This window comes from Artibeus jamaicensis, unplaced genomic scaffold, assembly GCF_021234435.1.
Source record: "Artibeus jamaicensis isolate MK-2021 breed Jamaican fruit bat unplaced genomic scaffold, CSHL_Jam_final contig_354, whole genome shotgun sequence".
Classification (NCBI taxonomy): domain Eukaryota; kingdom Metazoa; phylum Chordata; class Mammalia; order Chiroptera; family Phyllostomidae; genus Artibeus; species Artibeus jamaicensis.
In genome coordinates this window covers 15,618,758-15,671,421 of record NW_026521803.1, presented here as the reverse complement: position 1 = coordinate 15,671,421, position 52,664 = coordinate 15,618,758, and the positions used below count along the sequence as shown (strand labels likewise).

The 52,664-nt window shown below is 36.6% G+C and overlaps 1 protein-coding gene across 2 annotated transcripts; it reads left to right on the top strand.

Moving 5' to 3' along the window:
- Positions 1-11,259: 11,259 nt before the first annotated feature.
- Positions 11,260-45,176, top strand: LOC119057864 (desmocollin-2-like). 2 transcript variants are annotated; one of them, XM_037156799.2, is made up of 17 exons: positions 11,260-11,590; positions 18,340-18,424; positions 19,340-19,539; positions 20,472-20,591; positions 22,680-22,835; positions 24,086-24,230; positions 25,897-26,063; positions 29,828-29,962; positions 30,206-30,391; positions 32,346-32,602; positions 32,742-32,884; positions 36,499-36,726; positions 38,479-38,715; positions 39,087-39,214; positions 42,268-42,555; positions 43,093-43,138; positions 43,226-43,343. In XM_037156799.2, exons 1-17 carry the CDS (start codon positions 11,522-11,524, stop codon positions 43,240-43,242), a joined length of 2,607 nt encoding a protein of 868 aa, XP_037012694.2. In that variant the 5' UTR covers positions 11,260-11,521; the 3' UTR covers positions 43,243-43,343. The 2 variants fall into 2 exon arrangements, with proteins under 2 accessions (XP_037012694.2, XP_037012693.2); XM_037156798.2 differs by lacking the exon at positions 43,093-43,138 and having other exon boundaries at positions 11,261-11,590; positions 43,226-45,176.
- Positions 45,177-52,664: the final 7,488 nt, after the last annotated feature.

The following is a 52,664-nucleotide window of genomic DNA, read 5'->3' as shown; positions in this document are numbered from 1 at the left end:
GCCAGCAAGAGAAGACACTCTAAAAGTGTTACCAGAGTTATTAGAAAGTGTGGGAAGTTGATTTATATTAAGAAGTTTTGGCAATTTAAAGTGTTTTCAGATGTTATCAATGAAATGTACTTCACAGAGAAACTGTGACTGTCTTTTGCCCTATGTAGAAAATTCAAAGTCATTCTCTGTTTACACTCAAAATTAAATGTTAAGTGTATGATTGAGAAAATATCTGAAACTCCACTGTATTCTTTACAAATTTAGTTTATTAATAAAATGTATTTTATGGATTATTTCATATAAATTAATTATCAATAAACAAATCATAAATTGTTTTTCTATACTTAAATCAATAATTAGGTAAAATATACATTTTTTATCTTTACTATATCTAAAATTATTTAATGTGAAAAAATGCCATGGGAACATTAAAATAAAGACTAATATAATTATTATAAGTGAGCTTTGTTAAATACTTCCTTAGTTTTACTGAGTTTTTAACTTCTCATGAATTTATTAAAATATTTTGTAAAACTTAATATCTATGCATATGTCTACTTTTAAGAATTGAATGTGTTATGTAATTTGGGAAGTGTCCACAGTAGGTGTTTTAGAGTTGAGGATTTTTATCATCATAGAAAGGAAAAGCTAACTCCCCTTTTATTGTGTGTTAGTTATAAAAGTCATGTACTAGTTGAAAATTATCAATTAGGCTAGGTAATCAAAGAAACAATGTATATTATTGGATTTGCCCAAAAGTTTGTTTTTCTGTAAGATGGCTATAGTATCACTTAGTTGTCTTTAACTTCATTCAAAACAGTTTTGTTAGATTGTACTGTGGCAGCTGTCATAGCAGCGTGCATTTAAAAAAGACATCAAAATTCAATGGAATAAAATAGCAACATCTTTGACATTTTATGCTTTATTATCTCAAGAAAGGTGAAAAACACAACTGAAATGCAATAAAGAATTTGTGCAGTATCTGGAGAAGATGCAGGGACTTATGGAATGTGTTAGAAGTGGTTTGCAAAGTTTTTGCTCGTGGTTTCTCACAGGGTGATGCTCCATGGTCAGGTGGACCAGTAGAAGTTGATAGGGATCAAATCAAAGCATTGAGAAAAATCACCATATTACCACATGGGAGACAGCCAACATACTCAAAATATCCAAATCGATAAAGTTATTTCTGAAAATGAAATACATCTTTTATTTTACAGAAGAAACTAAATGGACTTTTTGGCTAACCAAATACTCCATGTCTCTTGGTCTCATTCATTTGCATTTCTAATATATTTGAAGAAACATTGCATTTGGCCCGGACTGTGCATTTGTCTTCCTATTTACGTAGGGAAAAGAAAACTGAACTACAGCAGGAGAAAGCATTACTAAGAATGGATACACTCTTGTATATTATGTAGGACCCAATAAATTAAGCAAGAATAATTAAAATTTTTGAAAGGATAGTGATGCATACAAAATAAAAACCACATGCCCTAAAATTCTTATTAACAATAAACAATAACAATTTTAAATATATAGACTAATTTATGTACATAGGAAGCATTATGAAAACAAATGTGTAAAGTAGATTCATAATACATATTTCACATGAAATTATTAAAAAATCTCTACTTATTAAAGTAAGTTTTTTGAGTGATAGGAGAACAATGCCCTCTGATAAAACCAATCTATAGAGTTAGATAATATTTATTTCATAGCTTTAGATAAAAAAGAAAACAATTGAAAGGAAGTGTGGCCTTCTATATTTGACCTGAAAATATACAGGATTTAAAACTTTTTAAAATTTAGTTGTCGGTGTTCAACAATTAATATCTGTAATTGCAGAGTGTTTTTATTTGTCCATGTGTAGGAACCCTTAATATTTAAAAAGAAACTCCAAGGTTTCCTTTGAGATACACAAGGTTTTATTTGGATTTCACAGCAAAAAATTAGTGCAGAATTATTATCTGCCAGGTATAGCTCAAGAAAAACTAAAAGGACCCCTGTATTTCAAAGTGGAAATGAAAGAATTTCCTTGGGTGGTTTTGCCTGCCCTAAATTACATGTACATAGAAAATTTAGGAATTACAGGGGGAAGTTCATTATATAAAACTTAAAAGTCCAAATTCACAAAGGTATTTTGTCTGTCGTAGGTATTCTACAACATACACGCCCCTTTCTATTTTGTGGGGGTTGTGGCAGACACCACAACCATCTACCAACTGTCCCTAACCTAGTTTGTTCTTAGAGGTGGAGCTCTGATTTATCAGAGTGGCTATGTGCCTAACTAAGAGACTATTATTTCCCAACCTCCTTGAATTAAGTGCAGCATGGCCTAAATTCCCGTTAGTGAGAAGCAAGTGAAATGTTGTGGATAAGATCTCTCAGAAGGTGTCTTAAAGGAGCTAATTCAGCTGACAGATTTTTTTGTCTTTTTTTTTGTTTGTTTGCTTCTATTAATTGTATGTCTTGATATCTAGAACATAGATGTGATGTCTGGGGCTCAAGCAGCCATCTTGAGATGCTTCAGAATAGAAGTCATGAGCCATTTGTGGAGAATAATGGAGCATAAAGGTAGAGAGAGGGTGGATCCCCGGGGACTTTGTGGAGTCTCCACACCTGCTCTGGACTTCGGCCTCTACACTTGGTCACCTGAGTGACTAAACCTTTGTGTGTTAAAGCAATGACATTTTAGTTGTTCTGTTAAATGTATTGAATTTAATCTGATATATTGAGAGAACAGATATTAGATAGAATTAATTGATTTATGTATATAATGAATCAATAAACTTAATTTGTCTTGGGAACTCCTTTTCTTTTGGCTGGGGTTTAAAAAAATGATTTGTCTTGAGGATATTTCAATGTTCTCTAAATAACCTCAAGGCAGAATGAAATATTAATTATTTTATGGAAATAAAAAATGGTGCACGTTTTATGGGTCACTTGAAAATACTCTCTTCTATCCTCTCCAAAGTCAAACGCCTGACTCTGTAGGAGGCCATAGATCTAGGAATAAGGAGACCTGTTAAACCATTGCATGATCTTTAACAAGTCAACAAATTTCATTTATTAATGCTTCAATCCCTTCAACCATTCAAAGAATTTTACTTGCTGGCTTTATCAGCCAAACTACGATGTTTTTCAATGCAAGGATGATGTTCTATTTATCGTTGCATTCTTTTTCACACCTGTTCATGACAAGGTTTGTTTGTTTATCTGCTTGTTTGTTTCAGTATATATACACAGTGTTTAATATTTAACCTGTGCATTCTATTAAAATTTAAATAAAAACAGCTTCCCTAAAGACACAGTGTGAAAATTTGCTATACTATTTCCACTACCTTGATCCTCTGTTCCTATGAAATGTGTAAATAAAGTGTGTTCTCTAGCCTTGGTTGGTGTGGCTCAGTGGACTGAGTGCCCGTCTGTGAATCAAAAGGTTGTTGGTTTGATTCCCAGTCAGGGCACGTGCCTGGGTTGCAGGCCAGGTTCCTGACTGAATGTTCGTGAGATGCAACTAATCAATGTATCTCTTGCTCTTTCTCCCTCCCTTCCCCTCTCTCTAAAAAAGTACATAAATGAAATCTTTAAAAAATATTGTGTTTTCTTAAACCTGAAAGATTCCATATTTGGTTGCATTCTAATAATCTTCTAACTTTTCAGTTAATTAACATATAAGAAAATAAAAGTAAATAAAATTTGTTTTTCTATTAACGCAATAAATTTCCATCATGATCTATAACTTTTCTCATGCCAACTCAAATAGACTTCAAAATGAGTAAAGGTGAGTTTAACAAACACAGGAAATGGCAGAGGTTTCAGTATGTGGCAAAGAAAATAATTATTTTTTTCCTTTATGACAAACGGTGATTTCATATGCTGATCGACTGAGTCAGAATTCTGCTCTCCCACATTAGAGGCTCTATAAAAAGGTATTTTAAAACATGATCTCTAGGACCTGGTAACAGAAATAAAATGGCTTAACCAAGGTATGCATTATTTTCACTGATATAGATCGAGGTCAGGGTCTTGGCCTTACATGGAGGCTTCTTAATGTCATCCATGTCCCAGGAGCCTTCACTTTTTCTGCTCGACCTTTCTTTGCACAAATTTCTTCACAACCACAAGATGGCTAATGCAACTCCAGACATCACAGGAAAAATGAAAAGAGGGGAGGGCAAGACAATCTTTTTAGGGAGCATGCCCAGAAGGTCTCTTCAACAACTGCTGCCTACATACCCTGGGGAGAACTTAGTCCAATGGCCATCGCTATCTGCGAGAGTGAAAAATGTGGCTTTTCAGCTGAACGAGATCAGGGCACCAAAACTAAGGAAGATGTTTAATGATACTTTGAGGTAACTGAAGGGCAAAGGGGCAGGAGGAGCACTCTTTTTTATTCTTAACCAATGTTACCCTGCCCCGGGTCAAAATAATCATTAGCAAAAGTACCATACCTGTAATTATTACATAATATGTAATAGTTAAGGAACTATGTAGTTGCAGTGGGGAGAGAAGCTCTTTTACTTGCCAAGTTTTAAAAATATTAGAGAGCAAAAACTTAGTATATAACCTTCATAAATATAACCTTGACTTTCTTCAGAGATTAAAACTTGACTGCATTCTTAGATCAGAGGGGAGGGGCTGGGAATAAAGAGAAGGTTTTCATAGTCAAAAAATATAAATAAATTTATATACTAAAAATAAAAACATTTCACCCAAATTGTAAATTTGTGACTTCTCTTGAAAAATTGGCAGGCCTGGTAACACTGAGTTAATATTCCCAAAGGCCACCAATTGGCTAGAGGTGACAAGTAACTTTCCCAGGGCCCTCTGAAATGTGCCGGTTGTGTTTCAGACAGAAAGGCTGTCAACTACCATTTATTGTGGCACATGTACTGTTGTTTTCTGGGGGCAGATTTAGGGGGAAAAAGGAAAAATTTTTTTGTATTCGGCTTTCTAAAATAAGAAGAATAATTTTAAAAGTCTGCTCTTTTTAACCAACCTGCAATTAAGACAATAAGATGGGTAGAAATGACCATCAGTTGTAGCAATATGAACATCTCTGGAACCTTTTGGAGAATACTTTTGGCGAAGTGGTAGGAGAGGAAACCTTACTGGAAGGTGTTCAGGAGCTAAAGAGGACAGAAACTGAAGACAGTGCATATACAGCAGCTTTCCCCAGAAATTTTTTCTGTGAAGGAGAGCGGAGAAACAGATGTCATATTTGGAGAGAGAAATAGGATATAGGGAGGTAGAAATTTCTGGCTTTTAAAAAAAGTTTAGTTTAGTTTATACACTATTGGGAAAGATAGATAGGGGTGAAATTGATGATATAGGAAAGAAGAAGCAAAATTGCTAGAACAACGTCCTTGAGCAGGAGATGGGAATGGATGCCCAAGTGGAGCGGTTGACCTTAGCCATAAACAAAGGCAGGTCTTCCATATATAGCAAAGAAAAGACTACATATATATTTATAGTGTATATATATATACACACACACACGCACACACATATATATATATTATCGTAGAGATGCAGGCAGGTATGTACATGTGGGGAAGCTTGTAATTCGGTTTTCTCTGTGAAATAGAAAGCTGTTAGTAACGGAAAGTGAGGCTAGAAGAGGATGAACAGGAGGTTTGAGCAATATAAGGAGGTATGAAAATATTGCCAAGGAAAATGGAGGAGTGAATGGACTTGGCAAATCGAGTATGACTACAGGGCAGTGTTAAGGTCTTTTTAAGAGATTGATTATGACCTTAAAGTGAAACTTCTGATCTTGGACATGAGTTCATCTCTAGCCACATTCAACTATAAGTGTGTAGCAGCTGGGAAGATGGTGAGTTAGATTTCATCAGGGAATAACTTTAACAAGAGAGAAATGGTTTCCTATTTTAGTCAGCCAAACAGTTGTAAATGAATGTTTTATAATTTTAGTATGCACTTCTCTGATTTGTTAAAATTTACTATTTAGGCTTTGAGATTCCTCTTGTACAATGCCTGGTCATACTCTTTACCCATTTTTTTCTGTCGAGTTTCCTGTCATGTTCTTAGTGGTGTGTAGGAGATTCTTGTTGTTTCAGATATTATTCCCTTGTCAGTTCAGTAATATCTAAACTAGCCTTCCAGTCTTTCATCTGTCTACTAGCTTTAGTCATAGTGTCTTTTGTTGATTAGAAAGCCTGAATTCTAATGTAACCAAATGTATCTTTTTATTTCCTTTATGGTTTATGCTTTTTTTATTTTATTTATAAAAATTTCTGTCTACCCCTGGGCCACATGGATGTTACTCTATATTAACTATAGAGTTAACTATAGAGTTAGCTCTATATTTAATTAACTTTTTTATCTTTGTCCTGACAGCAAAATTTAACCAATCTGCACTTTGGGTATGGTGTTAAGTAGGGGACCAGTTTAATTTTTTCTTAATAATGAGTCAGTTTTCCCAATGCCACCACTAAATAATTTCTTCTTTTTTCAATGGTGTGTGCTACTACCAATTTTACTAGATGTTAAGTTTCCATTTATTCAATGGTTTCTGTCTGGGCTCTAAGTCAAAATCCATTAGATTATTTTTCATTTCTTATGCAAAACCCACAGAAGAAATTCTTGGTAGATGCATGTCACTCTTTAACAAGATATACTACTATATTAACATCATGTCTGAGGTCAAGTTGGAACTTCCACCCCGTCGAATTTGACCTAAGACACCATTTTATTAGTCATTAAAGATAACATTAAAAATAGAAAAAGAAAAGCAAAGAATTACTTGCCTCCACAATGCTCAGGAGTCATTCATTTATTCATCTGCTTACTCATTCAACAAATACTTATCAGATGTCTGCAATGTACTGGGATTCACAATGATTAGTGCTTGGGATGCATGGGCGAGCCAAAAATGATGGGTCATTGAGGTCATGAAAAGTTATAGTCCTTGGTGAGAAACAAATATTCATGAAATAATTAGTTAAACAAATTTAGCATTGTAATTGTGACAAGTGCTCTAATGAAGAGGAAGCTATTTAATGAAGATTTGACCTTCTTTTAGAGAGGATCTGACCTGTTAGAGAGAAAATGAATGTTGATATTTATAGGATGGGTGGGAGTTAACTAGAACAGAGGGATAAGAAAATTCCAGGAAGAGAGAAAGCATTACCTAAAGCACTGGTGATAGAAGTCTGGATAGTGCAAAGGTCTGAAAAAATACTGCTATGTTCGTGTGTAGCACTGTTTAGAAGCTAGCTAGCAAGAATGCCTAGACACAGCCAGCAAGGGAAGAAGAAAACGAGAGACACTGCTGTCAAAGAAGCCAAGAACAAACACTTTTTAGACCAGGTTATCTCACAAAAAAAGTGGGTTTCTTGCCTCTGGGTCCATTTAAGAAGGTAGCATTTCACAATCTATGAAAAGATATTAACAAATGATCTTTATATTGGTGGTAGTTTTTCATCCTGTAAAGAATGTGGCTCGTATTTCCTTTTACACTTGAGATTAATCTTCTCTTTTCTTTTAGAAAGGAGTTGGCTTGATGTAAATCTCAAGTGGAGAGTACTTGTCCTACCCAATTTTTTAAAACTTCCTTAGGTGCTTCTATTGAGCAAGTGCCCTTTCTTGTTCACCACATCATTCCCGATGCCAAGAACAGTGCCTGAGACATAATAGCTCATAAATACTTGTCCATTTAGTTCATCAGTAAAGAAAACAATGGAAAAACTGTAATTTTAAGGATATAGTCATTCATAACACTCCTGAGGAACTTATGTCAACAGCATCTATTAAAAGTAGGCCTGACCTTGTGAACCATGTCTGGTCATATTCTGCACAATTGCCTAAGAAGTCATTCACTGACTTGTTTTTATTGAAGGTCTAAGTAAAAGTACTATAATAAAAATTGATTCCTTGTTTATTTCCCATACTATTCCTTATGAATTTCAAATATGCATTTTGAAAAGCAATGGAAATTGATTTAGTATACTGTTTTATTGAGGCCAACTTTGCAAAGAACTTCAAAGACATACAGACAGCATTAAAAATAAATGTTTCATTTGTTAATCAAATCAGCAATTAAATTTTTCTCCTACTATAAAAAGATTCTTTAAAAAAAATGGTCCACGTTTTCAGGAAGTACACAGCTAGAACGAACGGTGGCATATCATCTTAGTGTTACATAGTTAATTTATTTGCCAGACAAGGTTTAGGGGTTGTGTTCAGGGGAAGAAATCGAAGGATTGGAATGTAGTCAGTGAATTAACAATGGACTTCAGCCCCAGACCGGGACATGAAGAGAGGTATTAGAACGTCAAGACTAGGGAGCTGTCATGGAGATGAGGTGGGGTGGGTAACATGAGTGGGTTGTAGAAATACGGGGGGTGGGGTGGGGAAGAAGGTTTGTTATCCATTCTAACACTTAGGGAGCTCTTAGAATATGCTCTTATTCTGTATGTCTTTCATGCATCATATCATTTAATCTTGCAACAACTCTGTTAAGTAATCTAATTGTGCTAATTTTATTGTGATTATTAGATATTTTTCTGTCTACTCTCACCTAAAAGTAAGCAGTGTCCTTTAATCTTGTTTTTCCCCCATAGGCCTGTGTTTCCTTAGCTTTTCAGCTCCATTCTTTGTCATGGGCATCATGCCAAGGTGGACTCACCCTAAAGATCAAGGGTCCGTGTGGACCCGCCTCCCCAGGCTCCAACAGTGGGAGCTCAGGGGGAGCTGTCTCTACCAGTGACCAGGTGGGATTTTTTGTTGCCATCCATACGTTTACTTTCTAGTTTCCAAAATTAGACAATTGTGATTCTAGCCTGCATAGAAGTGACCCCACAGGCCTTCAGTTGTTGTTCATTTTTTTAGGGATGACTTGTTCTGGCTTTTTATCAGAAATGAATACCCATTTCCAGCCAACCTTCTCAAACAGTCAGTCCCAAGAAATCTAACTAGTTTAATTTTATAGGTGAACGTGACCATAGATAGCACCTAGTATTACACTGAATATCTTACTTAGCCAATGGGTATGCTGAGGCCTGAAAGGTTACGTGAGTAGCCCAAGACACAGAGGGCATTGCTCCTGACTTTTGGTCTAGTGCACCCTGTATTAGAGCACAGTGGAAAAGCATTCAAGTCAGCAGAAGCATCTTCACAGCCAAAAGACATTCTTAAAAAATAATAAATCCTCTACCCACATTTCATTCTCTTCAAATTTGTTCTTATTGTTTCAAAATTGTATTGCAGAGAAATTCATTTCTGTGACCATACAGTCTAAAAGAAATACATTAAATAAATTGGGCCACTTGTTTAGAGTAAGTAGTGTATTTTTCACACCTTTGTTTAAAAAAGTTTCATGATGAAACAACAAAAAACATAATCACATTTTTAATAGCCTCAATCGCTTATCTAATGTGAAAGATGAAAATAAATATGTAAGACGAATTTTTTCTAATTGCTCTTCCACTCTTTTTTGGAATGAGGAAAATATGAACCACCTTTAAAGGCATTAGATGTTAAAGGCGAGGCAAGAGCTCGGAACCGTCCCATTGTCAAAGACTATGATGATAGCCTGAGTAAATTTCTGGAACCTGAAAAAAACTAGCTTGCTTCTTTATTCTTTGGGAAGCTTCACGCTAGAGATCACATTGTCATCATTAGTAGGGTGATGTGTGTTTATGAAATCATTGCTGGAAAAACATGAGGATTAAACATTATAGAAACAGAAGGATGGCAACTATAGTCTCATTTTGGTGACCCAGGTTTATTTGATTACCCAAGATTCTCAACGATAAGTTTAATGGGTATGAAGACAAGAAAACAGCCTATTATGTGATTATTCACTGATAAAATAGAGCATGGGACTAATATATAGAAGGTAAAGCTTGTATTGTTTGACATTACTTACAAGTTTAAGTGTGTGCTCAACATGATGATAATTCGGGCTTTGTGTATAGTGATATTGGAATGGTGCATTCTCAAGAGTTGAAATGGTGCAAGAGTCATGCATGGCTGGCTTTTCAAACAGGTTTCTCCAAACATCCTTGAGGAGACAAACTAAATGAAATGGAACAGACAAGTTTCTCCTTTGTGGTCAGAGTTTCCTGGTTTAAGTCAGTGATTGAGAACAAGTGCAGAAGGATGAGTCAGAAAGCCCCGTCATCGCTTTCGGAAAAGCTGAAAGCCTACGACTTTTATGTCTAATATTCCAAGTTAAGTGCTGCAATAATTCATCTGGTTTAAGTACACTTCAAGTCAAAAGGCAAATTTTATCCCATTACTCTTTTTTTTTTTTTCCACCATGAACTCTGGCTTTGGTGGTAGCAAAGGGAGAAATTTCCAGTAGATGTCCAGGAGTCTTATTTAGAAATAAGTTGTAAGAAGGCCAGTAGATGGGTTTCACTGTGACACAGGACGGTTTTGGAGAAAATCAGTACAGGCCCACATTTACCCAACATCTAGGAACTCAAGCAATGAATTGTCCATACTAACCTCAATTTTTTTCTTTAACTTATGGTCATTTTCTGGTGTCATTGTCATATTGGCCAGGAAACTTCTTTTTATTTCTTTATTTATTTTAACTTTATTTTTTTAAGAGACTGAGTGGAGGGAGGATGAGAGGGAGAGAAACAGCCATGTGTGAAACATTGACTGATAGCCTCTTGCACGCCCCCAACTGGGGAACTGGCCTGCAACTCAGGCATTTGCCCTGACCGGGAATGGAACCAGCGACCTTTCGGTGTACAGGCCCACGCTCAGACTGCTGAGCCTCACCAGCCAGGGCAAGGCCACGAGATTTCTAATAAAACACCTTCAAGACTCTCAAAGAAAGGTATGTGCTACAGATGAAAACCCTGTCAGAACTACACTTGGATGCCTGGAATAAATTTATTTCAGCAAAGAGTTTGTACAACAGTCTACCCGGAGTCTAACCGGGGAGCAGCTGTGACCTAAAACCAGATGTCTGCAGCTGGCCGGGGGCCTTTGAGGGCCTGCACCTGACCCAGCACCGGACCCGCTGGGGTTGGAGAGGCGCAGCTCAGGCCGGGAACCCGCTCCGACCCGCGCCCTGTCCCGCGGCCAGCACTCTCCCGGAGTGCGTCTTTGTAGTATTGTCAGGGCTTTGGCTGGGCAGGGCTACCTACTGATCCTGCAGGCGGACACCGGGGCGGGAGACAGATGGGCACACAGGTGACGTCCGCTGGCGAGAAACACCTATCGCAGGTAAAAGGGTGGCGGCGACAGGGAGTTCCCACCTGTTGCGCTCTCAAAGAAATAAAGACTTAGGAAAATACTAAGGAGGGGCCGATCGGTGTGTTTCGGAGGCATCTGGAGCCCCACCCTCGGCTAGAGGAAAAGCCCCTTGTGGAAGAAGCAGAAGCGTCAGAAACAGAGAAGAAAGGCGCCTCTCCCCGCGCACAGCCTCTCAGTCCTGCTGCGCCAAGGGCCCAGCCTGCGCTCCCCGGCCGCGGCCTTTGGCCCCGCGGATCCCTCCCACTCCGGCCCCCGAGTGTGTCGCCCGCGACCTGCCCCGAGTCTTCCCATGGCGGCCGCCCCAGCCAGGCGCTCCCTGAGCGCAGCGCTCTGCTGGCAGCTCCTGCTGACCCTCACGGTGAGTGGCTGCCCGGGCCACCGGCTCCCTGGAGGGGGCTCCAATCCATTGGGGGCCGAAGGGGACACTTAGAGCAGGGGTGGTGGGCGAAGCAGAGTTAGTGGGCCTTGGGCTCACTAACTAAACTCACTAAGAAGTGGAGTTGGTTGCGGTGGGGGTAGGCAGACGGAAAGAGGACGGTGCCCTGGGTGCCGCGAACCCGAAGGGGAAAGAAAAGGTGTGTGCGGTAGATATAATCAGCGCAGGCAGGTAGAGACGGAGGCAGGAGCTGCAAACGCCCATCCGAAAGCGTAGCCTTCGGGTACGAGCAGGAAGCGCCGCCCGCTGCCGCTGCACCCCTGCGCCCCAGGCGCGTTCCTGGAAAGGTTCGGTGGCTTCTGCCTCCACCAGGGTTCAGGACCACTGAAGCCGGGACCCTCCGCGCCTGCGCGACGTCTAGCGTGGTGGGTGTGTGTGGGGGCTCCAGGTGGGCGTTTGCAGTTTACTTTTTAAATTTTTTGTCGCCTTGTGTGGTTACTTTCTCCTTAATTTTTGAGAAAATGATCATCCAGATCTGTCGTACCCCGAGGCATCTGGATACTGCCCCCTGCCCTCTAGCTTTCTTCCCATTTAAAAACACAATAGCGAAGACCCTACCTGCAGCCGGGAGGGAGTGGAAGGTGGTGTGACCTAAAATTTGGGCCGAACAGCCCTCCCCCACCCTCCCTTGCAGGAATCTCCTGCGGGGACTGGAAGGCGCTGGACTCCAGTGCGAGGGAGCAGCCCCCGGGAGAGTTTGGGATCAGAGGTGGCCGGACTGGCCTTCCTGGGTCTCCTGGAAGGAGAAACGTTAAGTAGACCGGAGGCGAGAAAGTGCTCAGGTCCCTGGTGTCTTTTGACGTTGAGACTCCAGTCAAACCCAAAAGACAAAGGGACAGCCTGGCGGACAGAGAGTGGGAAGATTCCTTCTGGCAGTGGTGGGACTGGGGGAGGGCGGGGGGGGAGGGGCGGTGAAGTATTCGGATTATTTGCCTTTCTCTATTGCTCTCATTTGATAGCGAGTTCCTTAAATTTTTAAATATCGAAATTGTAGTTCTGATTATTAGAAGGTCTTTAGAACTCTGTGGACACCAAACCCCTAGCAAAATGCCTGGGCATATTAATAACAGGAAAGGCCACGTGCACAGCTGGTAACATATTGCAGTTGAGGAAACCAAGAATGAAATACCAGTCACAAAATATGTAGTCGGTAACAAATAAATTTTGGTTAGATTCCTAATAAAGGTGCCACCTCTGTTCACACCACTGGCCATTGTTCTTTGATGGAAAAGGGGTGATTAGTCACAGGCAGTAAATAGAATTGCTTTGTATATACTTACATAGAACTTTGCATTTGTCTCAGCTCCTCTTTAGAAGAAAGTGCTTGTAAGTGAATAAATAAATTGAATAATGGCCATTGTGTGGCCTTCCTTAGCTTCAAAGCAGGACAGATCAGAAGTGGGGTGGAGACAAACAGGGCACAGGCTCTGGTTGCACACCTCTTCCTGCTACATTCAAACTGGAAGGAAGGCCTAGTGTTCTGGTGATCTTGGCTGGATCTCTACACAGCCCCGCTGGTCTCAGCTGGTTATTGTGGTTGTGAGTCTCAAGTGGGTAGATGCATGAAGAGTATTTGAGTAGAAGATGTTATTAAATGAGCATGACTTTGGGGGCATCCTTTACCTGTCATGCCCCAGAGACACCCAAGGAATCCACCATTGCACAACTCAGCCCATCTGTACTTCCTAATATTGCCTTGCCTGACGTGTGTCTTAACCACTTGAACTCTGGCTTTGTCTAAATGCCAATGAAGCTTTTCTCTCTCAGACAATCATACAACTTTATTGCTAAATCCTAACAAGCCTTATATACTTCCACCTACTAGATGCGCCTTTATTCTTGAAATTCACTTCTCTTTTCTTTTGATATTCCTGACCACTCAGAATCAAACTTCCTGTTTGTTCTAGGTCTTGTCCCTAAAATGCCATACAGGTGCCTGCGTAGAATAAATTTATTTTGAACTGGCCTTTATATCTCTGTTCCTACTATGATGTGATAACAACATTTTTTCCCAAACAGTGTTACTTTTCTTCTAGTGCTCTGTATTTCAGTAAATGACACAATGACACACCTTGTTCCTTAAGTAAAAAGTCTGGAAGCTGTTTGGTTTTCCTTCCTCACTGTTCCCCTCCCTTAATTCATCATTCAGTCTCATTAAATCTGTGTCCAGAAATAGCTCATGAATATCTTTACTGCTATCCATCACCTCTGCAATCCCTCTTTGCTATTACAAATAATGCCACAATGAATCAGCCCGTATATATGTTATTTCACATATGGGCAGGTGTCGCAATAGGATAGATTACCAGAAGTGGGATTGCCAGATAAAAGTTTAAATGACTCTGTAAATTTGGTAGCTAGCATGTACTCTCTCTATCCTCCATAAAGGTTGTATGTGGCTAGGTAGAAAGCTGTTTTATGATAGATGTCATAACACTTCATTGAGGAGGGATGTAGACAATACTGTGCTATGTGTAGTACTTGATCTAGGCAGTCATTTGGCAAAAGATAAAGGTGAATCCATACCTCATGCAGAACACCACAGAAAATTCCTAACATATGAAAGATTTAAATATAACATATGCTACCATACAGAAGAACAGAAGAAAAAAATGATCAATTTCTTTTTAACTTTGGAGTCAAGAAGGCCTGTTTATGGCTCAGATTTCAAAAGCCATTCATTAAAATTGAGAAAATCAGTTGTAATAAAACACACCCAATACTTGTCCCTCGCCAAAAACTATACCAAATGAAACAAAAACATCAGAAGCAAAGTCAAAGGTAACTACCAAAGTGGAAAAAATATTTTTAGATCATACTTTTAAAGGTTAATCTAATATGCAAAGTGCTCTTCTAAATCAAGAAGTCTAACATGAACATGATATAAAAAATTCCCATAAACTATTGAAAAAGGCCCATGAAAATATTCCAGCCTCATTCATAATAAGAAATGATGAATTTAAAACTACATTGTAATGTCATTTCTTACTTGACAAACATCCAAAAATTTGACAGCATGCTGGGTAGCCAAGATTGTGAAGAAATGGAAACTCATAGAAGATTGGTGAATGTAACAAAAAGTTACTACCTTTGTGGATGGTCTACAGTTACATCAAATGAAAGTGGAAACTGTTTTACTTCTTCCTTTCCAATTTGTCTGCATCTAGCGTCTTTCAGTTTTTCATGTCCCAATATTTTATTATTTTTATTATTGAGACTTTGCAATCTTTTAATATGTGCTAGAGCTAATATCCTTTCATTGCTTTTCTTTTTCGTAATTTTCTTGTCTATTCTTAATTACTGATATTTTGTTGTGACATTTTATAACAGCTTGCCTAGTTCCAGAAAAAATACTGTTGGGATTTTTATTAGGATCATAAAATTTATAACTTAGTGAAATTAATATATTTGTGGTGTTTACTTTTTTTTCAAAATAAAGATATATCTTTATAAAGTCTACCTTTGTGTTCTTCAGAAATATTTTCAGATTTTTCTCAAATAAGTTTTATATATTTCTTGTTATGTTTGCTTCTTGGCATTCTATTTTATTACTTTTGAAAATGATTTCTTCTCTTATATTATTTAACTGCTTTTATTTATGCGTAAAAATACTAACGATTTTTATATTTTAATTGCTATTGCTGCTCCTTCACTGAAATTCTTATTGTTTTATAGTAATTTATTGGCTGATTTGCTGGGGTTTCCAAGTAAATAATCATATCAAGTGCAAATACAGATTTTTTACCTCTTTTTTTCCCATTCGTATGCTATGTAATATCTTCCTCTTGCATGATAGACATTAATGTAATGTTAACTGTAATATTGACCTTGGAAAAGCTGTCTTGTTTTTGAGTTTAGTGTGGCCACTGCTTGTGTTTTCCCATCAATGTGGTGTTTATGATACAATATAAAAATTATATCAAAGAAATACTTACCAATTCTTAGTTTGGGTCCATTTTAAAAAAATCTAAGGGTGATTATTGAATTTGGTCAAATGTCTTTCAGCATCTATAGTTTTGATCACATGCCAAGACTTTACATTAATTAATGGCATGAGGTTCCTGGACCAAGCAAGTGATATGAATGTTGATCACAAATCCATGCAAGGGGTTTACTTCCAGCTCACCCCTGCAATGAAGGCTTTGCATTTGGGTCCTGGGTTAATGTGGGCAACTCTTGTCTTAGATCTTAGGCAGGCCTGTGCTTTGATTTCACTCTTTTCTGTGGAACCAAAAGACCAGACTAAAATTTTGTCAGATTAAGATGTCATTTCTAGTTACTACTCTGTGTTCCTGCTTTATCCTGAGTTTTTGTCTAGCAAATCCTTACAAAAGAATGTATCCATCATTTTCAATTTGGGCATGGGGTTTTGTCTGAATGACATAGCTGCCATTTTTGGAAAGGAAAATTGTTCCCCAATTCATTCTCCATACTGGTCAGATTTACTGTATTCAAATGGAAAGCTTCATATGTAATTTATCTGCTTAAAACAAATCATGGTCTTTCTTTAGGAAGTAAGATCTATATATGTTGTTAATGCTATTCAGAATGTGTCCACACCTACTTCTCTGAATACATTTTAAACTTCTGTTCCTCCCATCAGTTACTCCAGATTTTCATGTTCAGCTCTGTGTCATCTCCGGGCTTTTGCATAAATTATTCCTCTCTGGAACATGCAAACTCTGCCTCTTCTTGACAGGGGTAACTTGTAGCCACTGCTCAGGTGGCATTATCTGGCTCTTACAGGAGGCCAATTTTCCCTGTTCTCCCATAACACCTCGTACTTTCCTGTCATTTACCCCACCTACTGCAATTACAAATATGCCTTACCCTTGAATTGAGTGTTTTGTGAAGATCATGTTGTTACGTCTCTCTGTGTCTGACACGTAGTAGAGATTCAACAAATATTTGTTGACTACATGAATGAATGGATATATAAGACACTTATCTAAAGTGTTGTCTTAATCCAGCCTTTCTTGCCTTCTCTGTTTTTACCCTCCTCTGTTTCTACCTTAGTCTAAGTAGCCATCCTCCCTCTCTTGGATTCCTCCCGTAGGTGATGCTGCTTCTCTCTGCACTCAGAATAAAGTCTGCACTCCTTAGTATGGCCTTTGAGATCCTACACGATGTGTCTCTGATTGCCTCTTAATCATCTATCACTTTTCACTCGCTGTGCTCTACTGTGATGACCTCCATTGTGTTCCTCTGAGACACAGGTGACGCCCCCTTCCAGGGCGTTTGTTTTGGTTTTGCGCCATCTGGAAGACCCTTCTGTTGGTGAACTGGTTTTCCCCCTCATTTCATTCAAGCTTCTGGTCTTTTTGTCACTCTCTCTCCTTGCCTTATTTTTCTCACTACTATATATATAATTTCTCATTATATATATAATGAAAGATATATATATATATATATCTCTTTCATTATGTAACCTTTGTGCTTTTGTGTATTTTATGTCTCTCATTATAATGTAACCTCAATAAAGTCAAAGACTTTGATTTGTTCACTGCTGTAGCCTTTGAGCACTGTCTAGGACCTAGTAAGCAACTTATAAATGTTGGCGGAATGAGTAAGTAGATGTTTGCTTTCAATCACCTTGAGTCCCCAGTCACCTGAATCCTGTGCTCTCTTGGCCATGCAGTGAGTGACAATTCGTCTAATCTTTTAATTTCCAGTTCAGATACACTCCTCATTGGGTCCATCCCCAACTTCCAGTGAAATATGATTCCTGCTTTGCCTGATTCTTCATGTGTAATTAAAACTAGATAGTTGAAGGTTCTTTCATGATTATTGGAAATAAAAGTTTTTATCCAAATTTTGCTGATTTTAATTTTTGATTATGGACTTTGCAAATAATGACGTCAATGTTAGTTTTACCTATCTTATGTTTAGTCAAACTACAGGAAAACTATTGTAAATCTTTCAGAAACATCCATCGTAAAATTTCAGAGAGAATGGGGTTAAATTCCAGTGTGTTTGAATATACAGTGTATTGGAATTGGTTCCAATAAATCACTAACTCATTTAAAATTTTTAAGTGAAATGTTTTGTAAAATGACCTTAACTCTCATTTATGAGAAGATGCACCTTCAAAATAAGTTTGTATTTTAAAGTTATGTGCTGGTTTCTGTGGGGTATTAAATAAATACTTTCCAAATCAATCCATGCCAATGAGTTAATGCTACCTGCTCTTTCTGAGGTTTTATTTAGGCTATTATTGATATGGTACTGCATTTCATTAAGGTGATCTACAATTAGCTGAAACATTTTGCTGGCTCATTAAATTTTTTTGTGTCTCTTTTCTATTTATACATCTGTGCTACCTTCTTAATAGTGTCAGTTCTCTCTTGCTTAGATTGTCGTTGCTTCCTCGGTGTACCTGGTAAGGTTGTGAAATGACTATTAACCTTATTTTACAGAAGACAAAACCCAATACAGTAAGAAGTTCTCTGTGCTTACATGCTTAGCAAAGGAGTGAGTCATGACTCTCAGTTTATTATTTTATTCTTCTCCTTGATAGAATTTTTTTCTGATTTTCTTACTCCAGTCTGTGTTTTTATGTTACCTTGTTAATTATATAAACTGATTCACAGTTACAAAGATTTATAGTTTATATAAACTATATATATAGTAAAAAGTATCTTTTGAATGCATATGATGTTGATTTTTTTTAGATTTCAATATCTGCCTGTGGTGCCTGCAAAAAAGTGACACTAGATGTCCCCTCCAAGCTGGACGCTAAGAAATTTGTGGGTAGAGGTAAGGAACTCCCAAAATATGTGAAATCCTAATTTGTAGGGTCTTGTACAGATAGTGTGACTTTTAGAAGGATAACTATATTGGAACTAAGAGTTAGGACTTGTACAGTATATTATTGTGTATAACGCATGTGGCACCGTTCTGATGAAAGGAATATTTTTAATGGAAAAACATGACTATAGGAAGTAGATAAAAAGGTTTAGATTGAGTAAAAAAAAACAATATTTACATTAATGGAAGGATATTGTGTGTTTTAACATGCTTCTGTGAAACTGAGAAAAAGTATTGAAATTATTTCTGAAGTTTAATGGTTTTGTCTTCAGATTTTTGTCCTAAAACATTTTGACATCTTATTGGCATTGATTTTTACATCTTATTTTTTCTGTAATTAAATTTTTTACATAACTCAACTGTATTAGAAAAGATCAGACCAATGAGAACACAGAATATGACTATTTAATAATAGATATACCTATTTTAATAAAATGATATTTTAATTCAATATCTGCCAATTTTAACTTCCTCGATGCTTTATAACTTTCTTCAAATGTACTTATGTTGCTATCTAGCCAATTTTAATTAATAAATAAAAACTTTTTGGTATTGGCAAAAATATTTGAACAATGGAGCTTTTATTTGAAAATAAATGTCCCTTCTTTAGTATATGTGCTGCCGAAGCGAGCACTAAATGTCCCTTCTTTAAAAGGATATAGTGTACCTTATTAGAAGTGATGTATGTATTTTTGTGTTTAGCACAAGTTAATTAACCATAGTTTCATATGTTCTTTAAAAATGAAAAATTTACGTGTCAGTGTAGCTAATTTTAAGTTTTTGCCCCCATATGTATACTGCTGTTAAAACTCTATGTTGGTATGTTTTACCTTGCAAATGATTGCTGTGTATATTTTTTTACAGTTAACCTGAAGGAATGTTTTAAGTCTGCAAATCTAATTCATTCAAGTGATCCTGATTTCCAAATTTTAGAAGATGGTTCAGTCTATACAACAAATGCTATTCTTTTGTCCTCAGAGAAGAGAAATTTTACCATATCACTTTCCAATACCGAGAACCAAGAAGAAAAGCAAATATTGGTCCTTTTAGAGCATCAAACGAAGGTATACTGAACGACAGAATGGAATATGGTATAATGAAGTATTTACTTCAGGTGTAACTAACATTACCAGGGAAGTTGTGGAATCAGAAAGGACGGGATAATTTAACTTGAAGATGAATGAAAACCATGACACATTTAATACTGTTCAAAGGGAAGAGGATTCTGCAACATAGAGTAACTAGAGTTTGTAATCCCTTTTTATTTCATACATAAAAAGAGAAATGGAGAGATGCTACAGCATGAAAGCTTGAGATTGGACACAAAGAAGCATTTATTGATCTTTACTGTAGGGTAGATTTTTAAAAACAAGTTTTCAAACCACCTCTGGAGGCCTCGCGCTATCTTAGACAGCATAATCTGTAGTCTTAGAAAGTAGATGACTACGTTAGGTTGAGGTTTAGACCTCATCTATGCTTATTACTTTGTGACACCCAAGTTCAAAATGGCTTCTGGTCACCATTGGCCGTTACTCACTGTAGCAGTTGGAGAGTTGCCACCAGGTTTCTCCCCTGGTTCTGACGTTGACCTCTCTGGTGGTTCCCTGACTCTTCCTACTGTTCGTGAGTGGAAGGTGCTGATGCTAAACTGAGAGGGGCAGGCATTCTACTGATTTTCTTTCCATATCCCTCCTTCCATCTTTGGCATGGCATCGTGGCAAGAGTAATTTCGTTTTTCAGTTTTGTTTCCAGGCTTCCAGTTTCATGTTTCTTTCATGTGCCCGTGAAATTATTCTCTCAAGAGGATGACTGTGATAACAGGGCAGTTATCTCTTCATTCTCTTTTTGCACTGTTGATGTTTGGTTTTATTTTCAAGCACTACCAGGGCCATAGTCCTGGCCTCAGCTAGTTCTCATGAGAGGAGGAAGATAATCAACATTCTAATGTTCGACAATAGAATGGTTGTTGACTTTATTTTTTCTCCCCTAAATTGAGGTGCTAAAGCAAAGTGATTCTAAAGAAACCATTCTGAGACGTGCCAAGAGAAGATGGGCTCCAATCCCTGTCTCAATGATGGAGAATTACCTGGGTCCTTTCCCGCTTTTTCTTGAACAGGTATAATTGACTTTTTTCCACTGTGAAGGTCTATGGTTTTCATCTTTTTAAAAAAATATTTAGACAATGCATATTTAAAAGATAGTGGTGTATGAATATATGAATAAATGTGTATGCATATCATATGTATAGATATAAAGATATATATTTATACATGGGTATAAATATATATCTTTATATCTGCGTATATTTTTTGCAGTTTTAGTCATGCAAAGGTCATTACTAAAACTGTAAAATCTATCTAACAACCTTAAACACATGGTTCCTTAATTTTCTGGGGTATAGAAAACTCCCAAACGCTTTCTGTAAAAAAAAAAAAGAAGGAAAATCGCTGATAAAAGGCCAAATGCTAAGTGGAAGATACTAACATACGAGGTCTGTCCAGGAGGTACCCAGCCATGTAATATGAAAAATAGACACATTTGTTCAAGAAGATACAAGATGTAAGAAATATTGTACACAGGACAATGACACCTGTGTCTCCTTCAGAGTAGGTACCTTGGGACCTCACACAGTTCTCCCAATTTTTCCCATCATATTTCCCTGAGTCTCATTGACAGTATGAAGTCTGTTCTCTTTCAAAGGTTATTTTAGTTATAGGAAAAGCCAGAAGTCACAGGATGCCAAATCTGAGCTGCAGGGAGTCAGAGTCACCTGGGTGATTTGATGTTTCAACAAAAAAACTGTGCAAAAGACATGATGCATGAGTGGGCGTGTTGTCATGATGAAGCTGCCAATCACCAGTTGCCCATAGCTGTGGCTTTCTGAATCATCTGAATAGCTTCTGTGGAGGAACGTTCAAGCTTAACCTAAAATTTGATGCGGATTCGTTGCTCTACTGGTTCAGTCATTTTGAATGCGACAGGCCACATAGTACACATGTTTACTCAACAGCATCTACCACCCCCACTGACTAGTACAGTGACGTCATCATTGTTCACACATTTGCAGTCCATCCACTCTCCTTGGCTGCCAGGTTACATTGACATGACACAAGCCATCAATGTTACATTAACAATGGCTGGGCTTTTTCTGGACAGATCTCGTACAACCTTCTATTGCTTATCCCCAAGTCTACTGCTTCAATTGTACTGGATTTACTTTTTTTTCTCTCTCTTTTTTAACATTTTGTGGAAACTTTAACAAATCTTTTTGCCTTCTTCCACTATCAGTGGCCACTATCATTCAGTCTATGACTTGGGTTTCTTTTCCCTGAGTTCTTGAAATGGTGAGAGAGAATCCTCCTTTACATTCTATCCAAAAATGTAATGCAGCTGAGAGAATAACAAAGTTGAGAATCAAATTGTTAGAAAATAATTGTGTTAATCACTCTGATATATAGTCAAGATTTTACCAAGAGGTTGAAAGCAACTGGGAAGAAACTTGATTTTGAATCAAGCAGCAGAATATTGCATTTGCAAAGCTATTATGCCATTTATATTCTCATTATTCCCTATCCCTCCCCATCCCAACCATGCAAACTCATCTCCTGTAATGAAGAAGGTGCTTACAAATAACAAAAGCTAATTCAGAAAAAAATTTTCAAGTTTTTGCCATGCAGGCAGAACACTTTAAATGTAGTATCTCAAATCTTTTATCATAGAGGAGTGGCAAAAGTAGGTTTACAGTTGTGAGTATGTGAAACAATTTATTCTTGTATAATTATTTATTAATTATTGTATTATTTATTTGTATTACAACTGTAAATCTACTTTTGCCCACCTTATATAAAAATTCACATTTTATTTTGTTTTTGTTTTTTAATGGCAACAGAATAATTTTTCATGCTCAGAATATTTTGTTTTCTAAGGCAGGAAAAGTCTTAGATGTTTGGTCCAAATAGGCATCATTTAGCCTTTAAAATATTCCTTAGGTATTCTGGAAAACTAAGATGCTATTACATTGTTTTCTTCATGCCTTGCTCTTGAAATGTCTCAATTATAAGTTGTGCTTATTTTCTTGTTGCTGTTTATTCATATGTAATCATAAATAAAAACAGCGTTATTTATTAGCCATGTGATTGTATAAATATACAGATGAAAGTTTTGCTAAATAAACATTTGTCTCATGTCAATATCTACCTTCTAGATTGAATCTGATTCAGCACAAAACTACACTGTATACTATTCTATAAGAGGGCCTGGAGTTGACGAAGAACCCCTGAATTTATTTCATATAGAGAGGGACACTGGAAATCTGTATTGTAATCGGCGTGTAGATCGTGAGCAGTATGAATCTTTTCAGGTAAAGTCTGAAGTTTATGTATTATGTTGGTAATTAGTCCACTTGACCTTTTTTTCTCATTCTCAATTCATTTTACCCTTTTCTGTTTTCTGAGTTTGTCATCTACGCTTCTGATCCTGCAGCCATGGCTTGAAGCAAAAAGAATTTCGTAGATTCTATTAGAAATTTCCCAGCATTATAATTTTACTCTATTTTTCCAAAGAAAAAAGAGTACCACTTCAGAAGCAGTTATTTAGTTGACAAAAAAGATCTGTGGACAGTAGAGTGAGAAATGGGATGTAAGTGAAGTTTAGAATTAACTCTCCCTTAGCAATGGGAGAAAATTCACTTCTGGTGAGCAAGTAAGGACTATGGACAGTGCTTAGCTAAGAAAGATTATTCAATCTTTTCTTCATGTGGGGAGCTTCCCATGGTGAAATGAAAGTTAGTAATGTAAGAATTTAACCTAACGTATTGATTTTTTCCAACAAAAGATTGGTCCTTTAGCTTAGTTCAATTTTAATTATTTTCTATCTGTTTTGGATTAGTTAATTATTCATTAGTAGACTAAATTAACTGAATAGGCATGCAGACATTGAATTAAATATTTAGGGTTAGAATTGCTATAAGGTGACCCTCTAAGGATCTGTGTTCTGCTATTTTTGTGGTAGTTGTTTTGAGAAAAATTGGAATTGAAATTTATATTATAAAATCAAAAGGAATAAATTGTACTTCACACATAATTTGCAGCCATTCATTAATTTTATTTCTGATTTCCCTTTTTAAATCAAAAGTTTGTATGAAGACAGTTACCTGAATTAACTATCAGTGTACCTGAAGTCATAATTAGTATTAGAAAGTAAGACAATATCTCAAATAACTGTACATGGGAAATTTGGAATCCAAAGAATCCAAAGTTTAAAAAATGTATTTAAAATTCATGTATCTAAAACTTTCAAACAAAACAAAATATAATAATCCTTAAGACTGGTTTTGGAAAAGGAAATAAAAAACATTACATTCCTGAAGAACAATACAGCAATAGTGAGGAAAACAAAATCATCTATTAGATAAATTTAAACATAAAATGTTATACTACATCATGAAATTAACCACCTTTTATGGCATTAATGTATGCTCACCTCCAAATTCAATAACAAGAGGTAACCCTCACATTAAAATACTGAACAGTCTATAACTTAAAGCCAACACTAGTTTGAATCATATTTTGATAGATTATTTTTGCTCTTCTTATTTTACCCTCTTCACAGATAGTTGCCTTGGCAACAACTCCGGATGGATATTCTACAGATCGTCCACTTCCCATAATAATCAAAGTTGAGGATGAAAATGATAATCCGCCAATTTTTACAGAAAAAACTTATATTTTTAGAATTGCTGAACACAGCAGAGTTGGTGAGTACCCACTTTAACAGTGTGTGGCAACTGGGTGTTTCACTTCGGTAGTTGAGTTTTTCTATGATCTTGGGAAGCAGCATATCCTGCTGGTAACAAGGGATTTACCCGTCAGGCTGCTCTGTGGGGGATTTTACTCTCCCCTTCACGAGCTAGTGGGGTGATGTGAGCTAGGACCATTTTAAAAATTCTGACAATCTGTGACATGGGAAATCAATACGCAAGTTTGTCATGAAAATTAAATGATAAATAATACACATGGAATGTCAACCACAGGGCCTGTAAAATAGGAGTTATTCAATAAATGTTACTTTACCTTCCTGTTCAAGATAAAATAAATACTTTTAGGAGAACATACTCTAAAAAAAGAGTAAGCCTTTGAGCAACTGAAGTCTTAGCCTTTAAGAGAGCTAATAATGTTCCGTAGTGATTAAATGATTGACAATACTTTGGGCATAATCAATCACAAATGTTGTTGAGAATACTACAAATGTTTTCTCATCCTGCGAGAATGGATCATTTTAGCTGAAAGACAGATTGCAGTTTTTTAGTTTCCCTCTAGAAATACTTAACTAAACCAAAAATTTTCAGAGGAAACATACCCATATGTTTAATTTAAGCACAAGCTTGCAAGTAGAAAAAAGCTTAGAGAACAGTGAACTCTTTAAAAGAAATAAAAGAAATAAAAAGACCATGAAGGGATGTTATCAACATTTATAAAATTATACATTAAACACAGTAAATATAGATATGGTCATCAAATTTCAGAATGTCAGGCTGCTGGTAAGTGGTGATGGAAGGAGACTTGGCCTGTTAAACACACAATACAGCGGACAGATGATGTGTTATAGAATCGTGCCCCTGAAACTTGTGTAATTTTGTTAACCAGTATCACCCCCAAAAACTTAATATAAAGAAAAAAATACATCAAAAACATTAGGCTCCTGAGATATTTAAAAGGAAGGATACTTTATTTTTTCTCTGTTCATAGTTTTTATTTTTTAAATATATTGTATTGATTATGCTATTACAGTTGTCCCATTTTCCCCCTTCACTCCCCTCCACCCTGCACACCCCCTCCCACCCACATTTCGCCCCATTAGTTCATGTCCATGGGTTGTACATATAAGTTCTTTGGCTTCTGCATTTCCTATAGTATTCTTACCCTCCCTGTGTCTATTTCCTATCTACGATTTATGCTTCTTATTCCCTGTACCTTTTCCCCATTCTCCCCACTCCCCATCCCCGCTGATAATCCTCCATGTGATCTTCATTTCTGTGATTCTGTTCCTGTTCTAGTTGTTTGCTCAGTTTGTTTGTGTTTTTAGATTTGGTTGCTAATAGCTGTGAGTTTGTTCATTTTACTGTTTATATTTTTTATCTTTTCCTTAGATAAGTCCCTTTAACATTTTGTATAATAAGGGCTTGGTGATGATGAACTCCTTTCACTTGACCTTATCTGAGAAACACTTTATCTGCCAGAAGGGCTACTTTATATAGAAACACAGAAACTATTATGGTACCATTATATTATTATTATAAAAACTATCATTACTGATATATAAGTGTTCCAAAACACTTTCAAAGTAGATGGAAAGGATGAATCTGAAGGGAAAGTCAAAAATGTAAACGTTTTGGATATTAAAGAGGATTTTTCAATGCGCAGGCTCCACCGTGGGGCAGGTGTGCGCAGTGGACAAGGATGAGCCTGGCACACTCCACACGCTCCTGAAGTTCTCCATCCTGCAGCAGCTGCCAGCATCGCCCAGCCTGTTCTCCATGCACCCATCTACAGGTGTGATTACCACCACTTCATCTCAGCTGGACAGAAAGGTAACATCAATATCAACGAAAAATATGTGTGCCTTGTTGTTGTTTCATGGAACCCGGATATGTCTGTGTATCACCTGTGAATGTGTTTTTGAAAAGTGTGTTGTGAATCTACTTTTAGAAAAAAGATCATTTTAAGTATGTTAATGGCGGTCATCACCTTTGCAGTGCACTAATTTCGAAACTCTAATTCATTCTCTCCTGAATTGTGTTGTATAAGATTGAATTTCCCAATATAAACATTGATGGTATTAAAAACAAATATCAAATATAAAAAGGGAAACTTTTGGAAATGTGTAGAAATTTATCCACAGATAGCAGTGAAAAGAGAGCTTCTTTTTCTATCTGCATCATGTCTTTCTTGGTAGGTTCTTTTGCATTCTTCTCCTTGCATAGATTAAAAGGAAGATTATATCTAATCTGGCATACCGTTTTCAGTTGACTGCTAGAAATGCTTATTTGGATGTTTCAGAGGTACCTAAAATGCAGTGCATCTAAAATCGAACTTTTCCTTCTTTCTAAGCATGCTCTGCTTCCCATCTTTTCTAGTAAAAATGACATTAATGCATCTTTTTCCTGTTAATAATTTTATATTCTGTCCTTGAATTGATGTTCTCCAAGTTGTATTTCATATCTCCCCATATACCTAGATCAACTCACTTTCTACAGCATGTCAATATTACCTTCAAGATTATTCCACTTTTATATTCTGTCCATTTCTGCTGTGACTGTTATACTATAGTAGTGTGTTAACTTGCTTATTTAACTCTTGCCTCCTTCACCAAACATATATTCAGCTGAATTCTTAGAGCAGCTTAGCTGGCCTGCTTACTATGTTTATAATTCTTAATCTTAAAATATAGTATAATAGGTTTCTTTGATTCCTAAAACTTCGTATCAGATTCATTTGCTCTCATTTTCTTTATCCCTCATGGAATAGAGCAATGGCCTTCAAATTTTCGAATCTCGAAATCTCTTTACAATCTTAAGTATTTTTGAAGATTCCAAAGACATTTTCTTTGTATGGGTTATATTTATCACTATTTGCCCATTAGTATTTAAAACTGATGAAAATTTAAAATATGTATTTAATTACTCACTTAAAATAATTATGGATATATTACATGTTAATGTAATTTTTAATAAAAGAACAATTTTATTTTCTAAAATGATAAATAATTTAGTGAGAATAATGGTATTATTATGTAATTTTTCAAACTCTTTAATACCTGGTTTTATATAAGACAGATGGATTCCCATATCTCCTGCAGTGGCTCTGTTATAAAAGGCAGTATTAGCTTATGTACATAAAAAAAAACCCCAAAACCCCACAGATACAAAGTTAGCAAAGAGTAGAGTATTAAATATTTTAATAGTAATTTTAGGTCTTTGTAGATTTCATCTTTGAAACTATACCAAAACTTGACAACTGGTAGTTTCATAAATGTTTTTTGCAAAGTGCACTCTGAAGTCTTATCAATGAACTTTCATACATCGTTACATTAAAACCCATTGGTCTACTTTTATTGTGTGGCTAGTTCACCCATGTGTGATTTTATAACATTATACATTAGTCATATAGATTCACTAAGTTATGCAGAATATATTTCATTGAACAATGTTGAAAATCAACTCTTCACTTCCATTAATATCACAAGGGTAGATGAAAATTTTCTAGAATTCTCATTTATGTTTAAACACTCCAATTTATTATTATTAATAAGTAGTTTTTTCCCTGTAAGGTATCATTCACATTGTTTGACAGAATATGGTTTCTCAAATGTACCAATCTGAAAAACCAGATGCCTTTCATATAGAGATGTATTTTATTTAAAAATAAAACAACAACAGTTTGTTCAGCTCATCAATCAAACAATCACGCAAGTACTTTTCCTTAAGAGAACAGCAGACTGTCCTATTCAGCAGAAGTGCACTGTGTATACCTCCCATTTCTTCCCATGGACAATGACATAGGGAGCAAACCCTAGGCCTGCTGGCCCAATCTGGCCCTCCACCTTCTTTTATGCAGCCTGGCACCTTGTTTCTACCCAGCAGCAGTGCCGTGCTCTCACTTAAATGTTAAGAAGTAGCTATAAGTATACAGTCCTAATGTTACATTTGGCCCTTTGAGGGCAACCGCGAGCCTGATGTGGTCCCTGGCGAAAATGAGTTTGACACCCCTGGCTATGGGCTAAAATGTAGTAAAATTAATCATTTTTTATTGCATCCCCAAAGAAATTTCTAAGTGAAACTGACACTTATTTATCTTAGTATTTGTAAATTCATTTATTTTTATTGTATTTGCCAGTGAAGAATACAGTATCATTTGTTGGATAAATGAATGAGTTAGTGTTAGAGCCCTACACATCATGCAGGTTCTTCATGGAATTAGGTGTGCAGCTAAAGCCAGTTATAAACCACTTCTTCTTTTTATCTTTGTCATGAATGGATCTTTCTGGTAGAATCAGCTAAAAGGTAATGAAGGACCTTTGGAGTACTTTTCTCCGAGAGTGCTCTGGAGTCCCTTTTAGACTCTAGATTCCAGTTTTCATCTGCTATCTTCAATCCTTTTAGCCCTTTAAACATCAGAATTTTTGTTCCATTGGAGGATATCACAAGTTAAGCCCCCCAAAACTTCATTTTTTATTAATCTTTTGGTTACTTCCAATGTCTTAATTTTCTACAAATAAAACACATATTTCCTCCTGAAAGTATACTAGCATGCAGTTTTCAGAACTTTTAAATGAAATAAGGCTATTAGTTTTCGAGTCAATATATGTGGTTGGTTATGAGAAAAACATAAATCAGAAAGTTTTGTGTAAAAAAGCATAGGGATTGAGAAAAATTTTAGGTTTTAGGAAATGTGTGAAGACAGGAATCTTTAAGAAGTGATGGAATTAAAGGAAGAAGGTGGCTATATAAGAGAATAAAATAAGATAGTTTTTCACATATTATCTTATGAGAAGAGACAAACTATGTAGGAAATATATGATTATTGCCGATTTACAGAAGAGGAAACCTATATAAGGAGAATTTTCCAACTGCCTGAGATTACATTTATTATTTTGGGAGTTGGGAATTGGACCCAAGTTTTCTCATGTTCATCTAGAGGCATTATGATGTATTCATAATCATTCTATATCTCCATTACCTATGATAAATAAAACCATCATGGGGAGAAACACAGTTTTTTGAAACTGGTGATAACTTCTGCAATCTCTTCTGAATGAAAAGTCTTAAGAACCAGAGATTCTATTTCCACTGGGAACAAAAATGACATAACCTAGACCCTCATTTTCATACTAATACAAAGATCTTTTTATCAATGTAAAGTTAATATTTAAAATCTGTCTTTTTTACAGAATGATATTTACCATATTGCTTTCTTACAAGGCTGGTATAAAAGTCACTGCTACATATTTTTGAATGTGAAAATGTGTTTTGGATAGGAGACGAAGATTTTGATTAATTGTTAGGCAACTTTAAATGTTCCAGGCTATATCTTTACTTCCTGTTGAGTAAAGCTAAAACCAATGGATTAATTCCATAACCTATGAGTAGTACTATAAACTTAAGAAACTACTCTATTTTAATAAGTTAATTGAAAATTATTAGTGTGAGGAAATTATTCTTCTGCTAGCACATGAAAGCTATGAAATTTAATAGTGTACCTCTGACATTTTTAATGCAAGAAAAATTTGTAGAGTATAAAATTTTATTTATAATGTTGCTGCCACTCAGTAATTAAATTCCTACTTTCTTTGCAGTTAGTTGATAAATACCAGTTGCAAATCAAGGTGCAAGACATGAATGGTCAACCTTTTGGGTTGTACACAACTTCAACTTGCATCATTGAGATTGAAGATGTGAATGACAACTTGCCAACTTTTACTCAAACTTCTGTAAGTACATGATATTAATAAAAAGAAAACTGGGCAGCCCAGGGTTAATTGCTAAATATGCACATCTCTGTCCATCTCACATGATTTCAAATAACATGTCCCCTGGACAGAAGTTTGGAGTGAAGGTTTAAAATCATATAAATATAATACTTTGGAAATTAGATGAAGCAGGCTTACTTCACATGGTGTTCTATTTTTGTGAGTTACTAATTAAATCTTTTTGTTTTGTTTTTATTATTTTAGTATGTGACATCAGTGGAAGAAAATAAAGTTGATGTGGAAATCTTACGTGTTAGTGTGGAGGATAAGGATTTATTTAATACTTCTAATTGGAGAGCTAATTATACCATTCTAAGTGGCAATGAAAATGGAAATTTTAAAATTGTAACAGATCTCAAAACTAATGAAGGAGTTCTTTGGGTGATTAAGGTAAGAATAAATTAGTAAATTAGTTGTTTGTGTTTTATAATATCATAGAACAGCATACTAAAGTAAATGAAAAGAAAGGAATTTTGGTAAATGTAGGAATAAAAAAATATATATAGAGAGAGAAAGATAGATAAATGTAAATGCTATGTTCTTCATGTATAATAGGATGTATATTAATTTTAGAAAAATTTTAATTTAAATTGAGGTATAATTGACACAATGTTATATTAATTTACATTATTTTCAGGTGTGTGACATAATCTTATACTTTTATATATTGCAAAATGATCACCATGATAAAGTCCAGTTAATATTTGTTCCCATACACACAAAAATTCTTTCTTGTGATAAGAACTTTCAAGATCTACTCTTCTAGCTACTTTCAAACATGCAATATAGTATTATTAACTATAATCACCATGCTGTATTATATTTCCATGATATATTTATTTTATAACTGAAAATTTGTACCTTTTGGACAATTGATTCGATAGTCCCTAAGTAGCACTTTAAATTTCAGAAACAACTGTATCTTCATAAATTAATTAAAAATTATTAGCATTAGGAACCTTCTATAAAGGCATGATTTAAAAACAACATTATATATATATATAGGCATCATTTAAAAACAATATTATATATATGTGTATATATATTATACATATTTGTATAATATGATAATAGTATTTACTTTGTAACCACTTTCCTAGCCTGTTCTTTCTTTAGCTGGGTCACGGAGCCTCCACTTCCTGATTTCCCAAATGATGAGTCAATCCAGGTCAAACTCATGGAGAGGTTGTTTGTAGATCTGTTCCTCTGTATTCAGTGTACGTTAGGTCCTTAATTTCCTGGTTCAGAATGAGAAGCCTCCGCTGTTCAAACTTCTAAGTATTCCGCTGAGTACTTCTAAAACGTCTTTTTCATACCACTCTGCAGTATCTCAGCACTCACTGCTAACGCAGGAGCCATGGTTAGCCCATAAAGTGATCCGAGCTTCTTTGGCTTCAGACAGAGTCCAAGGCTTGTATCTGCTTCATCTTTAATTAGAACATGAGTCAGTCCTGGGTCTGTGGCGTTTCCCTTTTGTACATATTCACAGGGAGCATGGATCAAAAATGATAAATGCATTTTTCTTACAATGAGGAAGGTTAGCTGCAATCTGGGTTTCCTTTGTTCAAAACAGCAAAGAAATGTCTTTTAAATCTTGTCTTTTTCTTCACCCACCCCCTGCCCTGTTCCTTGGTATTCTAAAGAGGAAATTTATTTCTGTGAAGTCTAAGACCTGACACAGTTCTCTCTACTAGGAAATGGTTTCACCCCTTCCCATTCCAACTACATATCAGGCAAAATAAAAACCTTTCATTAAGCTTGGTACTACCAGTTTTTAGAACATAATTAGGATGGGAAAGAAGAAAAAAAGGAAAATGTGATGTCCATTAGCTCTCTCTTTTCTTGCTTTTTTTCTCTTAAAAATGTTTTATAAAATTTAACCCACATTTCCCACCTTAAACCCAGTACAAATAACTTGATTCACCTCAGGAGGGTAGGGTAAGCTGTCCCAAAATTAACGAAGTAGTAAATAACTGTTGGTTAGGGTATGGAGCTCCTAAAGTAATATCTCAAGTGTTAACTTTGAACCATTTGCATTAAATATTTCCGGAAATTTGTTTCAAGACCTGTGTTACTTATGTTAAATTCCAGGTTGGGGAAAAAGTTCTTTGTTTGCTTGTTTGTGTTTTGTTTTGTTTTGCTGGCTTTTCCACCTACTAAGTCAGTTGAAGGATTGGGGTCTCGCCACCACCACCTGGTTTCTGGGTATATGCTTAGTATGTGCACTTAGACTATGCACAACATAGCACTCACATAGTCCCAAATGTAACTACTTACATGCACTAGTTAGCATTGCCAAGTATTAAATGTCTTGAACTGATTTACAACACACTTGCTTTTGTAGCCGCTGAATTATGAAGAAAGACAACAGCTGACCCTGCAAATTGGTGTTGTTAATGAAGCTCCATATTTTAGAGAAACGACTTCAAGATCAGCCATGAGCACTGCTACAGTTACTGTTAATGTAAAAGACCAGGACGAGGGCCCGGAGTGTACCCCTCCAGTGCAAACTGTTCGAATTCAAGAAAATGCACCCTTGGGAACAAAGAGCAGTGGATATAAAGCGTATGACCCGCAAACAAGAAGTAGCAGTGGGCTAAGGTATTTATAATTCAAGGTATTTGGAGCTAATTTAATTAGCTCCAAATTTAGCATGTTTTTAAAATTTAGATTTTATTGTGACACCAGGATTGTAATTTAGCTTCTGATACATTTTGTTATTTTAATTCATTATTAACAGATATAAGAAATTAAGTGATCCAAAAGGGTGGGTCACTGTCGATGCTGACACAGGATCAATCACAACTTTAAGAAGCTTGGACAGAGAGGCAGAGTCCATCAAAAATGGCATATACAATGTGACAATCCTTGCATCAGACAAAGGTAAGAACTTTGTTTATAAACCAGCTACATCCGTCCTTAACTACATGCACCCTCAGCTGTTAAACCCGCCACATACGTTTTTAACTCAGCTGTATCCATTCTCAAAATGTGTTTCTCCCCGGATGACATACAAAGTAATTGAGAGGTTTGCTATAATTTATTAACTCATGTCTGCTTTCTAATAGCACCTTTAGGTTTAGATGTAATTATAAAATAATTTGGTCATAGAAATACTTGAAACTAATAATGTATAAAACTTAATTACTGAAAAATGAGAGAATCAGTAAAATTAGCTTTAATTCATCTAGCCATATCTCTTAAAATATTTACTTTGGGAGAAAATTTTATTGTAGAGAGAACATACTTATTGTCCCACAGTGCACTCCTAGAAAATAATTCTCTTTACAGGAAATTAACAGCATACTTGGGGGTTAGAATTCTGAGTAAGGACATTATATAAAAATAAGTCGTAATCATGATTAATAATATATTATAGAACTGGAAAGACAAATGGTACAAATCCACATGTTCATATAAATTGTAAAGTCATGTTCTGTGAGTTCTACAAAATTGAGAGAAATATAAGCACAATGATTATGTGTGAAATTCATTTAGTGCATAAAATAGAATTTTACTATAACACACATTTGAACTTTTTGTGCCTTTTTAAAATAAATATGCTAAATATGATAATATAAATGATTATACAGTATCTTGCAAAATTAGTATTTAGAAGTCATATAGAAAAAATATTTTAGATATCCTAGTTGCCACAAAACTAATGAGAAATGCCTCATAATTTGTTGATTAAATTGATAAAGTTGTAATCATTATCCATTAACTTCAACCAACTAAAGACTGTTAAACCCTTGGCTTCTCATGTGCCTTTGGTAAGGCATATTTTTTTGGTCAAGTGCAAGTGTAAAGAAGAAAAATAATATGAAATTTAAACCCATTATTTTCGCATTTTGATAGCACTTGGCAAATGGTTTATTGATAGTTGAGATTAAAATTACTCTCTGGTGTAAGAGACTTTTTTTCTTTTCTTTTCTTTTGATTTTTGATTTTAGAGAGAGGGGATAGGTAGGAGAAGGAGAGGGAGAGACACACTGATGTGAGAGGAAAATATTGACCTGCCTCCCTCTGTGTGTCCTCTGACTGGGGACCGAACCTGCAACCCTGCCATGTGCCCTGTTCCATTTGTGGGAAGACTCCCAACCAACTGGACCACACAGGCCGGTGCTGAAATTAGAGATTTTGAATACAGTTTTTTTCTGCATTTTTTACTGTTGCGGAGGAGTTAAAATAATTGAGAGATCAAGTATTTGTATGGAACTTAGTCGAGAGGACCTGTCAATCATCACTGTGGTATAAAATACATGTGTAATAAGGCCTCTCCCATTTTTTTAAAAGAAGGTAGGGGGATAGGTAATTACATGTTTTTATTCTATGAACTGAGATCACACAAAATACACTTTTTTGTTTTTTCCTGTTTTTTCCTTTTTTCTGAAATCTATACTGGCTAATTTCATCTGGGCCCGTCACAGGTGTGCACAGGTAACCAGGGGATCACAAATAAAAATTGGACAAATCACACAAACTGAGTAAAGCGAAGCAAGCGAGCTTTATTAGGGACAGTACAGTTCTCAGAATATGGGAGCAGGCTGATCCCCTGAATGGAGAAAGGCCCCCTGTTGTTTGAAGAGTTATAATTTCTAAGGCTTTTTACTTCCTTATTCTTAACGTACTTTGTATTGCGCTTGCATTAGGAGTTATATCATTTTTCTGCAATGGCTCAAGGGATTACCCATCGTTCTCCCTAATTCTCCCTAATTGACCAGTGGGTGGGGGGGGGGCGCTTAGAAACTGCAATGCTAATTTATTACAATCAGAATGTAATGATGCCAAGGTGTCCTGTAGGTTGATCAGGATCAAAGTGCAGGGGCCTGGCTGTGGTTTTAGGTATTACTAGGTTATTACAAGACTGTAATGTTGTAATAAAAACTTTTGGTGTTCCAAAGTGTCAATACCACGTACTTACTTGGATGTCAGCCTCCCAGGACTTCCTCATTTTTATTTTTCTACTGTTTCCAAGTCTCCTTCCTCAAGTCCGGTTACTGGTGGGGAGTGGAGTAGCTGTTTCAGGAACTCAGGCTGTCTGGCCAAGCTTTCTTTAGCATATTTTGCACTTGCTGCACATGCTTTTGGAATGTCATTTCTAACTCTTCGCCTCCTGCCTCAGGCCCTTCCTGCTCCTTCCTAGTGAAAGGTGCTCTCTCCTCCGGAGCACTGACCTCTGAGCTATGCTCACTTCCCACCCTCCTACTTCTCCAAAGTACTTGTTTCTTCTTCTTTTTAAACCTGTCTCTCAAGGGTTCTATGTCTTTGTAACACCTTCCTCTTTTCTATATGCTGTCTGCTTTTGCTAGCTTCTCCTCTCGTAAAGACAGCTACTAACTAAGGAGAATTCAATCTGAGTTCAGTTTTGCTTTCTTTCTCAGTTGCTTCTCGGGCTAAACTTTTGGCAGTTTCACCCAGGTATCTTTTCTGTATGGCTGACTTTTAGATTTCTATATTTGTTGTGTATTCCAAATTTGGGGAGGAAGGTACTTTCCATTTTTTTAAACATTACGTACAAGGAGAGTTCCATGCACGTAAGTCACGGAACCACAGGGAACCACTGCTTCACATGACTACATTTGAAATTAGTACTTGTCCATATAGAATTGTCTTAATACTAAAAGGTGAGCATTGCATGCCTATGCTCCAATGAATAAGAGTGTATTATTTATTTCACTGACAGATGAAAAATAGCTGTGAAACACTGAACTAGATACCTAAAATCTTTGGTTTAAATGTTCCATAACAATACTGATTACAATGTGCAAAAAGGCTATAGTTTAATGCACAACTCTAAATATTTCATGGGAGGGAAATAGAAGCCTTTAGCACTGAAGTAGAAGGACAAACACTGTAGGAACAGTACCATTAACCATTTTTGATCCATAAGACTCGTGTTTCTAATTTGCGTGTGGACCGACATGGGAAAGAAATTTACAAGACATTCAGCAGTTCCAGTTCTCAGCAAGAATGGATACATATTTTGTATACATATTATGTTTTTGTATACATAAGCAAGTACCACGTAGCATGAGAATACGAGAGGTTAGGTGAGATTATTGTGCCCTGATAGAAATTATGCCAGGTAGATAAAATACCCATCTGCCTGCCTTCCCCTCATTATGTCTAGACTATAGGTGCCTATCCTGTGCTTTCCTCCCTTTTTAAATTTCTTTGTGCTTTTCAATATGCCAGAGATGTCTTTGTTTGCACTCTTTTCCTTTTAAAACTTAGTCAAAATTCATGTCTGTAACAGTTTCTATGTCAATTGTGGCTATTTAGCAAATGAACAACAAATCTCAAGATCAGTTATTGTCTGTAAAAACATTGGAAAGTGATGGTATTTTACTTTTAACTCTCCCTAAAGACATAACCCATGACTATTTGTCACTGTCATTTACAGGTGCCTAATGCATTTTTTAAAATTTTAATGTGCAGTTTTCCAGTGATAACTCAAAACATTACAAATTATATTTTTATATTCAATTTTCTAGGTGGAAAAACATGTACTGGGACACTTGGAATTATACTTGAAGATGTGAATGATAACGGCCCAGTCATACTGAAACAGAAAGTGATAATCTGCAAAACCGTCATGTCTTCTGCAGAGCTTGTTGCTTATGATTCCGATGACCCTGTAAATGGCCCACCCTTTAGCTTCAGTTTGGAGGATGATTCTGATTCAAATGTACATACAATGTGGAGACTGACAAAAATTAATGGTATGTATTTCTAACCATTATGTTGTCCTTTTCAACATCAGGGCGTCTCAAATCCTTTTTCCTTTTTAAATTTTTAAAATTAAATTTCTTGGTGTAACATTATATAAATTTCAGGTGTACAAAGTGGGATTTCCTCCCATTGTAATATATTTGACCCCATTTACCCTGTTCATCCTCCCCCCAACCTTAACATACTTCTTTAGCGTATTCTTCTATACTAAATATTCTTTTTTAGTATGTTCTTGTATACATATTATTGTTCTTTTTCATACATGAAATAGAGGACTAACTCACTATATGAGAACCACCAATGAAAAAAGGCAGAGTTCTCAGTTTTGGTGTGGTGGGTTATAGGTCTCTGGTGCTAAGGATTCCCATGGGAGTTACATGAATTCTTATTTTTGTTCTTGTTCCACATACACGCACACTTACAGTGTATGTAATCACTTTCTGACTTGGGTAACTCCCACCCCCATAGATTCTTGGCATGCTAATGGTTCTGTAATGGAGTCCCCATATATTAAAGTTCTGTTCTCCAGGAAGCAACCTCGAGACAGTGTTTCTTGGGCAGAATGTTTAATAAAGAGTTTGCTTGGAATCAATGGCTGTGACAGGAAGGAAATCAGGATTGGGCAAAGAGAGGTCGAGCTGCAGCTCGGGCCAAAGAACAGTCTCAGTTGACCCAATGGGGAGTCTGAGCTGACTCTGCCAAGTGTCCCCAACTTGAGTCTCTTTAAATTCTCCTTGCTCATTCAGTGGGTTGGGCTACCCTGACAGGTGTGACCTTTCACAGGAAGTTACAGTCTCTAAAGGTGCTGATCATCTGCCAAGCAGCTAGGAGAGTAAGTCCCTAATCGCAAGGGGATCTGGGTATGTGTCCCAGTGCCCACTGCACTTTCTCTCCTCTCTCTGCCGCAGTGACTTCTGACCATTTCTTATCTGTTCTTTTCTACTCGAGACTCTCCCCTAACTTGGCTCCTAGTCTGTGATTCTGCCTTTAAGTACAACCATAGCTATGGTGAGAAGAATGGCAAAATTCAAGGGGACCTCTCTCAGTAACACCACTGCAGCACTCCCTGCATCAGCTCGTAACTCCGTTCTCCACCCCCTGGTCTGCCCGTGGGCCACCATGTCCTGGTCTCCCTGTGCTCCAGCTTCAAAACGCATGATCCATTAAGCTGAATGGCATTTGTGTTTAAAATGCTCTGGAATAATTTTCAACCCTAGGCTTTCAACAGATATTCCTTAATTTCCCATTATGGATAATTACAGGGAAAAAAAGTATTGAATAAAGGGAAAGAAAACAGGATGGAGGAAGGCAAAGGTACAGTGGCAAGTTAAGGTGCTATGTCTAACATTTCAGACTATTATAAAATAATAATCTGGTGAATCTTGTATAAAAGAAAATATACACTGAGTAGTTACATTGACATTTTTAAAGCTGTGATAAAAACCAATCTCTTAAGTTTATTAGTTAGGATAGGAAGAATTTACAAACAGATGAATATATTATTACAAACACCAGAAGACCCTTTTTAAAGAGGCATCAGAGATGAACTTTTATTTGTATTATGCTTGCAGCAGCTATGGATTAGAAAACTCGGTCCATTCACATTTACAATCCTGTAGCAGCTGTACCATCCCATCTGGAGCACCCATTTGTGGGGAAAGTTGGTGATTTCTTCTCTCTAGTCAGTTATGCTCAGGAGAAATCAATGCCATTCTCTAATGCTTGGTTTTATTTTCTTTCAGATACAGCAGCACGTCTTGTGTATCAAAATGACCTTCCTTTTGGATCATACACTGTACCTGTCAGAGTTGCAGACAAACATGGCCTGTCTCATGTCTCATCATTAAATGTCATCATATGTGACTGTGTTACCGAAAATGACTGCACATCTCGTGTGCTTCCCAGAACTGGTAGCGCAGAAGTGAAACTCGGAAAGTGGGCCATCCTTGCAATATTTTTGGGCATAGCCTTGCTATTTTGTGAGTCCCTTTATGAACTCGAATAATAGCCTTTAAAATAACTTTCAAGACACATTCTCAGATCAACACTGTTAACCAGAACTGTGTGTCTATAGCTGCATTCTTATATAACATACACATCTAATTTATATACTGAAAGTGCATTTATTTATAGTTCTGTTATACCAGCATAAGCCAAATTTAACACAGAAATACAAACTTGGCATGCTTTTGTGGCATATCTGGTTAAGGCAGGCTTTTCAATTGTATGCTACTTTGACACAAGCCTTCAGAGATGCATTTTCTGGAAAGCTGGCTTTGAATTAGTTGTCGTACATTCATTACTTCCCATTGTTTCATGGTAAACTCGAGCTGCTTCTCTCATCCTCTAGGTACCCTGTTTACCTTAGTCTGTGGGGCTTCTAAGGCAGGCAAAAAGGGACGAGAAGCACTTCCTGACGACTTGGCCCAGCAGAACCTCATTGTGTCAAACACGGAAGCCCCTGGAGATGACAAAGTGGTAAGTAGTTTGTCCCTTTAAAATAAATACGAAGGGTGAATGGCCTAACCAACTATCCTTATCTTTTCTGAATAAAGTTCTTTTTAAAGCAGGTAACTTGCTATACATGAAATGTCGTCAGTCCCATGGAACATGTGAAATGACATTGATTCCCATGGCAGTAGATGGCATTTCAATTTAACCATATAGTGTTAATAATAAAATCTTTTAGCATGTTGAAATGTTTCATGATTTCAACTTTAGACCCAGTCTTTTTTACATTTCGAAACTACTGTTTGTGTTGAAAAAGTGCTTCATAATTATTCACAGATCACTAACATAATTGTTTTAATTTTTTTCTGGCAACAGCAATAAAATGACTATATAAGCTTTGATCAGCATGAGAAGAATTTTAATGGAGTCTTTCTGACTCTGATGTGGGTTCAAAAGGAGACTTAGGTCAAATATATGAAACAGCAAAGCTAGCAAGTGACTGTTGACCCAGCTTTGATTTCTAGCCTAATATGTCAATGAGGAACAAGTAACTCCCTAAAAAAAAGCATTATTGATGATTAGAGCAGGAAAGATTTAGAAAACAAAAGGGTGTTTGCATCCAGGGAGGTAATGGAAAAAATACAACTCGGGAGTCTCTATAACAACATAACATAGAAAATTAGTGGCCAAAACTCTGGTATTTTTCTTTTCCCTGCTGATGTGTTTTTATTGTTGTAATTATTAGTAGTGTTATTTATTGTTGTTCAAGTACAGTTGTCTCCATTTCCCCACTACCACTTTCCCCTGCTCCACCCACCCCCACCGCTCACCCTCCATCCTTCCCCACTGTGGCTTTGTCCACGGGTCCTTTATACATGTTCCTTGATGACCCTTCCCCTATTTTCCTTCATTATCCCTCTCCTTCTCCTGCCTGGTTACTGTCAGTTTGTTCTTTATTTCAATATCTCTGGTTATATTTTGCTTGCTTGTCTGTTTTGTTGATTAAGTTCCACTTTTAGGTGAGATCATATGATATTTGTCTTTCACTACCTAGCTTATTTCACTTAGCATAATGTTGTCCAGATCCATCCATGCTGTCACAAAGGGTAGGTCGTCACAAAGCTCCTTCTTTCTTTCTGCTGTGTAGTATTCCACTGTGTAAATGTACTAGTTTTTGGATCTGCTCATTTACTGATGGGCATTTAGGTTGCTTCCCCTACTTGGCTATTGTAAATTGTGCTGCTATGAACATTGGGATTCATAGGTTCTTATGAATTTGTGTTTCAGGATTCTTAGGGTATAATTCAAGCAGTGGAATTGCCGGGTCAAAAGGCAGTTCAATTTTTAGTTTTCTGAGGATATTCCATACTGTTTTCCACAGTGGCTGTACCAGTCTGCATTCCATCAACAGTGCACTAGGGTTCCATTTTCTCCACAACCTTTCCAGCACTTGTTGTTTGTTGCTTTGTTTATGATGGCCATTCTGGCTGGTGTAAAGTGGTATCTCATTGTGGTTTTAATTTGCATCTCTCTGATACCTAGTGATATTGAGCATCTTTTCATGTGTCTCTGGATCTTCTGTACGTCCTCCTTGGAGAAATGTCTGTTCAAGTCCTTTCCCCATTTTTTAATTGGGTTGCTTGTCTTCTTGGAGTGGAGTCATGTAAGTTCTTTGTATATTTTGGAGATCAAACCCTTGTCCATTGTATCATTGGCAAATATGTTCTCCCATACATTTGGTGCCCTTTTCATTTTGCTAATGTTTTCTTTAGACATGCAGAAGATTTTTATTTTGATGAAGTCCCATTTATTTATTTTTTCCTTTATGTCCCTTGTTCTACAGGATATATGAGTGAAAATATTGCTGTGTGAACTGAGATTTTCCTGGCCGTGTTCTCCTCTAGGACTTTTATGGCATCACAACTTATATTTTAAGTCTTTTATATACCTTGATTTTATTTTTGTGTATTGTATAAATTAGTGGTCAAGTTTCATTTTTCTTCACACATCTGATGAGGTGTCCTAACACCATTTATTGAAGAGGCTATTTTTACCCTATTTTTTGCTTCTGCCCCCTTTGTCAAATATTAATTAACCATAGAGACTTGGGTTTATTTCTGGGCCCTCTATTCTGTTCCATTGATCTATATGTCTGTTCTTTGCCAGTACCAGACTGTTTTTGATTAATGTGGCCTTGTGATATAGTTTGATATCAGGTATTGTGATCCCTCCTACTTTTTTGTCTGTGAAAATTGCTGTGGCTATTGTGATTGTTTATTGTTCTATACAAATTTTTGAAATGTTTGTTCTATATTTGTGAAATATGCTATTGGTTCTTTAACAGGGGTTATGTTGAATCTATAAATTACTTTGGGTAATATGGACATTTTAATGATGTTAATTCTTCCAATCCATGACCACAGTATATGCTTCCATTTATTTGTGGTTTTTTTTTTTAATTTTCTCCTTCAGCATTGTGTAGCTTTCTGAGTACAAATCTTTTACGTCCTTGGATGGGTTATTATTTTTATTTATATCAGAAAGATTTATTATTGCAGCTACGATTTTTATGGCAACTTTATTTCTATTATTTTTGTTTTAGTTGAAGAGGAACTAGATTAGATACTGAACAAAAAGACTGATCATTTTTTTCTGTTTTTTTTCCTAGTCAGGTGAAGAGGGTGCATTTAAACTAAGCAGGGTAAATGCATGTGAGACAATAGTACTGGCATCCTGATTTTGAGGTGTGAGATGCACTGGAAGGTTTTAAGAACTGAAGTTGTATAGTATTCTAAGGAGTTTTTAAAGGCAAATATATTAAGTTTTTTTATTTGTCTCAAGGTGCAAGCCACTTGACATCTGTGATTTACTTGTTGTATTGACCACTGCATGAATACTGGGGTTACAGTAGTTAGGCACCCAGGATGCCAAGGCAGATTTAGTTCCTGCCCTCAGAGAACTTACCTTCTAGCACAAAAATTCAGGGTATTATCTGCAAGGTTTATTCTTCTGCTTCTTCATCTTTTTTATTTTTTTTCATTCTCTTCTGTATTTCTCTAATGCAAAGTGTTTTATTTCAGTTTTATGCAAATGGCTTCACATCCAATACTGCGGGCAGTTCGGGTCAGGGAATTTGCGGCACCATTGGATCAGGAATGAGAAATGGAGGGCAAGAGACCATTGAAATGATGAAAGGACACCAGACCTTGGACTCATGCCAGGGGGCCAGGCATCATCACACTCTGGAATCATGTAAAGGAGGTGGACAGCGCACCCTGGACCCCTGCAGGGGTGGCCACGTAGAGCTAGACAACTGCAGATCCTCATACTACGAGTGGCGTAATTTCACTCAGCCCCGCCTTGGTGAAGTGAGTTTCCTTAGGAGTCCTACAAGTCTATTGTGATTTCTTTTTTGGCTTTCTAAATGATTATGATGTAATGCCTTTATTTTTAATTATTAGTTTACTAGTTGGAAAATTCTTTTTCTTGATTTTGATTTAGTTCCATTCAGATGTGAAGTGGACCTTTCCCTCACATGCTGTTAGCCTTTTAGTTCTTACTGAAATAATGTGAGACATTTGTCTCATGATATTTTGTTAATATGTCCCACCTGACAAGTCGAATCTTAGAAATCAAAAATGTGATACCAGGCGATTCCAGCCTGTATAGTCACTATGCAAACCCAGAAAGATCTGAACCTGCATCCATTTGGGATCAGTTTAAGGGATGGATTCCACTTGAGACACAATTTTGAAAGGGAAAGTAGTGATTTAAAATGATGCCTGCGTGCTTGAGTCACAGCAGGCTTGAGTCACAGTCTAAAATGGCTTTTAGAAACATGCTATATGGTGAATTTACAGTGTGATTTATGATACAGACCAATCATATGCATTTCTTATATATAGGAATCCATTAGAGGACACACTCAGATTAAAAATTTAACAATCAAAGGTAAATCAAAGCCATTATTTTTATGTTAGTAAGTTCTGGTGCTTAGAATCACAATAATAAAGCATGTTGTGTTTTCCCCCTTGGCAGAAGGTGCAGTTGTGTAATCAGGGTGATAATCACCAGCACCCCCAAGACTACATCCTTCCGTACAACTACGAAGGCAAAGGGTCCACGGCTGGTTCCGTGGGCTGTTGCAGCGAACGGCAAGAAGAAGATGGGCTTGAGTTTTTGGATCACTTGGAGCCCAAATTTAGGATGCTAGCAGAAGCATGCATAAAGCGATGAGTGTACCCTAATAAGTTCACGGAAGCCAGTGACTTTATCACCATTCCTTTTTTTTAAAAATTAAACGTCATTAAAAAATAGAAGACACTGTGCTTGGGACTACCCCCTTGTTTTGGTGTGATATCTTTAGAGAAATGCACATTGACTGAGAAATGCTATACAGAAGTGCACATATTCCCAATTCTTAATGTAGTTTTCAATTACTTATCTTCCACTGGAGGAGACCCTCAGAAATAGAAATATTAAGGAAGTCTGCATTATTGTTTACATTGGGGTTTGACAACAGGGGCCAGTCTATAATGCAATCAAGTGTAGACTGTTGTGTTCAATGTAAAACCTTGCACTGAATCTATGTTTCTTCTCTTCCTCACTTTGTTGGCAAAATTTAAGTTAAAAAATGCTTAAAGAGTCCATTTTTAATACTGTAAAGTTTTAGTCTCTCTCTCTCCCCCTCTCTCCCTTCCACCTCCTCCCTCCCTACTCCCCCCTTTCCTTCTCTCCCCCTCCCCCTTTTCATTTCTCTCCCTATGCCTTTCTCTCTCCTTTGTTTTGTAATATTCTCACTTGGGTTGGAAAATTGAAATATTTTTTAAAACCATCTCTTTTTTTATTCTCTTAAAAAGTGAGTTATTCTGTTTCCGTTTTATGTGAGGGCGTATATTCTTGGTTTCCCTTAAAAATCAATGTAATGTTGACTTTTATTGTATCAAATATTTTGATGTTTGCTTCATTGTCTCTTCAACAAAGAACCTTTAATATTGCCTTTGAAATTTTAGAAATGTGTGATTATTTTAAATGAGTTGCAGCATTCTATGTGTTTAACAAAAGGAATAGTATAATTAAAATTGGGATGTGGCTATTTTATATATAGTAGAATATTTATAGTTCAGATCTTTAATACAAGGATAGAGTTTATAAATGTAACATAGTGATGGTTTTTAAAATAAGCTTTGAAATACAGGGATTGTGAAAGCTCTCTAAAACAGCTATTTTGTAACATTTTAGGTGACATGGCTAGTCATACCTTTGTGTTTGTAAAGTTATTTTTTAATATTTTAAGGTTACAGTTTTTAACAAGGTAGAGCAAATTATTTAAATTTTGAGACAATAAGACAAAATTAAACTTAATAGTCAACCAAATTCCAGGCCAGTTTTCATGGCTGATTTTAGTTCATGAATTTTCTGTATATGCTAACTATACAAACATTTAAAATATATTTCTACTATCTATGATTATTAGTAATATGCCTAATCACAAGGTTGACTTATAACAATTATTTTTAAGGGTTAATATTGGGTAATTATTCAATAATCAATGTATCTTTTCAATAGTTTCATTACTGCTCAGTCAAATATGCTATTTCTCAGTTATTAATAAATTGTGTACAGACTTCTTGTATAGTACTGGTTATGAAAAAGTAAATCAAGTAGTTTTTAAAAATTAGTTTGAGATAGTTAATCATGGTGGTGATATGAGCTTATGAGATTTTATTTTCTCACTGAGAGTCTATTTGGAATCCTGTTATATATTTTTTAGAATCTTAAAGTTTGATTTGATCCATTGCTATAATTTTTCTGTTCTAAAAGCTGTGATGTTATGGGATATTGGTTAAGTTGCATAATTTCTGTTGTGTCTGGTTTGTTGTGTGTTGTTTCTGGTTTGTTTTCTATTATAAAATGGGGAATAATAATAGAAGTCCTTTCCTAGGATGACTGTAAGACATTTGAATAAAAATGGGTTTTAAGCATGAAAGTTACTCATAGTGATCCACCCAAAAGACACTTTTAATAATACTAAATGATTTTAAGTAAGTAACATGTACAACCTACTTTGTATTAAGAAAATAAGATAGCAGGAAGAGTTTTTTTAAATTTTAGAGTATTTGTCAGTTGGGTATGTATCTTGTCATAATGTTCACTTGGCTGGGTATCATATCTTTGATGGTTCAGAACATACATTACACAGGTTGCTGAAGCTTCTATAAAGCATTGCCTAGTTTGAAATACTGTAAAACTAATTAGATAGAAGCATCTCCACTTCTTAAAATGGGCACTAGTTCTAAGGCCCTATAAAAACATACATATATAAGATCCCTTCTGTCAAGCTCTTCCTGAGCTGTTCTCCCAGCCGTTCTGCTGGGGAATTGCTCAGAGGCAAGCAATTACTTGCTTGGGAGGTGAAGTCCCTTTGACAGTTACTATTGTAACACTAAGCACAGACTCTGGAGAGAGTACCTTGATGCTAACTCCCCACTCCGCCCTTACTAGCTGTGGGATTTCAGAAGTCACATTTTGAGTCTAGTGCCTTCACTTGTATGACCTGCTTGAGAGGTTTGGAGGAGGCTGCTCCATAGATTTGTTGTCAGAGTTCAGAGTTCATTCATGAAAACGAGTTGGCACAGAGTTAGCACTCAATATACAAGGAAGACCCAAAACAGCAGAAATTTATGTGTAAAAATTGTGTATTCTTACATATTTAAACCTCACACACCTTCAAAGTACTCTCCAGTTGATGTAGTACACCTATTGAGACATTTTTTTCCATTGCTCAAAACAGTTTTTGAACTCATCGATTTCGATGCCTTACCACTGAACACTCAGTGTGGGTGGGTTGGTGCGCTCGTAAATTACCCATTATGATGAAATGGGCAAATGCACTGAAAGGGTCTTCAAAAAAATTAACTGAAACCAAAGCAGGCTTTCACAATGCCAGCTGCTACACTGTACTGAACCCCAGATGGGTTCCTAGAATACTCACCTAACGAGGGAAGCCTGTACTATAAGGGGCCTGCCCTCCAGAAGATAATTCCATTTTTTTGAGTCCCTCCTAGTATGTGAGTTGCTACTACTGTATAAGATGACACTGTAGTTGGGAATAATAAGTCTAGTCTCCACTTTGCTTTACAGCTGATGTCATGCAATGACATTTCATTGATCTTTCCAAAAAGCTTGACCAGTATTTTACCATGTTGGCTTTTGGGAACTTCATGGCTTATAATAGCTTTCATGTCTCTCATTCCTGGCATTCAGGAAGCTACATCTTATTCATAGCCCACAGATTACTACAATAAACCTGGAGAGTTAAAAGAGCAGCTGATAAAATTCCTGATCAGCCATGTATTGCCTCGGAAGGCAAACAGGAATCGAACTCTTAGACTCTTTCCCTAAGAAATGGATGGCGCTGTTTCAACAGGAAGAAAGCAAGGGGGATCTGCTTGCTGTCAGTTCAGTGCAGACTGTGTTTGGGATCTCCCTGTAATCATTTTCTGCTTCTGTTTTTTTCTTTTTTAAATTCCCCAAGTCAGCCCCTTAGCAACATCCTGAGAACAGAATCCTTTTCCTTGTATGTGTCTAGAGCCATCATATTTTCAACCTCCTTGAATAAATGAAGTTCCTGGAGGTTACACAATACCTCTGTAGATCTACAGCTTTTACTCAGTTCTGTGAGATCCATTATTCCCCTAGCACTTTGAACTTGTTATGCAAAAACACAAACATGTTATCACAGCACATCAGGTTCTCTTTTGTTTTTTATATAAATAGTCTCCTAATAACATAGGCTTGAAACAGAATTCTCAATTCTTTCTTTCTGCATAGCACAATCTATTTGTTGCTCCAAGCTGCCCAACTTTCTGAGAGTTTTAAATACAATTTCATTCATTATCTTTTTTTTTTGCACATGGTCATTTATTTAATTCCTTCCCAGTATAGCCATGTAAGGTTGGTATGAGAAGGATTCAGAATGAATCAGCTGCTCATCCACCCACACACTCTAGTGTAGGACAAGACACAGTATAGCTTTGAGTGGATGTGTATGCAATAGGCCAACACCTGTAAAACATATCACATGATACCTGGCAGGCAATACCTGGCACATAATATGTGCTCGTAAAAAAATTCCAGATAAGGCAAAAGAACTGGAAAATTCAAGTAAGTGAAGGTGTGTTTCTGCTACTCCCAAGCCAAGTGTTCATGACCATGAGGAGTCCCCAACTTTATCTCTCCTCCACCCCTCTCTTCATAAGTAAGTTTCTGCAGCCAGTATCCCAGTTGAAACCCTAACATCATTCAACTGCCATAGTGTTTATGCTTCCAGTCTCTTCCCACCTTCCAACTGCTGTCAAGCAACAGATACGGTCGTGGCATTTTCCTGCCTAAGGGCCCTTCATGGTTTCAGAATATATTTGAAAGGCAAAAATCACTTTTGAATACTGATATTCCTATACCCTTCCACACACATTGTGTTGCTGCTGATGAGGTCTCCATTTGCAATGTCCTTACTTGCTATTCACTTCTTCCTTTATGAAAATATGACTTTTTGAAGATGTAATTTAAACACTATCTCCTCTAATCATAGTCATTTATGTATCTAGAACAACAATTTTCAACCTTTTTTATTTCATGGCACACATACTAATTAAAATTCTGCATTACACCAAATACATATTTTTGCTGATCCGACAAAAAATAGGTATAATTTTGATTCATTTACACCCTGACAGCTATTGTACTGGCTGTTATCATTTTTTATTTGATAGTCTAAAGGGATAGAGGTCAGTGCCCCTGACTAAATTGCATGTTTTAAAAATTCTTGTGGTACACTGGTTGAAAAATCATTGGTCTAGAGTACATTGATATATAATTTTTGCTTATAGGTTTATGTATGTTTGTGTATGTGTCTGTATATGAGTACATTTATATATGTTTGTATGTGTCTCTTTTCATAAGGGAAATTTACTGAGGACAAAGAAAGGTGTTCATATTTGCATGTCAGTGGAAATCTGTGCATTTTGATGAGTCTCATTGTATTGCCCAAGTTGCAAAGAAGAAAAAGAAAAAATAACAAATTCTTATTTAATTCTTCGCACACTACATTTCTTTCCCTTGACATAAAATTTTCATTGTAGATAGACATTAGGTGCATTAGATTCAGCACTGAATTATTTTTTTCAACAGAGATATTGAATGCAGAGAATATCAAACATTTGCATTCACAACTTAGTGCAAGAAAGTGAGGTGGTGAAGTTTTGTAATCCCGAAAATTTCTCTCTTCTGCATCCAAGCATAACCATTAAAGGAGAAGAGGCAACCAGTAGGAACTTCTCCCTTGGGGTGATGGGGATGGCAGATCCTGCTGGGATATTGCGGTTCACTCCTTACCTCAAATATTGGCACAACCTTCTTGTAACCAACTGCACTGCACTGAAATGTAAGTCCCAAAGGTTTTGTCCACCTTTGTCATCTTGTGTGCCCAGCACCCAGAACAGCAGACCATCAGTTTATTACATGAACAGACTAATAAATTTACAAACTTATTAGGTACCTGATCAAAATTAGACTGTCGCCTTATTAAGAGCCATTTATTCCTCAACGTGAAACTCACTGACCAATGTGAAAATTGTATTTGTGACAGTTGGTCATGTCAACAATTTCCAACAGTGTAGTAAAAATCATTTCTACTAAGTGGCCACTTACTAATAATTACCTGAAGTAAAACAGTTGAGTCATTTATGTTTTAGGCATTCAAGAAGCCATTCTTAAGGGTTATGTTAATGATAAACGGTTGAAAGTTAAGTCTTGACTCAAGAAGTGTCTTAAGAAATGAGACACAGGAAAGGTGATGCAGATCTAAGAGCTTCCTCCTAGTAAGACTGGGAGAACATTCTGCAACCTGACACCACGGTGCTCCTGTGCACTAAAGGAGAAGAAAACCTGCTGATGGAAACCAGAAGAAAGGAAAAGAAACCTGCAGCTGTGAGCCTGGGGGGAGCATGACTGTTTTGCACCGCGAGCTGATCCTTTTGCCTGGAAGATAACACAGTGAGGCGTGAAGCCCTTTTCTGCAGTTCTCTGCCAGACTAGTTAAACCAACAGAGCTATCCAACTAATAAGGGCAAGGCTTAGTAAAGAGCAATACAGTTATAGGGTTGTGTTTGTTGATTTTTGGATAGTTTGTATGTGTTCTTTTTTTTCCTCTCTCCCTCAGGTCTGGGTTCCCAGTTTGAAGACTAAAATCACACAAAGTGAAATTCTGATTTTTTTCCCAAGAAAATTCTCCCTCCCTGTTTTTTACTCCACCAGCTAAGGAACAATTGATATTGCTTTTAAATTTAAAAAAAATTAAACCAAGATATATCACTCAGCTACATTTTAAAATAAGAAATAGCCTTGGCCCAGTGGCTCAGTTGGTTGAGCATTATCCAGTTCACCAAAAGGTTGTGGGTTCAATTCCCAGTCTGGGCACATGCCTAGGTTTCTGGTTCGATCTCCTTTTGGGGTGTGAATGTGAGGCACTGATTGATGCTTCTCTCTCATGTTAATGCTTCTCCCTCTCTTCCCCACTAAAAAATAATTAAACATATCTTCAGGTGAGGATTAAAAATATATATATATGTAAAACTGAATAAACAACATAGAGTCCTCAATGAAATAAAACACAATAATGCTCAAAAAAGAAACAGAAAATAAAAAGTAAATTAATGCCCTGGTGCTGCAAGCTATTCGAATAAGCGGAGCACTTTGATCTTATTTTATTTAAAAAAATCTTTTTTTAAAAAAAGATTTTATTTACTTATCTTTAGAGGAGAAGGGAAGAAGAGAGGGAGAGAAATATCAACGTATGGTTGCCTCTCGTGTGTCCCCTGATGGGAACTGGCCTACAACTCAGGCATGTGCCCTCACTGGGAAGCGAACTGCGATCCTCTGGTTCACAGGCGCGCACTCAATCCACTGAGCTACACCAGCCAGGGCAAAATCATCTTCTTAAGAGGGTAATATTATTATGCCGTGGCTTTGGGGCACTCTCTTTACTTATAAACCTATTCGGCACATTTCAAATTCTAGATACATAAGAGGCGGAAGAGACAGCTCTCACTGATGGCCTGTATGGAGCGAAGCTGAGAAAGAGAAAAGTCAAGGTCTGTTTTGTGCCATTTTTTAGTTCCTCTGTGACTTCTCCTTCCTGCCCCTACAGAAAAGCTGCACATAGCTAAGAGGTTAAAACTGTGGAGTTTCTGCTAGTCGCCTATCTGTTTTTTGTTATTATATCAGGATACAGGAACAAGGACAAAACAGAATACTGTTTCTTTTGTAGTTGTCAAATTTTAGGGTAAAAGTGCCGAAACATTTGCTTGTGCTATTTTTCAGAATATGGTTCATAGATCATCTGTATCAGAATCACTGTGGCAATAAAGATCCCCTCTTTACTCAAAATCACAGGGACCACAGGCTGGTGGGAGGAATTATGAAAGTCTAAACTTTTCCATAAGTTTCCTAGGTTACTTTCACATCCTCTAAAACAGGGGTGTCCAATCCATGGCCCATGGGATGCATGCAGGATGGCTATGAATGTGGCCCAGCACAAACTCATAAATTTATTTAAAATATTATGAGCTTTTACTGTGATTACGCGTCACAATGTCACATAAAATAAACATTTGTACACTCTCACTATTTGTACGCATGCGTGGCTTCAGTTTTACAGCGGTGTGCGGCTTCCAGTGCGTCATCTTCTAAACCCAGACAGTAGGATTGGCCCATCAGATGTAACGTGCTTGTGGAGGCAGCGATTATCAATAATATTTCAATTTACATTGCAGTATTAGGAATTTAATGTTATTAGAAGTCTGGTAAGCATCCTTATTTGATTATTAAACGTTCTTCTACACCTTGGCGGTGCTACACATATTTTCTGCCACGCTTTACAGTCCGCCCCCCACCTCACCCTACATCGACAGCTGAGGGGGCTGTGGAGGGGCCCAAACCTTGCCTTCTATTTTTCTGTCAAGTAATTTTCATGGTGAAAGTAAATAAAGTCTCCCATTTATTATTATTATTTTAATCCCAGCCTGGCTTCTACAGCATCTCAAAAGGAAAAAGAACTCCCCCAAAAGAAAAATTATGGATGAAGTAGGACTGTTCAATGAAAAAAGGACAGATGAGTACTTTTTTGCCGAGGCAAATAGTAAGGCACTCTGCTTAATTTGTGTGGAATTTGTGCACGTTTTCAAAGACTGTGATCTGAAAAGGCATTATATGCAAAAAACATGCTGCCACATTCAGTATGTTTGAAGGATTGTGTTGTAAGGACAAAAGAGTGGAACTGAAAAAAGTCTCCCTTCTCAACAAAAATTTTTTCAGAAAGTTACAACTTGGGTGGATTCCATTGTAAAAGCTAATTATGTGGTAGCATATTTAATAACAAAAAATCAAAACCATTTACAGATGATGAGTTTTTAAGTAATGTATAGAAAGTGTGGCAGATATAATTTACCCTAAAAAGTGGGAGATATTTCTAAAATCAGTTGTTCTAACTAGGCTATAGCCAGGCAAATTGAAAAAAAATATGTCAAAAGAAGTTGGGGAGTAAAGCTGCTAATTTTAAATTTCATGCTTTGGGGATGGATGATAGCACTGATCCTATGGATACGGCTCAACTTGTCATTTTTGTTAGAGATATTGATGACGAATATAATGTCACTGAAGAAATGGCTTCTTCAGTGTCATTAACAGACACAACTAAATCAAGAGACTTATACAAAGCAGTAAAAAATAACTTAAAGTGATTTTCTTTGCCCATTGTCAACATATCAGGTAGAGTTACTGATGGTGTCCCAGCAATGGCGGGTAAAAAAGAGGGATTTGTAAAGGTCATAGAAGATGATGAAATTGCCACCCCAAACTCATGTTTGATGAAGTACCAAGGCCTAGTACATCAAGAAAATTTATGCACAAAAGCTTCAAAGATGCATAACATCATGCAAATCATCATCAACGCTGTGAATTTCATAAGAGCCAAGAGATTGAAACATCGCCAGTTCCAGTGATTCCTTAAAAGTACTGATGCCGACTGTGGTGACATCATTTACTCTTTGGAAGTAAGATGACCAAGTCGAGGCCAAATGTTGAAAAGATTTTATGATTTTATCAAGTCATCAAGAAAAAATTTGTGCCAAAACTTGATGATGAAAACTGGCTTAAAGATTTAGCATTTTTAGTGGATTTAACTGCCCATTTAAATGAGTTAAACATGTGTTTTCAAGGTGAAAACCAACTTGTCAATAGCATGTTTCAAACCGTAACAGTGTTCCAAATGAAACTGAAATTATGGCAAGCTCAAAGTAAGGCAAACAATTTTATGCTTTTTGACCCGTTGGGTAAACATAGTCCTGTGAACAGTGAAAAACATGCAGCCTTGCTTTTTGATCTGATACAAGAATTTGAAAACAGATTTCGAGATTTC

Excerpts from the sequence above, each read along its gene's own strand:
- LOC119057864 (XM_037156798.2), top strand. The coding sequence starts at position 11,522 with ATGGCGGCCGCCCCAGCCAGGCGCTCCCTGAGCGCAGCGCTCTGCTGG. Across the intron at positions 22,836-24,085 it reads AGCAGTATGAATCTTTTCAG|ATAGTTGCCTTGGCAACAAC; the intron begins GTAAAGTCTGAA and ends CCCTCTTCACAG. Across the intron at positions 32,885-36,498 it reads AATCCTTGCATCAGACAAAG|GTGGAAAAACATGTACTGGG; the intron begins GTAAGAACTTTG and ends TCAATTTTCTAG.